Raw genomic sequence first — 60,000 nt, forward strand, 5'->3', positions numbered from 1 at the left:
ATTAGGCCACAAGAAGATCGAGCCACTGATGATGAGGATCCTTAGGTAGTTGCTGCACAAATTTCTGCTGACGTACTTCATCGACAAGGGCAGCACTCACCTGCTGAACATCAGCAGGGCGGCAGTGCTGCCCCATCCACCACAGCAACAACTGCTTCAACTCCTACTCCACCACTTCAGGGGCTCAACCTAGAACCTATTTTCAGATAAGAAGAGACTGAAGGTCCAGAAGAACAAGGAGTTGTTGAACATCTAAGGCTACGTCAAACTATACGACGGGATCACCCCATTGACAACATTCTTGGGAGCATTCGAAAGGAGGTAACAACTCGCTCACATTTAACAAATTTTTGTCTATATTACTCGTTTGTTTCCTCATTGGAACCCCTCAAGGTAGAACAAGCACTTGGAGATCCGGATTAGGTCATGGCCATGCAAGAAGAGCTCAACAACTTCGAGAGAAACCAAGTATGGGACTTGGTGGAAAGGCCCAATACCAATGTCATTGGTACCAAGTAGGTCTTCTGCAACAAGCAAGATAAAAATGGCGTGGTGACAAGGAACAAGGCAAGATTGGTGGCCCAAGGATTCACTCAAGTAGAGGGCTTGGACTTTGAAGAAACATATGCACCGGTGGCAAGACTTGAAGCAATTCGAATGCTTCTAGCCTTTGCTGCCCATCATGACTTCAAGCTGTACCAAATGGATGTCAAGAGTGCATTCCTCAATGGCCCAATATAAGAGTTGGTGTATGTGGAGCAGCCACCGGGGTTTGAAGATCCTAAGTTCTCAAACCATGTCTATAAACTCCAAAAGGCGCTCTATAGGCTTAAGCAAGCACCAAGAGCATGGTATGAATGCCTTAAGGAATTCTTGCTCAAACAAGGCTTTGAAATAGGCAAAGCCGACTCTACACTCTTTACTCACAAAGTTGGAAATGATATATTTGTGTGCCAAATATATGTCGATGACATAATATTTGGTAGTACTAATCATGTGTATTGTGATGAGTTTAGTAGGACTATGACTAAGAGATTTGAGATGTCCATGATGGGTGAGCTGAAGTTCTTCCTTGGATTTCAAATCAAGCAAATGAAGGAAGGGACATTCATTAGCCAAACCAAGTACACTCATGATATGCTTAACAAGTTCGACATGGTGAATGCCAAGCCTATCAAAACTCCCATGCCAACTAATAGACATCTTGATCTAAATGAAGAAGGGAAAGCCATCGATATCAAGGTATATCGTTCCATGATTGGCTCTTTACTTTACTTATGTGCATCTAGGCCAGACATAATGCTTAGTGTGTGCATGTGTGCTAGATTTCAAGCTAACCCGAAAGAGTGCCATTTAGTGGCTGTTAAGAGAATCTTGAGATATTTAGTACACACTCCTAACATTGGCTTGTGGTATCCCAAAGGCTCCAAATTTAATCTACTTGGCTATTCGGATTCCGATTATGCCGGTTGCAAGGTAGATAGAAAAAGTACTTCAGGGACATGTCAATTCCTTGGACGGTCCCTAGTGTCTTGGAGTTCTAAGAAGCAAAATTATGTAGCCCTTTCCACTGCTGAGGCCGAGTATATTGCAGCCAGTGCATGTTGTGCTCAACTACTTTGGATGAAGCAAACCCTTCTTGATTTCGGATGTCAATTTACCAAAATTCCACTCTTGTGTGACAATGAAAGTGCCATAAAGCTTGCAAACAATCCCATAAGCCACTCAAGGACTAAACACATAGACATCCGACATCATTTCTTGAGAGACCATGAAACCAAAGGAGATATCGAAATTCGTCATGTGAGCACCAAAAAACAACTTGCCGATATCTTCACTAAGCCTCTCGATGAGTCAAGATTTTGTGCTTTGCGTAGTGAGCTAAATATACTTGATTCTCGTAACATGGTTTGAAATATGACACACCTTTGTTTGACAACCTAGCAATATAGGAAAATGTTTTTAAAAGGATATTACATTGTGTTTCAAAATCACTTTAAAAAGACCAACTAAGTGTCATGACCATTGTTTGTATTGTTGATTGCTTACTGGTCATGATATTTAGAGAATATATATCCATATATGAGGTTAAGAAGGTCATAAAGTTTCAGCGTAATCCCTGCAAAATTGGCAGGGTGGCAGTGTCGCCTATTATGGCCAGCAGTGCCGCTCTCTGAAAACTGGGCCATTTTCTGCTAATTTTGGCTGGGTCGTGGGGCCCGTTTTCTTCTACTTATTCCTTCTCTGGCCCCCGACGCAACTCTCTCCTTCTCTCCCAGCTGACGCTGATGCTTATGCTTCTCTCTTCCTCTCTCACAAGCATGCGCCGCCGCCGTTCTTCGCGGACTACCACCCCGGTAGTGTCGCCCCTACAGCCGACCGAGACTCTTCTTCGCTAGTCACTGCAGGAGGCTCTTGGCTGAGCCATTTCTTCTCTTCTCCCTCCACTCCAACGGTTTGGAAGCAAGGTGAAACCCTAACCCCTTCTCGATCTATGCAATGTGAAGCTTTTGGTCATGGATTTTAGTTTTTAGGGGGAGTATGAAGGTTTTAGAAAGGTTTTTGATGGTTGAATCGAGTTGATTTTGGATTTCACCGGTTGGATGATTTTGGGGAGAGCGGCAATGCCGCCTTTGGGACCATTAATGGCACCCCTCGTAGATTCTAACTGCTATACTCAATTTCAAATAGCCAATGAAGTTCAGAATGGATTGGATTCACTTATCAAAAATTGTTCTAAAAGTTTTTCATACTCAATCTTTCAAATCCATGGCTAGGGTTTCATGTGTTCTCTGTTTAGACTGTGGTTCTGAAATTGTGATGATGAAAAGACACGGTTGGAAATAGGATTTAACCAGAACGAGAAATTTGAAGATGAAATAGTAAAGCTACTGAGGGCGGCAGTGCCGCCCTACCATGCTGATTTCAAATTCAGCACAGTTTCCTATGTCATCTTCAAAATTCTTTTTCTTTGTTAAAACCTGCTTGCAGCTATGTCTAACTCATTATCTTATACAATTTCTTATCAAGTCTCATTTATATTGCATAGATGGACCGAGGTAAAAGGAAAGTGTTGACAACCAAGCAAAAGGTCAAGAGAGGCAGGGGATAGGCGAGTTATACTCCTAGAGACAGAGATCTTGATGAAGACCTTGTTGAAGAGGAAAACATTTAGAGGATGGGAAGAACTATTTGTGTGTGGCTTGATTCTCCTTTGCACATTTTAGAGTTTGATAGTAGCTACATGAGAAATAACACCGATAGGTTCGATCTCATTTCTCCCCAAAACAGTGATGATCATAGAGTTATTGATTATTCCATGAGTTGGAAGAAGACAGGTGAAGCCAGAGAGATTGATCCCTACTCTTCTGACAGATCAAATGATATTGATTATAGATTTTGGAATGCTTTTCAATCTGATTTTTATGCTATAGCCATTCTGTCTAAGTCCAAGGGCAAGATTAGCAAGATGCAGTATATTGACTTTGGTGACTTGGAGAGCAGGGATGATCATCAGTTTGCTACAATAATCAAGACCTGTGACCGCTTTGAGATGACAGACATCATGAGTTTTAGGTATGACTGGAACAGGGAGATTCTTGCTCAATTCCATGCTACTTACTATTGGAACAGGGAAGTGGATGAACTTCATTGGATGACTGATGGGTGACATTATCGCATTGATTTTGTTACCTTCTGTCAAATTCTTGGTTTTGGACACATCCATAGGGCATATGAGAGGATACATAATGAGCATCATTTTGAGCCAATGGAAGTAAGTTTCATGTGGGAGGATCGAAATCTTGCAGTTCCTGATTGGTCAAGAACAAAGCTCAAGAGTTTTTATTACATCATGAACAATCTTTTTAGGATCACTCTCAACCCTAAAGACAATGTAACAGATTTGAATGGCTATATCACTAATGTGTTGTCTAGGTTTCCCAATAGTGAGAAATTTAATGTTCCAAGGTTTATTTGGGTTGAGCTTGCATATGCCATGGATGATGGGAGGAGATCTTTGCCCTATGCTCCTTACCTCATGTTTATGATTGAGAGAGTGACTGGCATATGGTTCCCTAAGGATTGTGAGCATACTGTTTATAAGATCAAAAAGACCCATGGTGGTTTAGGGGGACTTGGCTCAGCTACTCAGCACACTGGTTCTGGAGGACTTGGAGATAGTGGGGCAGCAGGCGTTCATCCCTCTAGAGCTGAACACAGAGATATTCCTGAGTCGTCCAGGGCTAGGGAACAAAAGAAGAAGTCAAAGTGGGGAAAGATGAGTGCATGGATGAAAGCAATTTTTGCTCAGTGTACATATGCCTCACAGACTATTTATGAGGATCGAATGGAGAACAGAGAAGCAGTGAGGCATGCTAGGGAGATGGCAGGGCTGCCACCACTTCCGCCAGTGCAGCCACCACCTCAGTTTCCTAACTTGCCTCGTCTTTCTTCTTCTGATGAGGAGCAGGATCAGGCAGATGAGCACCATGATGAGCAGGCAGAAGATTAGCAGTATGGGCACTCATATGAGCCATTCAGTCAGTACTATGGGTACCCACAGGGGTAGCATTTTGAGAAGCCCCCAAGGCAGGAGGACCTTGGTGTAGAGATTCACCCTACAGAGGTCGATCCACAGGTTCAGGCAGCTTTGCTTCGCACTTATTCTAGGAGACTGCGTCCTTCAACGGATCAGCCAGGGCCTTCTACATCAGCTGGGACTATACCTCCACGACGTTCAGCACGCTTCACTTCGCACACCCACGTCGCCGAACGTGCCCGCGTCGACTCCGACAGTGATGAGTGATCTCTCTTTTTTTTCCTCTCTTTTTGGTACTTGATGCCAAAGGGGGAGAAAATTAGAGGGGTCAATAGTTTTTCGACACCATATGATTCTTCGCAGCTGCGCTTATGTTCAGATCCGATGAGAGTAGTTGTCAGGTTGTGAGTTTGAGAGTCGCTCAAAACTCTATTTTATGAAATTATGCTACTTTGTGACTTTATTTGCTTCGGATATGGACATGTATTCATGGTTACTGTTTTAGCTCGTCATATTCTGAGATTAAATTGTTTTATTTATATGTGATCTGCTGTAGAAATCTGTATTGGGCTGGCAGTGCTGCCCTCTGCTATATCAGCCAGAATCTTGTGTGCTTGAACTGATATAACCTGTCATATGCATCTTGTTTATTCCTGTGACACTTTGTTCAGCACCCCACAACAAGCATGGATGTAGGGGGAGGCTCCCATCACACCTAAAATGTGAATCATGGCCTTTTAGGCCAGTTTGAGAATTCAAATCTCTATTCACAGATTTAGGGAGAGGCTCCTACATCCATGATTCGAAAATCTCAGTTCAAATTTAATATCATATGTAAGCTCTAATTGGGTTGTCATCAATTACCAAAAAGGGGGAGATTGTAAATGCAATCAAGCCCTATTGTGGATTTTGGCATTGATGACCACCAAATTAGAGAACTAATGAGGTTTATCGAGATGACAAGCAGGGAATCAAAGAATGAGGATGATGTATAGGTTACAAATGTCCTAATTACGAAAGGTGGCTAGACCCAGCTCAAAAGAGGTTTAAATTCATTTATGTTTTGAATTTGATTTTAGGGAAAGCCGTACTATTAAGAGGGTTTTTAGGACAGTTGGTCAACTGTTGAACCAGATGCTCAAATTCTTAGATCTACATAATCTCACCTAGTTAAAATAGCCAACCAAATTTTAGATCATGTTACCTGTTTTGGCTAGGGCGGTAGTGCCGCCCTGTTAGGAGCGGCAGTGCCACCCTTAACCGACCGTTGGACTCAGGGGGTATTTATACCCCTCAGGCCTGGCCCACAACGGTCATCTTCCTCACTGAGTCACTCTGCTCGAAAATAGATAGAACCAAAGCTCATCCCTCTCCTCCATAGTTGCTCCTCCATCCCTCAAGCAAATCCTTGATTACAACCATCAAAACTTGAGAGAAAATGCAGCAAAACTCGATTGGAGAGTAGATCCACTGATTCTCAAAGTCTAAGAGCATTTGGTTCACGTTTGGCCGGTGGTTCTAGGGTTTATTACTCTTGGAGCTTGCTCCTAGCTGGCTAGGCGTCGCCCTTGTGCTTGCTAACTTGTGTGGTAGCCTTGGGAGGTTTGTAACCTTATTCGAAAGCTAAGAAATCACCCCTCACTTCAAGAGTTCACTCTCTTGATTTAAGAATAAGGGTAAGGCAAGCCTTTGTGGCAAGCTCAAGCCTTTTGTGGCTTCCTCAACAACGTGGACTTAGGTAAACCTTAGTGGTGAGTTGAACCACAGGATAAATCTTGTGTCTTGCGTGCTTCATCTTGATTATACTTGCTGTTTACTTTGTTGCTAGCTATTGTTAGGGTTTAGTTGCTCGATTTACACTTGTGTGAAGTTTCTGTGGTATCTAGTCTTCGAACTAGATCTTGAAGTTATATTGCAGGATTAAGCAGCTAGTGGGGTCAGGTTCATATCTGTTAAATCTCAACTGTGTTAGATTAATTTCTATAGAGTGGCAGTGCCGCCCTGTAAGGCCGGCAGTGCCACCTTCTGTTCTAATAGAGTTTTGAGTTAAATTTTTACAGGCCTATTCACCCCCCTCTAGGCCTTCTTTGTCTTCCTGTAGATCCTACAGTGATGAGCATTGGGCAAGTGCATGCCCAGACTGCAAATATAAGCAAGAAAAGAAATCAGCAAACATGGTAATTAGCGAGACTGGAGGAGGAACATCTGGGTATAGTAATTCTTTACCTTTTGTTCTTTCAGTTTGTCTTTCACCTGAGTGGTGGATGAACAGTGGTGCTAATATTCATGTGTGTGCTAATGTTTCTTTGTTCATTTCCTATCAGGCCGGCAGGAGTGGAGCCTTGCTGATGGGAAATAGTTCACATGCGCGTGTTCTTGGTGCTAGTACGGTCGTTCTGAAGTTTACTTCGGGAAAGACGGTGCTATTAAAGAACGTGCAGCATGTCCCCTCCATCCAGAAGAATCTTGTTAGCGCTTCTCAAATGTGTCGCGATAGCTTTAAAATTATGCTTGAGTCCAATAAATGTGTTGTGTCGAGACATGGAACTTTTGTTGGAAAATGTTATGATTGCGGAGGCTTGTTCCGCTTATCTTTGCTTGATGATGTGTGTAATAAAGTGGTGAACAATGTTAATGTTTCGGATGAGTAGAATATATGGCATTCACAACTTTGTCACATTAATTTTGGCTGTCTCACGCGGCTTGCAAATCTGAATTTAATCCCAAAATTTAACTTAGTCAAAGATTCTAAGTGCTAGGTGTGTGTACAATCGAAGCAACCGCGCAAGCCTCACAAGGCTGCTGAGGCGAGGAACTTGGCACCATTAGAACTCATTCATTCTGATTTATGCGAAATGAATGGCGAATTGACTAAAGGCGGTAGACGATACTTCATGACATTTATAGACGATTGTACTAGATTTTGCTATGTGTATTTATTAAAAACAAAAGATGAAGCGTTGCATTATTTTAAGGTCTATAAAGCTGAGGTAGAAAATCAACTTGAGAAAAAAATCAAGCGTTTGCGGTCCGATCGCGGGGGAGAATATTTCTCAAACGAATTTTTTGAGTTTTGCACGGTGCATGGAATTATTCATGAGAGGACGCCACCATACTCACCATAGTCCAATGAGATTGCAGAGAGAAAGAACTACACTCTAACTGATTTGGTTAATGCCATGTTGGAGACTGTAGGACTATCTAAGGAATGGTGGGGTGAGTCTATATTGACAGCGTGTCATGTCCTGAATAGAGTGCCCACAAAGAACAAAGAAATCATACCATTGGAGGAATGGGAGAAGAAGAGATTAAATCTCTCTTACCTGTGAACTTGAGGTTGTTTGGCAAAGGTGAATGTGCCAATAAACAAAAAGCGAAAGCTTGGACCAAAGACTATTGATGGTGTCTTTCTTGGTTATGCTATTCACAGCGTGGGTTATAGATTTTTAATTATAAACTCTAGTGTTTCTGAGATGGCTGTTGATACAATCATGGAATCTAGAGACGCTATATTTTTTTGAGAATGAGTTTCTCATAAAAAATGCACCTAGCACAACTGGTCATGAATTTATAATTCCTCATGAGCATGAAAATTTTATTCCGATAGAACAAATTGAGGAACCTTATGTGCAAAATCCTAAGGAGGATGACACTATAGCCACCAGAAAAAGCAAGCGACAGAGGACTACAAAGTCTTTTGGTGATGACTATATTGTGTACCTTGTGGATGACACACCAATGACCATTGAAGAGGCATATTCCTCTCCTGATGCTGACTTATGGAAGGAAGCAATACGGAGTGAGATGGATTCTGTTATGTCTAATGGAACTTGGGAAATAGTTGATCGTCCCTATGGGTGCAAGCCTATAGGTTGCAAATGGGTGTTCAAGAAAAAGCTCAAGCCTGATGGTACTATTGAGAGGTACAAGGCAAGGCTTGTGGCCAAGGGTTATACTCAAAAGGAAGGTGAGGATTTCTTTGATACTTATTCACCGGTTGCCCGATTGACCACAATTCGAGTTTTGCTTTCCCTGGTAGCCTCTTATGGTCTTATCGTTCATCAAATGGACGTTAAGACAGCTTTCCTAAACGGAGAGTTGGAGGAGGAGATTTATATGGATAAGCCTGATGGGTTTGTAGTAAATGGTGAACAAGGCAAGGTGTGTAAATTATTAAAGTCATTATACGGCCTAAAACAAGCTCCTAAGCAATGGCATGAGAAGTTTGATAGAACTTTAACATCTGCTGGCTTTGTTGTGAATGAAGCTGACAAATGTGTGTACTATCGATATGATGGGGGTAAAGGAGTCATTTTGTGCTTATATGTTGATGACATACTGATCTTTGGATCTAGCCTCAAAGTGATCGAGGAGGTGAAGGAATTTCTATCTAAAAGTTTTGAGATGAAAGATTTAGAAGAGGCTGATGTTATTCTTAATATCAAGCTTCAAAGAGAATGTGATGGTGGGGTAACTCTATTACAAACCCACTATGTGGAAAAGGTATTGCCTCGCTTTGGGTTCAGTGACTGTGCACCTGCTCCTACACCTTATGACCCTAGCGTGCTATTGAGGAAAAATCAAAGAATAGCAAGGGATCAGTTAAGATATTCCTAGATCATTGGTTCGCTCATGTATCTTGCTAGTGCAACAAGGCCTGACATCTCATTTGCTGTGTGCAAGTTGTGCCAGTTTGTGTCAAACCCGGGAGATGATCACTGGCGTGCTCTTGAGAGAGTGATGCGCTACCTAAAAGGAACCATGAGCTATGGTATTTGTTATACCGGACATCCGAAAGTGCTGGAAGGCTATTGTGATGCCAACTGGATTTCTGATGCTGATGAGCTTTATGCCACAAGTGGATATGTGTTTTCGCTTGGAGGTGGTGCTGTTTCCTAGAGGTCTTGCAAGCAGACTATCTTAACGAAGTCTACAATGAAAGCAGAACTCACAGCATTAGACACTGCTAGATCTGAGACTGAGTGGCTTCGTGATCTCCTTATGGATTTACCGGTTGTTGAAAAACCCATACCGGCTATTTCTATGAACTATGATAACTAGACTGTAATTACGAAGGTTAACAGTTCCAAGTATAACATGAAGTCCACAAGGCATGTTAAGAGACGACTAAAATTTGTCAGGAAATTGAGAAACTCCAGAGTAATAGCGTTGGACTATGTCCATATGTCTAACAATCTGGCAGATCAGTTCACTAAGGGTCTGTCATGCAACGTGATAGAAAGTGCATCGAGAGAGATGGGTTTGAGACCCACTTGAAATTTACTATAGTGGTAACCTGTTCTATGTGATCGGAGATCCCGTGAAGTAGGACGGTGAAACAAGCTAGTAGTAAATTGTGAGAAAAGATCCTTAGTAAGACTCATCGCTGATACATATCTTTCCTTTCTGTAAGGCAGGCTGGCTTTTGCCTTAATGCGTTCTAAGTGGCTTGTCAAAGCAAAGATATTGTCCTATAGAACATCTTTTGAGGAACACACCTATATGAGTCAGACTGCTGGTCACAATCTATGAGATTTGGGTGATCTCTAAATACTCATGAAAGGCACTGAAGTATGACTTATATGCTTCAAATAGAGGGGGCGCCTTTTACTGTCCAGTATCAGCTAATGACTTTAGTGACATTCACCTCACACAAAACTGTTAATTCAAAGCTTAGTCCATTGTTCAGTTGTGACTGAGTGAAACTATTGTTCTAGATGGATGTTCAACTTAACTGTCTCCATCGAAACACTGGTATATAAAAGAAATGTGGTTCTGAGACTACTTTGTTACAAACCCTAGAGTTTGGTGGGGATCGTTGGATATAATATGGGCTTGGCCCATATAATATTTAATGAATCAAATAAAACTCTATGGTACGAACATTAAGTGTTGCATGGTTTAATACCATACGGGATTTTGACTGAACGCTGACTCAGCTTATATGGTTGAAAATTATTCATCTAAATTGACAAGCTGAGAAAAGGATAAAGGCGGGCGGGCGTGGCCAGTCTTTTGCCACTTAATCCACATAACAACGGGGGTTACTCCCCTTATGGTAGAGGCGACCTGATTGCGGTCGTTACTGTCTCTTCCGCTTCCGTCTCCGTCTCCTAGGATTTCCCCGCTGCCTCTCTGGCTTCCCCATCGCACCCATATATCCGACTCCTCCGTCAGTCCAGATCAAGTCCTTCCACAACCACTCCCGAGAGAACCACACTTCCGTAGCCTTCTGGTTTCCCCGTCCGGTACCTCTGCGCGCACAGAGTAGCGGGAGAGCAGGTGCCTCCGGAACCCTCGTCCGTCAGAGAACCTTGCACGGGGTGTGCGGCGATTAGGTTTTTGGGGAGCGATCCGCGACTGCTCATTCACGTACATCTTCTTTCCGGTGATTACCCACGGAACCGCAAGCTGTCTTCTTTCTGGTGATCCATTCATGAGACTGCACTGCGAGCATCTTTCTGCATCGACTGTGGTCCGCGACTTCGAGCAACACACTATGTCAACTAGTGCGAATGGAGCCTCCGATGCCCTCGGCATGGGATCCTCCGCTGGGTATAGTCTAATCTCTGTGATTTCTGTACTTTTTGTTTTTACTGTATTCACCAGTATATCATCTCTGTATGCTGTAGTATTCATAAGAAATATATACATGCACATATATGTTATCACAAATCTGCTGATGTTATTTTTCTGGATTAAACTGATAATGAAATCACGTAAATTCCTAACATTTAGGACCACCCCTTCTTGGATCTGGTGCCTTCGGATCACCGTGCCCGTCCTGTCAAAATGATTAGTTTCAGAGACAACTAACAACTGTGCTCAGGCAGAACTGGACTAGTGGTCAGTATGTGTAGCAGTTTGAGACCAAATAACCTGCAATCATCGCCTACTGGCTGTGCATAATCAGACCAGGTTTTCCAAAAAGCGGCCAATCTCAGGAATATGTTCAAACTGAATCACACATGGAAGTTTCATTTTTAGTTTCGTTTTTATAAGAAATTCTGGATATATAAACCATTCAAAATTTTTAATCAGTTGTGAACTTTGCTGGATGTACCGTTTGTTCAAACAATGAAACAATATTTCTTCAATTCTCTGATTCTGCACAAGAAAAAAAAAGGTCTTCACAAATGGTGATCTTTGAAATTCAGCAAAGCTAGTAGCCTACTAGGTAGTTAATAGGACATGCAAACATGGTGTGCGATGCAAGTTTTTATTACAAAAAGTCGCCTGTACTTTGCAATCTTTCTCTAACTCATCGGGTTTTGAGTATACCAAACACCAATACAAATGCATCCCAATGGGAGGCAAGGAGATGGTGTGAGTTCACCAGTGCCTTGTGGTCCTCAGGACAAGATTTTGCTGTTGTACTTCACATAATATTATCTCTTCAAACTAGGAGATGTGTTAGTGGTGGACCTGTGGTCTATCTATCTATGCATCATTGGAGGGTGTTAACATTATTATCGTTGGTCAAGGATCATCACATATAGCCACCACAAAGTGCCAAGTGGTTTCCTAAGAGCTATTATCCTGGTGCCATATGTCAATAAAGTATAACGATGACGCGATCACGAGAAGATCTAAGGACATTCATAAGAGCGTTTTTTTTGGGTAGCTTGGTATATTACTTGATCTCTTGAGTGATTGTTTGACCATGCAAAATGACGATCGATGCTTACAATTGAACTTCTGGTTCTGTGATGAGGTTTGAATTATCATATGGTCCTCAGTTATGACAACTCAGAATCCAAAATATTTTCACGGTCGCATGGATGATCATTTTGCTAACTCGTTAGAAGGTGGTGTTGAGGTAGTGCAGTTTCACTGAAAGTTTAAAAGTCTGTGTTCCTGTCCAATTGGAATAAACTAGCCAAACCATAGGGCCCTTTTGAAATGAAGGGGGAAGAAAAATATAAGAGCAGTGTACACACTTGAGTCACATTGTGCCAGTGCTGTCATACAAGAACACAGAACATAGGAATGTTCAACAAAAAAGATGTTTCTTTGGAGGCTTCAAATGAAAGATAGAACAAGTAAAATAGACAAGGGAGGATCAATTACAAGATCTATGCATGCTAAAATTTCTGTGGATTAAGCAGTTCCTAAAAATTCTGCAAAGTGCAAACCCAATCCTTTGCTCTGAAGGTTATATAGACCCCCCCCCCCCCCCCCCCCCCCCCCTTCGCGATTCCACTTGTCCAAAATTTATATGAAAATTCCTATGATCCTTATGAGGCCTCAACTTTCTCATGTAATGAGAAACCAGTAGTCAGGCCAGTTTCGAGGCACATTAAAGGGCCAATTTAGTGATTCTCGTCTTTGTTCTGTCTGGGCAACATATTTTAATTTAGAGTTAAATGCACCAGATATCCATTAACTTGTGAGGAGGTTTTAGTTGGGTACATCAACTTTCAAAGTGGCTTTTTGGGCCCATAAACTTTTAAAATGGTTCACTGTAGTCCATACCTATTTATTTAACCTTAAATTCAAAGCACATTTGTAGAAAACCCCTTCCCGCACCGCGTCACGCGGACGGCTCTCTGACGCCCGCCGTCGCTGCTGTGGGCGCGCTGGCGAGCCGCTACTGTGGCCATACGGGCCCAACCGGCTAGCTCGCTCTGCAGCCAAGAGACGCCAGGACAACAAGCTGCTCTGCAGCTGGCACTCATCTCGGACCAGCGCACGCTCGAGCTCGACAAGGCCTCTGTAGGCTGGAAATGGCGAGCTGGACATGGACGCGTCTTCGGGGTCCTGTTGCTGCTCGAGCACGCCATGGCAGCCGATGCAACATCTCTGTGGCATTTACAACAACAGCTTCAGCCTTGACACTGATCATTCCATTCGCGTCAGTGGAGCAAACCACAACATCGTCCGGCTGCTGGGGTGGTGCACCGACGGCGAGCACCTCCATGGCGTCGAGGCGGGTCGGCCGCGGCCGGACCTCCACGGCGCGGCCGGCTTCGGCCAGCGGGCACCGCGGCCGCGCACTGGCGCGTCACGGCGAGGAGGAAGAGCGGCGGCTGGAGGAGGGCGCTTCGGCCACGCCCGCGAAGGAATCACCGGCCCAGGGCGCGGGCCGCCCACCGCCCAGCCGCTGCTGCCTGGTGCGGTGCTCGCCACGCGCCGCCTCTAGGGCACGGGCCGCCCACCTCGTCGAGCTGCTCGCCACGCGCGGCGGCCCCGAGCTCTCGGTCACTGTGGCCATCACGGCGGGCAACGCCCCGCTCCTCGAAGCCGCTCCTGGCTGCCTGCCCGTCCGTCGGCGTCGTCATGCTGCCATTCCCTTCCTCACTGTTGGTCCCACCGGGCTGCGGCGAGAACACCAGGGACCTCCCGTTCCACCTCTTTCGGATGTTCGTGCCCCGCGGCGCGGTGGCGCAGGATCTCCACCTGCGGTGCCCACCCACGGATGACCATGCCCCACGAAGTCGTGGCCGCCTTGAACCCCTCTGGCAACACGGTGAGCGTCCCCGCGGCCCACACGAAGGTCCGCCGAGCTCTGAGCCAGCGTGTCCGCCACGCACGCCGCCTGCTCTGGCGACAGCGCGTGCTGCGTCCCGAAGCTGACGTAGACGACGGATCCAGTCGGCGAAGGTGTCCTAGGTAGGTGGGCTCGAGAGCCGCGGAGGAGTTGAGGACGACGCACTCAGTGTCCAGAAGGCGACGTGCAACGCGCTGCAGGGCGAGAAGGTGACGTGCCTGGCGCTAAGCTCGGCGGCGAGCGGCCGCACCCACCCGGTGAAGAGGTTGGAGACGACGGCCAGTGACGCGCCCGCTCGTTGACCACCAGCGTGTGCGCCTGGAACTCGCCGTCATCCACGGAGAAGGTGACGTCCGACCCCACGCCGGTCTCCAGCAGCCGCTCGAGGTGCCAGGAGATGCTGGGCGGCGGCACCACCATGTCCTGCTCCGGGGCCTAGCAAGGCGTGTGTGTGCGGCGGTCGTCGTCGTCTTGCTGGCCACCACCTAGAACTCGAAGTTGCACTCCACCGACACGCGCGGGTATGCCAGCCGCCGCGAGCTCGCGCGCCGGCTCGAGTCCCTCGCTGGCGCGGGAGGTGGAGCTGGTGTCCGCGCTCTCCGGGGGCGTGCTCCCGCGGGAGCGCAGCGCGTCCGAGGTGTGGCAGCTGCCCAGGAGCACCGCGGCCGTCGTGTGCCAGGTCAGCGAGGCCTAGCTTGGTCCCGTGCCTCGCCGCGTGGGACAAGTCCAAGACGCCATCGAGAGCCAGATGCAGAGCTGCACCTTCATGCTCGGCCTCAGCTGAGCCCAACCTCGCCGAACAAGCCCGTGCTCGAGTACGACCGCGTCGTGTGCCCGCACGAGCTGCACGCGCTCAAGCCCAGGGTAGCAGCCAGAGCCCAAGTCTGGCTACAGCAACCGGGAGCTCGAGACGCTGTCTCAGTGTCGAGGTGGACCCCAACGGTGGCCCACGGGTGCAGGAGGCGGCCATGAAGCTGTACCACAGCCGTAGGCGCGGTGAGGGCGAGGAGGCAGGCAAGGTGGAGCTGCTCCAGGCTTTCCAAGCAGTGGAGGTGGCCGTGAGAGGATTCTTCTCGGTGTACAGGCCGTCGGAAGTGTGGAGAGGCAGGCACCAGTTTGCCGTCCCCGGGGACTTCAACCTCACCCTGCTCGAGTACCTCATCGTGGAGCCGGGGCTGAGCCTCGTCGGCTGCTGCAACGAGCTCAATGCCGGGTACGTGCGGTTGAGGGTGCGCACAAGGCCGGCAAGGGCGCACTCGAGTGCGCGGTTTGCCTCAGCGAGTTCGACGTCGACGAGACGCTCCGGCCGCGGCGGCAGCACGCGCCATGGCGTCAGCGTCAGGACCGGAGCAGGAAGGGTGAGCGCGTAGAAGATAAAAAAACTAGGGGGTTTTCTGCAAATGTACTTTGGATTTAAGGTTAAATAAATGAGTATAGACCTGCAGTGAACCATTTTAAAAGTTCATAGACCCAAAAAGCCACTTTGAAAGTTGATGGACCCAACTGAAACCTCCTCACAAGTTAATGGATCTCTGGTGCAATTATCCCTTTAATTTACATTAAGACCAATTTTAGGAAGCTGATGGTCTCATATGCTTTAATTAATTTACTACACTTGTGTGTACCTGGGGTTCATCTAGCTAGCTAGGTGTGTAGTATAAAAAAATAGCTAGCTAGGTGTGAGCCAATTGCAAAAAATAATTAATATTTTCATTGTCAAAATTCAAATTAGTGTCTCTTGTCACGTCAAGGGAATGAAAAGCACCAAGATGTTGTCTATTTGGAGCAACCTATTTGAGGTAAAAGGAACTGCACCACCAACAGGAAATAGACCAATATTTGATAGCTATTGACTTTTGTTAGAACCGGCAACATAAAAGTGGTTATAAAGGAAATAAAATCATATCATACAATTTTCTTTGTAAAAGATACCATTGACCAAGTCACTATGTGCCATCACTCACCAGGTCAAGTCATCACAATGGGATTGATCTACTAATTAAATAATTATCAATCTGGCTATGTAGCTATTCTGTTAATTAGTTTGCTTCCTGGACTTCGTGACCATGCAGCAGGTTCTCCTCTATTATGCATGTGTGTTGTGAATATGAAAGAATAGTGACTAGCTAATACATTGTTTTGTCACTTAGTACATCAAACCAACCGCTCCTGGAACAGTTGGTTGTTGTCCCTTGTTTTCCTCCTCCTTTCCTGCTTTTTTCAAGGATCTTTTGTCTCCTTCAAATTATTCATTAAGCAACATCTTCACCATCCATTTCTCTTGTATTTACCTTTTTCCAAAAAAAGAAACATTTCATATTTTTTTTATTACTATTAGTTATTTCAACATGTGAGCCACTAAATCTAGCAGATCCAGATTTTATTGATCTATATCCACTAAACTACAAATCTGTCTTCTCCCATTACTGTGAGAATTGTCGTGTTAAAAAATAAAAAAATAATATAAAAATGACACATGTATTTGGCCTGGACCAATTATTTACTTCTCAGTGACTGCATTAGTTCTCTTTCCAGTGTAGGTAACCACCATATTCTGTTTTGCAATTCATTGTATTGTAGGGTCCTAATTATATCACTGAGAAAAATTATTTAGTGTAATTACAGAATGCACGATGTGCAGAAGTTTGCTGATGTCAGTTGGCACTATGTAAGAACCAAGAATGCAGTCTGCATTGCAGGGCTATGAAATGAGTCGAAAACAGGTATCCTATGAAGCCCACTTGGATATGGTTGGTTACGGAAAAGACTTCTGGATCTATAAAAACAACAGTCACAATTTAAGGCGCCTCATCTGGAAAACACCTATTATTGGGGTTAAGAGTTATATTATGATATACACTATATGTCGGTGTTTCGTACAAGCACCGGCAAGTAAATTTATAGTAATGCGCGTTAGGCTCGGATGGTGCGCTAAAGGACACAGGATTTATACTGGTTCGGGCTGAACGTCCCTACGTCCAGTTTGTTGCTGCTTGTGTTATTAGCACCGTAGCGATCTGTAGTAAGGGATACAAACTGCCGAGAGAGGGACTGGTCCCAAGTCTCTGATCGAAGGATTGAAAGGTGGTCAAGAGCTTCGTAGCTGCTTGAATGTGTTCTATTGTTCGGTCCTATTTTTTCCCCCTCCTCTTGATGGAGGATATGCCTCCCCTTTTATAGATGAAGGGGCTGGCTTTACAAGGGTGAGAGCTCCAGGATGCGTACTCTACTTGCCTTGTGGCTCATGTCTACCTGGTCTAGTCCTTTATTCTGATGAGTGCTAAGAAAGATAAGTGTCTACAACACTGTTGATGTCCTTGTAGTGTGTCAGGTTGATTACAGAATGTTATCTTGCGCAGGGTATGGGCTGTAGTACAGTGGTTTTGACTTATGAGCCTCCTCCGGTCTTGCTCCGCTCGCCTTCTGATTCCCATGAGTCCTCGTTGGAGGAACGCGGGGTCGGGGTCCGGTGTAGCGCCGTGGCTAAGGCCCTTTGACTGGATGGACCTGAGGGGTCGGGAAGCGGGCGCCGCTCCCTCGGGTCCACAGCGTGGTGACGGAATATCCGTCGTTCGTGGAGATAGCAAATCCTTTCCTGGAGCGTAGCGGTTGTCGTATATCCTCGTCGGGTTCCGTGTCCCAGAGCTGAAGGCGGCGCCTACAACTCTACAGGGCGAGGTGTACGCACCTGTAATACCTTTTGGGGTCTGCGGCGCCCGGAAGGGTCTAAAGCATCAGTCCTGTCGTTCCCTGGCAGTACTTTTCCTGCCAGGGCGCAGGGTATGGTCCTTGGAGCCAGGGTTGACCCGAACGTCTTGTCTCGTCTTGTACCCATCATCATGAGGGATAAATATCGATCAGGGCGAGATTCGTTCTTGGCCGTCGGGTGAAACGGAGATCAATCCCTATCTCTTGGGCGAGACTAACCCCGCCCCTCCGGGATCGGGCGAGGCGGAATCCATCCCTCAGCCCTCGGGCGAGACCGAGCCTGCCCTAAAGGCGTCGGGCGAGACGGAGAATATCCTTGAGCCTTTGGGCGAGGCAGGGTTATCCCGCAAAGGCGTCGGGTGAGGCTGACCCCGTCCCTCCAGGGTCGGGCGAGACGGAATCCATCCCTCAGCCCTCGGGCGAGACCGAGCCCGCCTAAAAGGCGTCGGGCGAGGCGGAACCGAACTTCCATCACTTGAACAAGGGAAGACATGGCGCCCTTATGTGTCCAGAGGTTTTTCGCACTTGGTGGTTATCGGCTCCACCTTCTGGGGTACCCTGGTATTAGGTCCCTGACAGTAGCCCCCGAGCCTCTAGGTGATTCGAGTAGAACCGCCTGGAGGGTGTTTTTGATTGTGTCGACGTTAATTTGCCGGAGGGTGCGCGCGAGCGCACCCGATGGGTGTAGCCCCCGAGCCCCCGGGTGATTCGAGTAGAGTCGCCCGGGGGGTTGTATCGGCCCCTTCGCGGGTAAGGCTGAAGGACTTAGTTTTTCATCGACTGGGTGTTTTTCCGAGTGGGTCGTGGCGTCCCGTTCGCTGGGGACTGATTCGGGGCCGTCCTAACTGGTGCTTCTGCCCTTGGTGGCGGATTGTTCGTGGATTCCTTCTTAGTTGGGCCGGCCGGCGAGTTGCTGGGCCCTAGGTGGGCCAAAGAGAAAAGAACAGGCCTTTGTGGCTTGCGCTTCCCCGGTGGGTAGAGAGTCCGGATTCGCTTAGGGAAGGCGAACCGTCCGCCGAGATTTTTGGGATGAGAGGATAGGGACTGCGGGCGCGTGTCCCGCGACGTGACGCGGTGGCGCGCGTGGCAGGCCCGGAGATCGAGGCGGACGGTTGCCCTTCTCGCGTCCGTCGCCCCCTATAAAACCACGGGGTTCGCCCCCAAGGTCCCGTATTTCGCTCCCCTTCCTTTGCGTTCTAAAACATCCGCCGCCAATCTTCCCAGCCTCTTGCGCTCGCATCGCCACCGTCGACCGGCCTGTGTTCGTGTTCCAGCCGCCGTTAAGCTCGTGCCTGCCCTTCCCCCCTACTGCTTCAATGGAGTTGTGGGGCAGATCAAGCATCACTTCCCGGCGTCTGGAGGGCCTCGTCCGCCGTGGCCTTCTCCGCCCACCATCCGCCGTCCAGGAGTGGATACTCCCCGGCGACGAGGGTGAGCCGGTGCCGCCTGAAGGGTATGTCGTCTCCTTTGCCATCTTCCATGAGCGGGGATTCGGGGTACCCGCGCATAGATTCCTTCGGGGGCTATTAGATTACTATGAGGTAGAGCTGCAGCATCTTACTCCCAATGGAATTCAGCATATGGCGGCGTTCGTTGCTCTGTGCGAGGGTTTCCTGGGGATCGATCCCCATTTTGATCTGTGGCGGTATTTCTTTAGCATTAGTCTGTCGAAGAGGAAGATTGGGGGGAAAGAAGTGAACGCGCCGATGGGGTGTGCCAGCATTCATCTGCGCCATACCCGGTCGAAGGGTTACCCGTACATGCGTCTGGCTACATCCAACAAGGGATGGCATTCGCAGTGGTTTTATGTTAGGGATGATGTGAGTGCCACCCTACCGAAGTACACCGGACGTCTTATTGTGGATGCTCCGGAGTCATGGGGCTGGGGCGTCCTGACTAAAGACAAGAAACATATCTCCGACCTTCTCTCCGCCCTCCATGCCCTGAAGGGTCGGGGTGTAAAGGGGTCAGGTATTATCGGCGCCTACCACGCGAGGAGGGTGGCACCACTGATGGCGCGCGTGCTTCCCCTGCATCGGATGATGCCCGGGATATCGTTCGAGGGGACGGTGCTCGTTGACGAGGCGCTCCCTTATTCGGAAGTGGCGCAGCGTATCAAGGAGGCGACGGAGCCGACGAGGGATTCCGCCGGCAGGGTCCTTGACATCGTGTATCCGGTGCCCGGGCATCCTCCAATGCGGCCGGAGCCTGGGTTCTTCGAATTCGTAAGCCCTCTTCTCCCGCACTCTTTTCTTTCTCCTGAATCTCCCTCTTTTAACACTTGTTTTTGTAATGTTGGGGCTAGCCGAGGGGGCTAGTCTTCAAGGATAGTCCGGCCCCGCTGCCGAAGGACAAGGTTGTGGCGGCGGCGAATCGACTCGCGGCCGAGCGGGACAAGAAGGCAAAGGAGGAGATGAAGAAGGCGAAACGACTGAAGCAGGAGGCACGGGATCGGGGAGAGGACGTGAGTAGTGAGGATGACGACGATGATGATGATGACGATGACGGCGACGAGGTAGCCGTCGACGTGGATTGGGGCGTTCTGGAGGACGAGGACACGCTGACGAGTGGCCACCCATCCGTGCAGGGGCCCTTCCCTTTCCACGCGGAGGGAAGTGGATCGATGAGGTCAGTGGAGGCCGGCGAGTCCGCTGCTTCGCACGGCGTGCCGGCCGAGGACCGGTGGATGGGGGACGGCTCCGGTGCCGCGCCCGATGAGACGATGCAGAGGAGCGACTCCGGTGCCGCGCCCGACGAGATGAACCCCCCTGCCCCGGAGCAGGGGGCAGGCATGAAACGGTCCCGCCCAGATGAGTCAGGGCAGGGGTCTGGGGATCCATCCCCAAAACGCTTCCGCCGGCCGAGGACGTCAACGTAAGCCGTTGATTCTTCTGTTTTCATCCTTTTTCCATTTTTATTTTGATTTAATGGTTATTACCTTTGCGCAGGTTCTTGCGGATGGGTCACCCCCTGGGGCTGGCGCCCAAGAAGAGTCTCGCCCTTCAAGTGGGACAGACGGCGTCGCCTGGAGCCACCCCTGTTTCGGGCAGGAGTGGTGCCGATGTTGGGGCTGCGTTGGCCGAACCGACGGCGTCCATGGTGGCTCCCACACCCGCGGAGGTTACTGAAAGAGCGGTCTCTTCCGTGGCGGGTGTGGAACAGCCGGCCGAGGACCGCATACCGCTGGTGACGGTGGTCGTGACTGCGCCAAGCCAGGATCAGCCAGACGCGGTCGTGGTGGCACCCGAGGGCGTGGTGCAATCCGCGTCGCCAGGCGCCCATGTGGATCCACCCGTGGCGCTCGAAGCGGCCCAGACGGAGGAGGGTCCAGCCGGAGGGTCCTCGAGTGCGGCGGTGGTGCCGCACAGGGTCAGGAGGGAGCCGCCACCGGCCCCTTTGTCGGGAGGAAGCCGCTCCCCTGCGCGGGGGGAGCCACCGCTCCAGTGGATGGGTGCTCAGGACCCGACGTCGGCTCTTTTCTCGCTCGATGATCATTCCGAGAGCATGGAGCGGGAGGGTCTTGACATCGGGATCTCGACCATGCTGAACGCCCTGGACCAGGCCAGAGGAGCCCTCCGTGAGATCGTTATCCCTACCACTCAGGTATTTTCTGGACTTTCTTCTTTCTTCATGTGTTTTTGTGTTCTCGTATTCCTGATATCAGTCTTCTTCCTCCTCAGATTCTTGTTGCTCGTAGCCGGGATAAATCCCAATTCCTCCGTGAACAGAAGGCGGAGAGGGATCGCCTTTCCGAGGAGGCCCGGCTGCGAGCAGACTTGGCCGCCCAGCTTGCTACTGTCCAGGAGCGGGAGGCCCAGGCGCGTCAGGATGCGGAGGAGGCGCACGGGATGTTCGAGGACCTGTCGGCGAGGTCTAAGCTGGATGGAGAGGAGATTGCCAGACTCAAAAAAGAGCGAGACGAGCTGCTGCAGAGGAATGCCGCGGCCAATGAGAAGGCCGGCGAAGCCCTGAAGGAGCTGGAGATGGAGCGGGACCTTCGGCGGAAGGCCGAGAGTAGGGCCACAGCCCTCCAGCAGAAGGTGGACGAGGACGTCGAGGTGGTCCGCTCTCTCCGGGCGGAGCTTGATGACGCGGTGAAAGGAAAGTCGAGTGCTGAGAACGCCGCCACCAAGCTGGAGAAAGAGGCTGCCTATACGCGCAGAGCCCTTCAGGCTGAGAGCGATGAACACGATCTTCTACAAGCTGCGGTCGGGGTGGTCCTTAATGCCCTGAATGTGACGGAGCCGGTGGAGACCAGCCCGCTCGCGGCTCGTGTCGGAGGTATCACGGCTCGGGTGGGCCAGCTTGAGGAGAGTGCCTTTCACGCTGGGATTACCCAGGCCTTCACCGTCGCCCACGCCCACTATGAGAAGGAAATAAACCTGAAAGTGATGAGCGAAGGCTTTCCGTCCACCTATGAGGATGAAGAGCTGGAGGAAATGGAGCAGATGGTAGCTCCCCTTGCGAAGAACCTGGCAGACAGTCTGAAAGAAATGGTTCTCCCTTCGTGGGAGTAATTAATCGAACAATTTTGAGAACAGCTTATATGTAATATGTGAACAAGTGTCGGTACTTTTCGAGTCTGGACGCCTTTCGTGCATTTGCGTCTTAATTTCGTTTTGTTTGATTTTTGCGATTTCATTTTTTACGGTCTTACCAATATGTTCCCCTGAATTATGCCGCTGATTATAATGCGAGGAGATTGTTCCGAAAGAAGGAAAGGAGGTGGCCGTACCTTAACAGCCCCCGAGTAAGGTCCGACCCCCGCACCTGCCTGGGGTCGGGTGTTACTGGAGACCGGAATCGTGGTTTTGGTGACAATGGATGTCATCGCGATAATCCCCACCCTGTCTTCCAACAGAAATCCCAACTGGGGACTTTATGGGCTCGGCAAGGTGGGGCCTTTGTCCCTGCATTGTTTGGCCCGAGCCCCCGAGCCTTATTAGGGTCTGATAGGGGTCGGCCGTTATTTGCGTGTTACCCCGTCCTCGGTTTTCGCAATCGGAGGGGCTGAGTGAACGACACTTGCCTCGACGGCTTGAGTACCGCGCTCAACGAGCTCGCTAACGGGTACGTTCGTGTGGAATCCGGGTCCATCATTTGCTGATGGGGTCGGCAGAGCCCTCTGGTGGCACTCCACAACTTCTTAACCCGCCTCCCGGCAGATGCCTGAGTCGTTCGATAAGCTCAGGGGGCCCGATGGCCTCTCCTCGATGGAGATTCTGTGGGTTTGGCTCGAGGTTAGAATCGAACGAGAGAAGGTCGAGACGTCCCGGTTTGCTTCTGAGCGGGGACGGGCAGGGCCGCTGGGGCTCGTCTCGGTTATCTCTCCCTGGCTCTGTTCGGCGTGAGGCGGCCTCGAGCCCTTTGCAGGCCGACCTTCGAACCTCAGCCTTTGGTTGCCTATATCGAAATGAGGCGACAGCCGTTTCGTGGTGCGACACGAATCGTTGGGATGCAATTTTTTGCATATGAAATATTTTGAATGCAAGATTTAATTGAAAGTAAAGGCGGTGACGTTACCTTGGTGGTATAAGTGGCGGAAAAGCTCCTACCAGATGGGTTCGGGCCCTGACGTTTGTGACGAGGTTGGAATAACCTGCATAAGAATCGCTATTCTTTGTTTTCGTGTCTCGGTGACGATCCTTTGGCGGACCCCTCCGATCCCCTCTTTGGGAAGGCAGACGTCGAAACTAGAGACGCGAGAGACGTTTGAGCATGATTTTTCTGGTGAATAGAAACGCCGTAGCAATCGGGGCGTAGGGTTTGCTAGTTCGTCCAGTTTTACTCAAAGCTTTGTGCCTGTATGTCGCGCCCTTAGTTTCAAGCGTACGGAGGGGTCGGGTGGAGAGGATGTCTAGATTGGTAGTCATCCTCGACAGCCCCCGAGTGATGCTCGCATCCCTGCTATTTGACGGGGACGGAATCTTGCGAACAAATTTTAACGCATGAAGTGAGAAAGCTGAGAGGCTTATCTTTCTTTGGTCGTTCGTTCGTCGTGTCTTCTGGGCCGAACGGCCGACCCAGGAGATCTGAAAGGTCCCGTCGCCGGGTCGTCCGTGGTCCTGCATGGGGAGGCGAAAAAGTTGTCTGCCTATGTGGGTGCCTTAATCGCCGCGTCCGGAGCGGGTCAGTGGTGGGCCATACCCAGGCAGTGTTTAGTTCAATCAAAGAGGGACGCCTCGTAGACCGGGGTTCGTCCCGTCACCTCTGGCGCGTCCCCTCAGATATCAATCAGCATTGATTGCGTATTAAAAAAGGGGAAGGGAGAGGGTTTTTCGTCCGACCTTTCACCTTTCCTTAGTTACTGCGCCTCCTTTTTAAATAGGGAGGGGGAGAGGAGCTCTCGTCCCACCTCCCCTTCTGCCTCCGAGCCGCTATCTCTCCTTCTTCTTCCTTTCCGCCAAACGCGTCCGTGCGTCGCGGTGGTTCCTGAGTGAGGAAGAGTAATGCCAGAGGGAGATAGAGAACTTACAACCTTGCTCGTGAGTTTGGTGCGTGATGTCGAGCCGGAGGTTATCCAACGTAGATGAGATGGTGCGCGTGGCCCTTGGTGAGGAGTCGCTGCTGCTGAAGGAGAAATGGCGTCGGTGGGCGTCGTACGTCGTTGACTGCGCCGTCGTTCGCTGCGCTCCTCCCTTGGCGGGAGGCGTTTCCTGCCCATACGCCATTGTCAGGGTTATGGCTGGGGATGATGGCGTAGTCCCCAGACGCTCCGGCGGAGGCGTCATAGATGGTGGCGCCTTCGAGGGTCCAGCGAAGATGTCGCCGATGGAGAGCGTGGCACGGCGGCCGCAGTGGACGAACTGGCCCGTGTACATGCCCTCGACGTCGCCGATGGAGAGCGTGGCACGGCGGCCGCAGTGGACGAACTGGCCCATGTACATGCCCTCGACGTCGCCGATGGAGAGCATGGCGCGGCGATCGTAGTAGCACTTGTGGTAGAGCTGAGCCGAGACTATAATGAAATAACGCTGTGGGGAAGCCCCCGAGTAAACAGTCTTCGGAGTATATTGTTCCTTTTTTTGTAATGACATTGCTTTGTAAGTGGTGAATTCGTGCAAAAAATGAACGAAATTACATCCTTTGCTTGTGGCAAGTCATTTTAGCGCTTTCCAACTCTTCTCATGGTCTAAGTCATAGGAAGCTAGGAACGTGGGCAAACTAATTCTGATTGAACTGGTGAGCAAAGAGGTTGCAGCCGCTGGGGCGTAGGTGTCTCGCAGTCCTACCAGTTGTGTTCAGAATTGGTTCCCAAGGTCTTAGCCCTCGAGACTCATTTACGAGGCGAACGGAAAACTTATAGAATGTTTGCAAGTATAACACAGGGGTTTTTTGCAATCGCGATACTTGTATTACAAATAACATATGTTACGATCACATGCCAGCCCCCGAGTGAGGTCTGACCCCTCGCGATTTGTAGGGGTCGGGAATTACTAAGGATCGAGGCTCTGTTAAGACAAAAACTGATAAAGTAAAGTGTAAGATTATTTTAAGGATAGAAACGACGTAGCTGCTCAATGTTCCAGGCGTTGGTGAAGACCTCTCCTTTGATGGTTTTCAACCGATAGGCGCCTGGGCGAAGTATTTCCACGACGATGTAGGGCCCTTCCCAGGGCGGGGAGAGTTTGTGGCGATCCTTGTTGCTCTGCACAAGGCGGAGGACGAGGTCTCCGACGTTGAAGGCTCGACCCCGCACCCGTCGGCTGTGGTACCGCCGTAACGCTTGCTGGTACTTGGCTGAACGGAGGAGGGCGATGTCGCGGGCCTCATCCAGCTGGTCCATGGCGTCTTGGTGAGATGCCTCGGCTCCCTGTTCGTCATATGCTCTGATTCTTGGTGCTCCATAGTCGAGGTCCGTCGGGAGAACGGCCTCGGAACCGTAGATCATGAAGAAGGGTGTGTAGCCGGTGGCCCGGCTAGGAGTCGTTCTTAGGCTCCAGAGCACAGCCGGGAGCTCAGCGAGCCAACGCGCGCCGAATTTGTTCAACCGGTTGAAAATTCTGGGTTTGAGGCCTTGAAGGAGCATGCCGTTTGCGCGCTCGACCTGTCCGTTCGTCCGGGGGTGCGCGACGGCTGCCCAGTCGATTCGGATGTGTTGTTCGTCACAGAAACGAACAAATTTCCTACCGGTGAACTGCGTGCCGTTGTCTGTGATGATGGAGTTCGGTACTCCAAAGCGATGGATGATGTCGAGAAAGAACAGCACAGCTTGCTCGGATTTGATTGTGGATATTGGCCGAGCTTCAATCCATTTTGTGAACTTGTCTATGGTGACAAGGAGGTGGGTAAAGCCTCCGGGCGCTTTTTTAAGTGGCCCAACCAGGTCAAGCCCCCAGACCGCGAAGGGCCACGTGATGGGGATCATCTGGAGAGCCTGGGCAGGGAGGTGTGTTTGCCGAGCGTAGTATTGGCACCCTTCGCAGGTGCGTACAATTTGCTCGGCATCGGCTACTGTGGTGGGCCAATAGAAACCCTGTCGGAATGCTTTCCCAACCAAGGTTCTTGGTGCGGCATGGTGTCCGCATGCCCCTCCGTGGATGTCGCTCAGTAGGAGTTTTCCCTGTTCGTCAGGGATGCAAAGTTGCAAAATTCCAATGTGACTTCGTTTGTAGAGTTCGCCCTCTACAAGAACGAAGGATTTGGCGCATCGTGCGAGCCGTCGGGCTTCTGTTTTGTCGGTTGGTATAACGTCGTGGAGGAGATAGTCGATGTAAAGCGTTCTCCAGTCAGTGGGAGGATCGGACTCTATTGCTGGGTTTTCTTCAAGCTCCATGACCTCGGGGTCGGGAGGAGGGTCAGCCTTGGGGGTCAGACTAGAAGGGCCATCGTCGGCCTGTTCCGACCCCGCGTAGCGTACCGAGGGCTTGTGTTGGTCACTGGCAAAGACACCTGTTGGAACCGGCTCTCGGCTGGATGCCGCTTTTGCGAGTGTGTCGGCCGCCTCGTTGAGGCGCCTGGGGATATGATTGAGTTCGAGGCCGTCGAATTTGTCTTCCAGACGTCGGACCTCCTGACAGTACGCCTCCATCTTGGTATCGTGGCAGCCTGACTCTTTCATGACCTGGTTGACGACCAGCTGAGAGTCGCCCCTGACGTCAAGGCGTCGGATGCCCAGCTCGATGGCGATTCGTAGGCCGTTGATGAGCGCTTCGTATTCTGCAGTATTGTTTGATGAGGGAAAATGAAGCCGAACCATGTACCTCATTTGGACCCCGAGGGGGGATACAAAGACTAGTCCTGCTCCGGCGCCCTTCTTCATCAGCGATCCGTCGAAGTACATTGTCCAGTACTCTTGATCGACGGCTGCTGGTGGCATCTGGACCTCGGTCCACTCCGCGATGAAGTCAGTCAGTGCCTGAGATTTGATCGCCGTTCGGGGGACATAAGAGATGCCCTGATCCATCAGCTCGAGCGCCCACTTTGCAGTTCTTCCCGTAGCGTCATGGCTACGAACGACCTCGCCGAGGGGGAACGACGTCACTACTGTCACAGGGTGCGACTCGAAGTAGTGGCGTAGCTTCCTTTTGGTGATGAGGACGGTGTAGAGGAGTTTCTGGATCTGGGAGTAGCGGGTTTTGGAGTCGGATAACACCTCGCTGATGAAATAAACAGGGCGCTGCACCTTGAAGGCGTGCCCCTCTTCTTCTCGCTCTACTATTAAGGCGGAGCTAACCACTTGGGTGGTGGCCGATATATATAGTAGGAGAGATTCTCCATCGCATGGAGGAACTAGGACCGGCGGCTTAGTTAAAAATCGTTTAACCATGTCAAGTGCTTCCTGAGCCTCGGCTGTCCACTCGAAGCGGTCAGTTTTCTTCAGGAGTCGATATAGGGGGAGCCCTCGTTCGCCGAGGCGTGAAATGAATCGACTGAGAGCGGCAAGGCACCCGGTGATCCGCTGAACCCCCTTTATGTTTTGGATCGGGCCCATCCTCGTGATGGCTGATATCTTCACTGGGTTGGCTTCGATGCCACGCTCGGAGACGATAAAGCCGAGCAGCATGCCCCTTGGGACCCCGAAAACACATTTTTCGGGATTGAGCTTGATGCCGTTCGCCCGGAGTTTCGCAAAGGTACGTTCAAGGTCGGCGACAAGGTGGTCAGCCCGCTTGGATTTGACTACGATGTCGTCGACATAGGCCTCAACGGTTCGCCCGATGAGATCTCCGAAGCAACTAAGCATACAGCGCTGGTACGTTGCCCCAGCGTTCTTCAGACCAAACGGCATTGAAATGTAGCAAAATGATCCGAAGGGCGTGATAAAAGATGTCGCGAGCTGGTCGGACTCTTTCATCGCGATTTGATGGTAGCCTGAGTATGCGTCAAGGAAACAGAGGGTTTCGCACCCCGAGGTGGAATCGACTATTTGGTCTATTCGTGGCAAAGGAAATGGATCCTTTGGACACGATTTGTTGAGGCCAGTATAATCAACACACATCCTCCATTTCCCGCTCTTTTTCCGGACAAGAACAGGATTTGCTAACCACTCTGGGTGGTACACTTCCTTAATGAATCCTGCGGCTAGTAGTTTGGCTATCTCCTCGCCGATGGCCCTGCGTTTCTCCTCGTCGAAGCGGCGCAGGCGTTGTTTCACCGGCTTGGAGCCCGGGAGGATTTGGAGAGTATGCTCGGCGACCTCCCTCGGGATGCCCGGCATATCCGAGGGTTTCCACGCAAAGATGTCCTTGTTGGCGCGGAGGAAGTCGACGAGCGCGCTTTCCTATGTGGAGGAGAGCGCGGTCCCGATTCGGACTTTTTTGCCCTCGGAGCTACTGGGATCCAAGAGGACGTCCCTGGAACCCTCTGCCGATTCAAACGATCCGGACGATTTCTTTGCGTCGGGTGTCCCTTCAATGACCTCCTCCCTGAGGGTGGTGAGCTCTTCGGATGCGATGACCGCGGATGCGTGTCCGCAGCATTCGACCTCGCACTCGTAAGCGCGCTGGAAAGAGGTGCCGATGGTGATGATCCCACGGGGGCCCGGCATCTTCAGCTTCAGGTATGTGTAATTAGGTACGGCCATGAACTTCGCGTAACATGGTCGCCCCAGAATGGCGTGGAAAGTCCCCGGGAACCCCACTACATCAAAGGTAAGGGTCTCGGTCCGGTAATTGGATCGATCCCCAAAAGTGACGGGCAGGTCAATCTGCCCTAGTGGCACGGCTTGCCTTCCGGGCACGACGCCATGGAAAGGTGCTCGGACGGGACGGAGGTGCGTTCGGTCGACGCCCATCTCGTCGAGCGTCTTGGCGTACATGATGTTGAGGCCGCTGCCCCCATCCATCAGTACCTTGGTGAGCCGCTTTGGACCGACGATCGGGTCGACGACAAGCGGATACCTTCCCGGGTGTGGGATGGCATCCGGATGATCGGTCCGGTCGAAGGTTATGGCGGATTCCGACCACCGGAGATATGCTGGCATAGCCGGTCCTGCGGTATAGACCTCTCGACGTGCGACCTTCTGGCGGCGCCTGGAGTCGTAGGCCGTTGATCCTCCGAAGATCATGAGGGCACCGGTCGGTGTCGGGAAGGTGTCGTCCTTCTCTTCCGTGTCGTTAGTGGTGGGAACAGGCTCCTTCCCCTGCTCCTCCTTGTTCAGACCCCCGGCCAAGTATTTGCGCATAAGGCCGCATTCCTTGTATAGGTGCTTGGCCGGGAAGGCGTGATTTGGGCATGGCCCCTCGAGCATTTTCTCGAAGTGGTTCGGGGTGCCCTCCGCGGGCTTCCGGCCACCTTTGCGGTCGGCAGCGGCCGCGAGTGAGCTGTCGCGCCGTTGCTTCTTATTTTTCCCTTTGGCGGGACGGTTGGAGGCGCCTTCGCTAGCGTCCTCGTCCCGCCTTGTCTTTCCGTCGGAGCGATCAAAGATGGCTCCGACCGCCTCCTCTCCAGAGGCGTGACTGGTGGCGATGTCCAGAAGTTCCTTGGTAGTTCGCGGGCCCCTGCGTCCCAGCTTGTGGACCAGGGACTCGCAGGTCGTTCCGGACAGAAAGGCTCCTATCACGTCGGCGTCGGCGACGTTCGGGAGCTCGTTGCACTGTCGGGAGAAGCGCCGGATGTACCCGCGGAGGGTTTCATCGGCCTTCTGACGGCAGTTCTTGAGGTCCCATGGGTTTCCAGGGCGTTTGTACGTGCCCTGGAAATTACCCACGAAGATCTCAGTCAGATCCGCCCAACTCTGAATAGCGTCGGACGGTAGGTGCTCCAGCCATGCTCGTGCCGAGTCGGCCAAGAACAGCGGGAGATTGCGAATAATGAAGTCATCATTACTCGCACCACCGGCCTGACATGCAAGCCGATAGTCTTCGAGCCAAAGCCCGGGATTTGTTTCGCCAGAATATTTGGGAATGTTCGTAGGCGGTCGATACCTTAGAGGGAACGCAGCGTTGAGGATGTGCCGGCCAAAGGCCTGAGGGCCTGGTAGGACGGGGCTCGGGCTTCGGTCCTCGTTGCTGTCGTAGCGCCCGCCACGTCGAGGATGATAGCCGCGGCGCGCTGCTTCTCCCTCGTCGCCGTGGGCACGCCTCCGGGCGTTGATGATGTTGCGCACGTCGCGGCCATGGCCAAGGCGTTGATGTACAGGGACGACGGAGGGCTGCCCGCCGGCTGGTGGTGTTTGGTGTACGGATGCGTCCTTGGTGGGACGCACTGAGGGTGCGCGCTGGCTGGTGTCCGGTTCGCGTCGTCGAGACAACGAACTTTCCGCCTGCTGCGTGGCTGCACGCTCGAGCAACGTGCGGATCTCCCGATAAGCGCGTCGATCCTCGGACGTCGCGGCCTTCGGGAGGCCATGCAGCAAGGCGGTTGCTGCGGCGATGTTCTGGCTGGCTCGAGTGAAGTGAGGAAAGGCCCCACCGTCAGTGAGGATCCTTTGATGTACGGTGCGGGCCGTGGCGCGCGCGCGCCCCCCGTCTTTGCGGCGTTCAATCTCGCGATTGATGTCCGCGTATTCCCGTGCAAGCCCTTGCCCGGCCTCATCGATCTCTTGCTGACGAGCCCTTAGCTGCTCCATCCTTAGGCGAGATGGGGCTGTCCCTTCTTCCCCGGATCTGCTGTCAGGATTGTTTGTAGGGGTGGCCTCATCCTTGGAAACGCTTTCGACGTGACCCTCGGGGGTCTGCGTCACGTAGCATTCCCGGGAAGGGTGGTGGCTCCCCCTACTGGAATCCGAGCTGGAGAGCGATACAGGCTCCTCGTTGAGGAGCTCGTAGAGGGTCTCCGTATCCCGCTCAATCGCCCCCACGAACTCGATGTCCGTGGGTGGTTGAACCACACGCCGCGCCAGAAGGCGGCCAGCGGTTGCCGCAACGTTGCGGAGACCGAACGGAAACGCTGTCGGGGCGCTCCATCCGGACCCTTCCGAACACATGGTGGTGTTGTGAGAGGTCTCCTTGGGTGACCCCATTCCCCGAGAGTTGCCCGGTGGGCTCTTAAGCCTGAGACGGCTGAAGTTGATCGAAGGGGGAGACGGGGCGGCTGAGTGAGTCAGCGCCAGCTCTCCTCCTAGTGTGATGATGAAATCCAGGCCACCGAAACGCACGTGTGCGCCCGGGGCCCAGGTGATTGCGTGGGTGGCCATCCGAGACCTGATTTGGAACGCGCAGATCCCCTACCTGGCGCGCCAACTGTCGGTGTTTCGTACAAGCACCGGCAAGTAAATTTATAGTAATGCGCGTTAGGCTCGGATGGTGCGCTAAAGGACACATGATTTATACTGGTTCGGGCTGAACGTCCCTACGTCCAGTTTGTTGCTGCTTGTGTTATTAGCACCGTAGCGATCTGTAGTAAGGGATACAAACTGCCGAGAGAGGGACTGGTCCCAAGTCTCTGATCGAAGGATTGAAAGGTGGTCAAGAGCTTCGTAGCTGCTTGTGTGAATGTGTTCTATTGTTCGGTCCTATTTTTTCCCCCTCCTCTTGATGGAGGATATGCCTCCCCTTTTATAGATGAAGGGGCTGGCTTTACAAGGGTGAGAGCTCCAGGATGCGTACTCTACTTGCCTTGTGGCTCATGTCTACCTGGTCTAGTCCTTTATTCTGATGAGTGCTAAGAAAGATAAGTGTCTACAACACTATTGATGTCCTTGTAGTGTGTCAGGTTGATTACAGAATGTTATCTTGCGCAGGGTATGGGCTGTAGTACAGTGGTTTTGACTTATGAGCCTCCTCCGGTCTTGCTCCGCTCGCCTTCTGATTCCCATGAGTCCTCGTTGGAGGAACGCGGGGTCGGGGTCCGGTGTAGCGCCGTGGCTAAGGCCCTTTGACTGGATGGACCTGAGGGGTCGGGAAGCGGGCGCCGCTCCCTCGGGTCCACAGCGTGGTGACGGAATATCCGTCGTTCGTGGAGATAGCAAATCCTTTCCTGGAGCGTAGCGGTTGTCGTATATCCTCGTCGGGTTCCGTGTCCCAGAGCTGAAGGCGGCGCCTACAACTCTACAGGGCGAGGTGTACGCACCTGTAATACCTTTTGGGGTCTGCGGCGCCCGGAAGGGTCTAAAGCATCAGTCCTGTCGTTCCCTGGCAGTACTTTTCCTGCCAGGGCGCAGGGTATGGTCCTTGGAGCCAGGGTTGACCCGAACGTCTTGTCTCGTCTTGTACCCATCATCATGAGGGATAAATATCGATCAGGGCGAGATTCGTTCTTGGCCGTCGGGTGAAACGGAGATCAATCCCTATCTCTTGGGCGAGACTAACCCCGCCCCTCCGGGATCGGGCGAGGCGGAATCCATCCCTCAGCCCTCGGGCGAGACCGAGCCTGCCCTAAAGGCGTCGGGCGAGACGGAGAATATCCTTGAGCCTTTGGGCGAGGCAGGGTTATCCCGCAAAGGCGTCGGGTGAGGCTGACCCCGTCCCTCCAGGGTCGGGCGAGACGGAATCCATCCCTCAGCCCTCGGGCGAGACCGAGCCCGCCTAAAAGGCGTCGGGCGAGGCGGAACCGAACTTCCATCACTTGAACAAGGGAAGACATGGCGCCCTTATGTGTCCAGAGGTTTTTCGCACTTGGTGGTTATCGGCTCCACCTTCTGGGGTACCCTGGTATTAGGTCCCTGACACTATATCTTTAAATTTGTCATGATCTAGCCATGATCATGGTTCTTTTTTTCACGAAACTTTCCATATGTCACCAATGCAACCTGAAAAACACACACCCAAGTTCGCCCAGTCACTTGTCTGTATGAACTATGAAGGGTTTTGCTAGAAAAAAAAATCAAGAATCAGTTCAAGTTTGAAATAGAAAACTCCTGAAAATTTCCAACCGTGCTGCTCTTGGATGCCAACCTGAATGCCAATTGCCAAACTAGTTGGACAAACAATTGGCTGGAAATTTCAGTGCCCAGTAGGGCTCTAAGGACACGAGTGCGTACAGTTGTATCAACATCTTGTCACACAGTGCGTTTGACTGCTACAACCAGCACAGTTGCTTTGTTATCTGATACCTGTTAACAACTGTGTCTTTGAATTAGTATCAGAGCAACAAGTTGATTAGGAAAACATGAAAAAATGAACAATTTTGATGAAAGTAGGCACAGTTTGTGATGCCAATTTGATCAGCTTGACATGGCTAGCAATCCCAGATCTTTCTCATGGAAGCATGGCAAATTTTTAAGTTTGTTTATGTGGACAGCTGGCGCAAACCTGACCTCATGATCTCTCTAAATCTTCTAGCTGTCGGCACTGACTAAATAAATCACCTCACATCTGATTTAACAGATTTCCCAAATAAAGAATCAACCAAAGTTATCAAATGATGTAACAGTGCAGGGAGCATGTAGTTTAACCCCATTCTGATATATAATTTTATATTTTACATGATGCCGTGGGATCTGAATGTGCTTGTGGGCATCGATGATCAGGTTCATATTTAATCCCCAGCAAAAGCGAGACAGCTAGGACTAAGAGACTAGCCATGTGTGTCATTCTACTTCTGAGCCTTGACTGGAATTAAGATGTTCCAAAAGGTCAGCTTAACATTCTAAAATGTTTTCATGACAGGAACCCACATAGCATCAACCAGAAGAGATACATTTCAGGCATTAAAATAGCCCCAGAGAATAGGTCATTGGAAGGTCAGAAATGGTACTAATCCGCTTGTTTTTTTTGCCTGCAAATATTTCTGTCAAAGTCAGGCTTTGTTAGTGATCAGTTCAGATTATTGTGTCGATCGCAACCTTAAGCAGTCCATTTGACACCTGAACACTGATAGTGCAAGCAGGAAACAAGAAACTAAAAGCATCGTACAAGATTAGCATTGCATATAAAAGTTCTTGACAACATGATCAGTACATTCCTGGTGACATGGCCATCCAACAAAAAAATTGATACTGTTGATCAAGGTAACAGTTATACCCAAATTGGTCAAGGAATCAATTGGCTTTATTATTCTACACCTGGAAGGGCATCGAAGAAAATCTCTTATTTCTCACTAGAATCTGCAGTTGTCAGTAGGCCAGCTAAAGAAGGGCAAAGCTCTAAATTTCAGATGCATACACACATAAACTAGAAATAAATCATGTTCCTGTGTTTGTACAGGAGAAGGGATCCGATTGATCAGTGGACCTAGCTACCTAGATTTTCTTGAAATTAAGAAGCCTCAGTTTCGTTTATTTACATATTTGTTTCCAGTATGAGAGATTTACTTTGTAAAGTTTGGTAAACCATAAGTAATTTTTCCAACAGCTGTCCCCTCACGACTAACAAAGCTCAGTTCATGCAAAATTCAGAACAATTAAACTATACGTGTGTTTCATTAAAAAAAACTATCAGTGTGAACGAATGTATGAATGAATATCACTACCAGCCTTAGGATAGGAGATCAGAAAAGGTGGTACCTTCCACCTTCTGTCTATAGAAGTGATCCATCTTTTCCTGAAATCAGGTGACTCATCTGATAAGAACTTTGGCTGTGTCTGCCAAGAAGAACACAGACAATTGCAGAAAACATAAAAGGGACACCAAAGTTGAGGAGGCAGCCATATGAAGCTTTGACCCATAATAGATGCATCTAATCACAAGCTCCAAGACATGGCCACATGTGGACACAAATGACTTGCACACTAGCCCTGTGCTCTCTCCCCCATAAATTTGTTGCACATGCACTACAGAGGGAAAAAAAAGATCAAAAGAAATCACTCACAGCTAGCTTCTCTGCACATGCACTGTATCCCCTCCCACTCACTCTCTCAAACAAATCACCCACAGTCACAGCATACTTCTACACTCACTCTCCCTCTAAAATATCAGACAACACCTCTCTCTCTCTCTACGCACACACAGACGTGTGATGAGACATATATAGGACATGGAGAGCAAGGGGAGTTCACCTCTGCAACAAACAGTAGCTGCACAAGAACAAGGCAGCAGTGCAGAAGCCTCGCTCTCCATGCCCTGTCGGCACAGAGAGTGCACGCATGCATGGATCTAACAAGTGTCAACCACGACGATGTCCACGTCCCCAGCAGTGGTCGACCATGACCATGGTCACGACCACCTCCTCTCCTCAGTCTCATCCACCTCCACAGATTCGCCGGCAGCGACAATGCCACCGCGGCCGTCGTCTCTGCCGCCTACGATCCCGGTCTGCGACCCGCACGACGGGCCAGCGAGCCTGCAGCTCATCGAGGACCTGACCACCCACGCCGGCGCCATCCAGCAGCGCGTCCTCAGAGAGATCCTCTCCATGAACGCCGGCACGGACTACATCCGCGGCTTCCTTGGCTTCGACGTCGAGGGACGCCACGCCGACGAGCTCGCGGCCGCGTTCAAGGAGCGCGTGCCGGTCGTGGAGTACGAGGACGTCAAGCCGTACATCGAGCGCATCGCCAACGGCGCCCCCTCGTCGCTCATCTCCTCCAAGACCATCACCGAGCTCCTCACAAGGTACATACTACTGTTGCACACAACGTGTTTCTAGTAAATCATCGTCGGAATTTCGGCCACTCACGGCGGTCCTCGTCAGCTCCGGCACATCCGGCGGGCAGCCGAAGCTGATGCCGTCCACAGAGGCGGAGCTGGACCGCAAGACCTTCCTCTACAACCTCCTCGTCCCCGTGATGAACAAGTACGTGGAAGGTCTGGACAAAGGGCGGTGCATGTACCTGCTGTTCGTGAAGCCGGAGATCAGGACGCCGTCGGGGCTGGTGGCGCGGCCCGTGCTGACGAGCTACTACAAGAGCCGGCACTTCCGGGAGCGGCCGGACAGCCCGTACACGCGGTACACGAGCCCGAACGAGGCGATCCTGTGCCCGGACAGCGCGCAGAGCATGTACGCGCAGCTGCTGTGCGGCCTGGCCCGCCGCGGCGAGGTGCTCCGCGTCGGCGCCGTCTTCGCCTCGGCGTTCCTGCGCGCCGTCAAGTTCCTCGAGGCCCACTGGCGCACGCTCTGCGACGACATCCGCGCCGGCCGCGTCGACGCGGCGCGCGTCACCGACGCCGCCTGCCGGGACGCCGTCGCCAGGGTCGTGACGCGGCCGGACCCGGCGCTGGCCGACGCCATCGCCGCCGAGTGCGAGGGCGAGGGGTCCCCGGCCGCGTCGTGGCGGGGCATCGTGCGCCGGCTGTGGCCACGGACCAAGTACATCGACGTCATCGTGACGGGGTCCATGGCGCAGTACATACCGCTGCTGGAGTTCTACGGCGGCGGCCTGCCGCTGGTGTCCACCATGTACGCCTCGTCGGAGTGCTACTTCGGCATCAACCTCCGGCCGCTGGACCGGCCGGAGGACGTGGCGTATACGCTGCTGCCCAACATGTGCTACTACGAGTTCATCAAGGTGGAGAAGGACGGGGAGGAGGCTCGCGACGGGAAGGTGGTGGACCTTGTCGACGTCGAGCTCGGAGGCTACTACGAGCTCCTTGTCACCACGTTCACAGGTGAGCTCCTACGTGCACTTTTTTTTTTCCCATTAGCATGCTGCGTGTACATATGGCTGGATGCATGTACACACTCTTGCTTTCCTATAGCTATTGTTGATTGGAGGTTGTTAGAGAATCGAACTTGTTCAAGACCGTCTGATGGTTGCCAAATCAACGGTGGAGACTGCATGATCGATCGTTTTTTTAGAAGGGACGGCAAAAGCTTTGCGTTGATTTTATTAGATGATAGGAAGACAAAAAGAAGCGAAAATTTACAGAATCGACTTTACAGACCGAACACCACTCGTTCTACTTCTACTTGAACAACTTAAGACAAAACTGTACACTGGCAAAAACTGAGCAGAAAATAACAGGAAAGGAAACCTGAAAACAGCTGGGAATGAAATGCTGTCTACTGCTGTTCAGCTGCATCTCGCCTTGGCGCCATTGCCCTGCGGATGATCGAGCGTCAAACTAGCAAATTAGATGGAAAAACAAATAACGTATATACTATATATATACTTATACTAAATATATCTCCACAATATATTGTAGGTAAGTACATGCCTTGGGCAACGCAAGGAGTTTTGATTGGCTTATTAATAGGCAAGTTTCTGGTTTTTTGCCGGAGTTTTTGCATGCCACAAAAACTTAGTCTGTGATCACATGTGTGATAGACACAATTTTACATGCAAACTCATTTAAGAAACATACTATTGCTTAATTTTTTTTAAAACGATGCACATCCTCTGTGTATCCATATATATATATATATATATATATGCGTTTTTTTTTCTGCAAAACTTGGGACTCAAATTCAATCTAGAAAAATTAATGCAAAAATGAAGAAAATAGGAGTGCATGTGAACTAGAAGACAAAACTTCTAGAGATTTGTCCTGTAGTGGACATACGCCTGAATTTATATTGTGAATTTTTATAAAACGAGTTTGATTCCTAGCTTTTTCAAGAAACGACATATAGATAGGATATGGATGTACTTACTGCATGTTTATTTTATATACGTCTCAATTATGTTTCTTTACTCTCGTATTTTCATAATTAACTAAGCAATAAGTTAATGATAATGCACAAGTGCAAAAGGCAAAGCCGCGCTTCCGTATCAATTTAAGCGGTGCATATGCATGCATGATTATGTTACCACAAAATATCCATTTTTTGTAGAAGGAAGGAAATAAATAAATCATATATACTTTAAATTTACCAAATGTGTTTCTTGTGCTTTACAAAAGATAATTATATATTTATGGGTGGTTATTGTTTGCATTGGGATCTCCCCACTACTACAGAAATGAGATCTAGTCCCGGTTGGGAACTAGCTCTACTCCCGGTTTCCCAACCGGGACTAAAGGTGTTGTTAGGACTAGCAATCCGGGGCTAAAGGTGTTGTTCTTTAGTCTCGGCCGGTTTTTCAACCGGGACTAGCAATCCGGGGCTAAAGATGTTGTTCTTTAGTCCCAAACCCAAGACCTCATGCACTGCCTCGCGCGTAGCTTACCACCCCACCTACATAACACATCTAACAATGGATGGGATGCTTTCCTTTTGAACTAACCCATCCTGGGACCTTTAGTCCCGGTTGGTGTTACCAACCGGGACTAAATGGTCCTTTAGTCCGGGTTGGTGTTACCAACCGGGACTAAAGGTTGGAGGACTTTTAGTCCCGGTTTAGCCGTTGAGCAGGGACCTTTAGTCTCGGTTGGAGACACCAACCAGGACTAAAGGCTCTCTAGTCCCGGGGGCAAAAAATGCCGAGGCTAATGCTAAATTGGGACATCGTTCTAAAGTCTGTTCTCTAGTAGTGCCCAGTTAGCCAATGGGGTGTCAATTCTTGACGCCCAGCCTCCCACTAGCTTTATTTTATTGACAGTGTACAATCACGTTCACCAAACTATCATTGACAATACACTAATCCTAAAGGTAAAATAACTTTGCCTCCTAGCTTTCGTGTTTGCATTGGCAGTACACCCACTTTCACCAGACAAGGAGATATTGATAGACTCGTTTTATTAGGCAGTTGATAAGAAAGGTCAGGGCAGACCTGTCCACTTCATTCTGGGGGGTAAATTAAAGGTTCCTTTTCCTCCAAATCAGTAAATAGTATTTTATTTATTCCTCCAAGTACAATGAGATATTTGTTTACTATTGGCCCTGTTCGCTTCACTGAAAAAACAAGCCAAAACACTGTTTCGGCTGATTTGTTGTGAGAGAAAAACATTGCTCCAGCTGAAAAAACAAACTGAAAAGTACGAATTATAAGACAAGTGAACAGGGCCATTGCCTCTTATGGAAAATATTAAAAACATTTTTACTGCTATTTTTTGAAAAGAAATTAACTATGCATCTAGAGATGTACGTTGATGTAAATGCTAGTCTCTTCTGAACATGATGGAATAAAGAACAAGAATACAATTCACCTCCTGTAGCAGTAGTAATATCTACTAAAAACAAAAGGCTCATAATATACATGCCACAAGAACTATAGAAGCAGATATGATGTGATATGTAAAAGAATAATATCCAGTCAATGCGGCCTCCATCTCAACCCCCCACAACCTTTAATTTTCTTCATACAGTCTTGCATTTCCATGAATAAAATGAACTTTCCTCATCATTTGATGGTTGATACCTTAAACTATGCTCCTGAAGAGAAAGTGATCAATGCAACGAATCAACAAATATTAGCCACTGTGGAAAAATGCTCTACGGAAGTGTGCTACTGGGGCATATAGTCAAAGTACCATTATTGCATTGTAGTATGCACGGCTAGAGATGTGCCCCCCAACCATTGGAGCCATCTTAAAATTTTCTTTTAACAAACAACTTGCGTTTCTAATATAAAAAGGAACATTATCTGTTCCTTATCCAGGCCTGGAGCCAGGATTTATAGATTAGAGGAGCCGCTCAAACCAACAACAATCATGCGTAACATATATATAAAATCGACATGAATATACATAACAACCAAATGAATGTTTGTCTTACAATAAAAAAAACTAACACTTTGTAGTTTGAGTTATTTTGGTTAGTTTCCTTCAAATAATACTTCTTTTAGTCATACACAAAATGTTTGGGCGACATCTGGTCCAAACCCAACTGTCAATAATTTTAGAAAAAAATAGTTTTGAGATATGAAAATTAAATATAGTTTATTATTTTTCCCCAAAATATCATAAATATGTGGGATTTATAATAAATTCATCTATAATTATGACATACATCAAGTAAAGATATTATTTTTTTGGATACCGTTGCATGTCCAAAATTTGGGTATTTTTTCAGTAGAGGGGAAATGGTCCAATTTTACTTAATATAAGACATATGTGGTTTCTAAAGCATTAGCTAAGAAAAGGCAAGAAAAAAAATATAATGATTGCTATACTTTTATAACAACTTGTTGTAATGCATTATACAAAATTGTAAATTATTTTGGCGAGCTTTTATTACTATATATCTAGTCATAGCGTATATTTAAATGAAAGTAAAAAATGTAATAATGATTATTATTATTATGAAAACGATATATATAACATTATTGTGAGTAATTGTGACGGGTGTATATATATGAATGTACGTGGTGTTGCATGCAGGTCTGTACCGGTACCGCGTGGGCGACATCCTGCAGGTGTCAGGCTTCCACAACGCGGCGCCGCAGTTCCGGTTCGTGCACCGCCGCAACGTGGTTCTCAGCGTGGACACCGACAAGACCTCCGAGGACGACCTCCTCCGCGCCGTCACCGCCGCGAAGCGCCTCCTGGCGCCGCTGGGCGGCGCCACCATCCTCTCCGAGTACACCGCCTACGCCGACACGGCCTCCATCCCGGGGCACTACGTGCTCTTCTGGGAGCTCACGCCGCCGCCGCTGCCACCAGCGTCGTCCGGCGACGAAGCCGTTGCTCGCCGCGTTATGGCGGCGTGCTGCGCCGAGGTGGAGGCCGGTCTAGACGCCGTGTACCGGCGGTGCCGGAGCCGCGACCGGTCCGTGGGCCCGCTGGAGATCCGCGTGGTGTCCCCCGGCGCCTTCGACGCGCTCATGGACCTCTGCGTCTCCCACGGGTCGTCGGTGAACCAGTACAAGACGCCCCGCTGCATCAAGCACCCCGACGCCATCGCCGTCCTGGAGGCGCGCGTCGTCGGCAGGTTCTTCAGCGACACCGTGCCGCACTGGGAGCCCTTCAACGTCGTCGACGCCGGCGCTGCCACGGGCACGGACGCCAACGCCGCCACCGCCAGCTGAAACGAAAGGTGCGGTGCGGTATGCACAAATGAATTCGCTTATGATCTCTATAATATAATCACGTAGATATATAATTGTCCATGTGCATGTCTAGTGTGATGTTCAGTTCAGTTCACAGGAGGCCAGGAGGGGGTGAATCGTGACGCGTGCGTACGTGTTTGTTACTGTAGTGTATGTTGTTCAGTTGCATTTGAGATTGATCATTTGTTTATGTATCAACTGGTCATTGACTCATTGGCATTGTCATCGATTGTTAGCAAATCTTCAACATATTAATCTGCTGGCCTGCCCCTCTTTTTAATCCTTGTGTTACTTACGTACTACTCTTCCCACAACTGGATTTAGGTAAGGCCAAATTGCACTTGACAAAGCTTTTGTTGAGTGTGACACTCGGCAAAGAACACACGACAAAAAATTTATCTGCAAAGCCCTCTTTGTCGAGAGCCCCGGGGGCACTCGGCAAAGAAAAGCGACCGTCACGGCGCCAGCCCCGTTGACGGTCGCTTTGCTGAGTGCCAACCTTGTAGGCGCTCGGCAAAGATTTTTTTATTTTTTTTAAAAAAAAATCTTTGCCGAGTGCCCTCTATCCGGCCCTCGGCAAAGATGTTTTATTTTTTTCTAAAGATTCTTTGCCGAGTGCCCCCTGGCCGGCGCTCGGCAAAGTTTGAATTTTTTTTAAAAAAATTTCTTTGCCGAGTGCCCTCCGGCCGGCACTCGACAAAGTTTGATTTTTTTTAAAATCTTTGCCGCACTCGGCAAAGCTAGAAAAATGGTTTTCCGAGCGCCCATTTTTCCAGCTTTGCCGAGTGCTGTGACCATGGCACTCGGCAACGGGGTCCTTTGCCGAGTGCAACACTCGGCAAAGTGTCCCAAAACGATAATTTTTAATTTTTTTTACATTCTATCATGACAAATAAATTCATACAAACATATCACACACACACACACACACATATATATATATATATATATATATATATATATATATATATATATATATATATCTCATTCGTCACATATATATCTTATTCATCACATATATATCTCATCCATCCACACATCTATCCGCACATATTACATCCATCACAATATATATCACATATATAATAATAAGTGCTCAAGTCCATCCAAATAAATCCACAAGTCCATCACAAGTCCATCAAAATCTACAAGTGCATCACAAGTATATCACAAGTCCATCACCAAGTGAACAATAAATGAAAAAAATACAACGTGCACTCATCTTGGCCACTGCAACTGTGGTGAAGGCCCAACTCCATCATTCGAAGATGCATGGGGTGGATTATTCGAACCACCGTCAGATGGAGACTGCACAAAGGAGAAAAGATTGCATGTGAGACAAGATTATTTGGATAGCTAATCTAGGAAGGTAGAGGCCATACAAGCAAAGCACAAGAGAAAGTAAAAAACTTTCATACTCACAGGAGTAGCTGCAGCTGCAGGACGTGGAGGCGGAGGTGGAACCAACAGCCCAGCTGGCAGAGAGAAGCCCACACGTTGCCCAAGCCCTTGTAGGAACTCCGTAATGTCCGTTAGCCTCTGCACCTGGGCCTGCCGCTCGGCCCGCTCGGCCTCCAGCTGGGCCGCCATCCTCTGCTGCCCGGCCTCTAGCTCCTGACGTTGTCTCATTTCTTGTTCCAGCCGGGCCTGTAATATTTTACTCCAATGTTTCAGTAATGCAAAGCTAATTAAGGTGTGTAAAGATCAATGTATGACGAGTAAAATAGGAATAACCTCGAGTGCGTCGATCCGGTGCTGTGCAGCGGTTGGCCATGTGCGAATGGCCGGGCTCTCGCTCGTGCTTCATGCTCGGATCTAGGAGAGAGAGGGAGTAGAGGCCGTGTTGATGACGCCGTCGCCAAGCTAGAACCGTCCATGCTTCTTGCTTTGTCCTGCCCTCATGACGGCCACTCCATCGAAGTCCTGGGTGCTCGGATCGTGGTCTGACCCATGGAGCGACCTCGCCACCTCAGTGTACTCAATGATGCGGGAGTGGACGCTCGGGTTCGTGTATGCCTCGGGCGGGTCCTCCAGGTTGAAGGAGACGTCGGATGTCGCCTTGCCCTTGTGGGCCATACACCATGCCTAGAAGTCTGAGCAAGCCTAGCCACTATGTGACGCTGACTGCGAGAAAGACATCACGATGATTAGAAATCAGGCAGAACTGAGCGTCACAATAGATAAATGAATTCGCGTATCCATGCTTGTTTGTATCCGGCGAGGCTGCGGCTGCCTTGATGGTGTGCTGGACCTTGCATCTGCAAACGACGGTCCTAGGCATCCCTGTGCATCTTAAGGTACTCCGTGAACTACCTCTCCACCATCATCGCCCAGCACTCGAGATACGCTTGGCACCACTAGGGAATCATCTACACGTCATCAAGTACTGGACATATAAGAAGATCAAATTCAACCAACTTAATATCAAAACAAATCAATATTGATGTTCTTCATTTACCTCAGGGTACTGCTCCCGGGTCAGCTACATCTCTCTTGCGCCTTTCTTGGTTTTCCTCTCTCCAAGCTTCGACCCGTAGTAGGTTACGATGGCTTGGATGCGCACCTCGTGATGCATGTCGGTGACGAGTTTTTTACAGGCTTTGGTAGTAACCTGCTCTGCCCTGGCCTCAAATCCCTCCTCGCATATGTAATAAGTCTGCATACAAAAGCGATGTATTCATTCATTATTTCAAGAAAAGTCCAATGAATGCGACGTATTGAGCAATGTTGTGCGAGGGAGACTTACCCAAAACTCTGCCTTCACCTGCGCCGCCTTGTTGGAGTACTCCGCATCGAGGGCGATGGCATAGTGGTCAAACGAGTAGGCCGGCTCTGTCTTCGATGCGTACATGACAATGCCAGAGAAGTGTTGCCTGCACAGAAGACCCAGGATACCGTTGACTAGCCGTACGCTACCACCGACACAACCACCCAGTTCCTGCACAAGTGATTAAGAAAAATTATTAGTTTTTTTTCATCATATCATATGAAGTAGTGGTGATAACATATAAAGTTACTTTTGCCCTTCGGGGTGAATCATTGGGCGTTGGTGAGGAAGCGAAACCTGTGGGAGGCTCGCGGGACCTCACAAGTAGACACTCAAAGAGGAGTCGGAGGAAGCGGAACCCGTGCCTGCCGCCTCCCTCTCCTCCTCCTCCTCCTCGTCCGTCTGCCGAACTAGCTCCTCATCTGACTCGTCCACGGGCGCCACCTCCTCCTCCAGCTCCTCCTCACGTGGCGTGGGAGGAGACAGACCCCTCCTACGGCTGGCAGTCCTCCTCCTCCTCCTCCTATCCGATTCCTCTGCTGCCCCTCCGCCTCCTCCTATAGCCGGCGCGGTCTTTGGTAAATCAAGTTCACGGACCTATGATGGATGCCCATCATCTTTGTTCAATCACCTGCAATAAAAAAGAAAAACAAGACATAATTAGAAATAGGTGCAAAAATGAACAAAACATAATTACAAAAACACATAGTAATACATGTATTAGAAATATATGCAAAAATGAACAAAACATAATTACAAAAAACATAGTATTACATGTATTAGAAATAATCTTCATGATTGAGATTAGCTGGATCATAGGTCTCGTCATCACTATCAACATTGTCCAACTCATCAACACTATCCGAAGGAGGAATGTTGTCTTCATTGTCATTGTCTAAACGTAATCGCTCAAGCATTTGTATGTCCTTCAGATTTCGTACCTCGTCTCTAGCGTACTCATCATCATCCCTTTCATTGTCTACTTCCATTCCTATCTCTTCGGTTAAGTCTATGTCAAACCTCCCTTGTAGCCCCTCTTCTTGATAGAACTCTCCATCATATGTGTTTGGGTTGCAGTTGTAATCTTCATCGTTTGGGACAGGTAGTTTACCATATGGTGATACCTTGTGCACAATAGACCAACCCTTAAGATGCTCGGTGTCTTTGCATGCGTATGACGTATAATAAACCTGGACGACATGTTGAGCCACAATGTAGACATCTTTTCCTGGATAGACGGAATCCTGTCGAATCTCGACTAGCCCAAGCTTAGGGGTCCGTCTCGTTACTCCAGGATGAAACCAGTGGCATTTGAATATGACAGGAGTAAGAGGTTTGGAACCATACAATGATAGTTCATATATTTCTTCAATTCTTCCATAATAGTCGAGTCCATTAGTGCTGGGCGTAACAACTCCGCTGTTTGTGGTTTTTTGATTGGGCCGACTCTGCTCGTCGCTTACTATGTGAAAATGATATCCATTCACGTCATAACCGGTAAATGACTTGACCCTAACGGCACAGCCGTTTGCAACCTGTCTCAGCTCGTGACTTATAGGCGCATCAGTTTGGGCTTTCTGTTTGAACCAACAAATAAAATCGAGGCTCTCTAGTCCCACACCCTGTGAAAGAAGGGTATCATTTTCTTGCGGGGTAGGTTGCCTTGATCCATGCTAGGATTGACGAAGAAATTTCCTGTACCAACGAGAAACAAGGGGGTTGGACGAAGAAACAAGGACATACGGCGAAATGAAACAAGTTCGTTCAGAACTTACCCAATGAACGGCTGCACCTCGACAAGGTTGGTCAACACATATAGCATGATACTACGCCACTCTTCATTTTTCAATTGCTTAGTGATCGATGCACTTGCACTTCCGAGTTGCCCTTGGAAAAGGCTGAGGTTCGATTCATTTTCGCCAGCATTGTAATGAGGGGGTGGATTATAAACGCTAGGAAGTTTCTCAGTGTAGTATTTCTCTGTGAAGTTCGACACCTCCTCTAGAATGTATGCCTCTGCAATGGAAGCCTCAATTTTGGCTTTATTTCTACATTTTTTGCGAAGAGTCTTCAGACATCTCTTGATTGGATAGCACCAACGATTCTGCATGGCCCCCCATCCGTGCCTCATACGGGAGGTGCACAATCAAATGCTGCATCGACAAGAAGCAGCCGGGTGGAAAGATCTTCTCCAACTTACAGAGCAACACGGGTGCTGCTTTTTCCAAGTCATCAATGACGGTCCGAGAGAGCTTCTTGGCACAAAGCTGTAGGAATAAGTAGCTCAACTCTGCCAGCACTTGCCTGACGTGCTCCGGGACATAGCCTCGAACCATCACTGGAAGAAGCCGCTCAATCCATATGTGGTAGTCATGACTCTTCATCCCGTTGACTCACAGAGTGCCTAAGTTCACTCCTCTCTTTAGATTCACTGCATACCCATCAAGGAACATTAGTAGCTTAATCCATTCAAGTACTTCCCTCCTTTGGTCCCTTTTCAAGATGAAATCGGCCTTAGGCCTTCTCCAGGTCTTGCCACGACTAGGAGGCTACATCTCTTGATTTGGTCTATCGCACAATGTTGCTAGGTTCACTCTAGCCTTAGGGTTGTCCTTAGACTTTTCAGTGTCCATGAGTGTTGCCCAAAGTGCCTCGACGACATTCTTTTCAGTGTGCATTACATCAATGTTATGTGGCAGAAGAAGGTCATCAAAATAGGGGAGCCTCGTCATGCCCGAGATATGAGTCCACATATGTTGCTCACCATATCCCACAAAACCACCTTCTTTATTGGGCACGAGAGCATCTATCTGAGCATGAACCTCGGCACCAGTCATCATCCACGGTGCAGGGTTTGTCACTTTGACACCTTTCGTAAAGTTCTTGTTGTCTTGTCTGAATGGATGGTCAAGAGGTAGGAATTGACGATGTCTGTCGAATGACGAATACTTGCCACCCTTCTGCAACCAAATGAACCTCACACCTTCCTTGCATATTGGGCATGGGAACTTCCCGTGAACACACCAGGCATAGAATATCCCATATGCCAGGAAGTCATGCAGGGAGTAGTGGTACCAAACGTGCATTTTGAAGGTTGTCTTTGTAGCTCGATCGTATGTCCATACCCCTTCATCCCAAGCACGGACCAATTCATCAAACACGGGCTCCATGAACACACCCATATTACTCCCTGGGTGTCTAGGAATTATCAACGACAAGAATACGTTATGTCGTTGAAAGGAGACACCGGGGAGGGGGGGAGATTAAGGGGGATAACGAAGACGGGCCAACATGTGTATGGGGCAGCCTTCATTCCATAAGGATTGAACCCATCTGTTGCCAGCATGACACATACATTACGATCCTCATCTGCTTTGTCATGATGTTTGTCATTAAAGGGGATCCAAGCTTCACCAACGGATGGATGTACCATCTTATCAGGATTGTACCGTTTGCCATTTTTGTGCCATGCCATCTGTTTTGTGGATTCCTCGGTCATGTATAGCCGTTGGATCCTCGGTAGGAATAGAAGGTACCGTAGGATTTTCACGGAGATCATAAGTTGCCTCTTCTGGCCATCATCAGAGTCTACCTCTAGGTACTTGGAGGATTTACACTTTGGGTAGAACTTTGCATGCTCGTGTTCTTTCCTAAATAGGACGCACCCCTTTGGACAAGCATGTATCTGCTCATACGACATCTTAAGTGCACGAAAGAGTTTTTGTGACTCGTACATGCTCTTTGGCAGATTGTGGCCCTCTGGAAGCAGGGTGCCAATCACGGCCAACATCTTATCGAAGTCTTGTCGACTCAAGTTTAACTTAGACTTCAACCCCATTAAGCATCCATTGGCATCCAATTGAGACACCGTTGTCCGATCATGAAGGGGTTTCTGTGCCAAGTCCATCATGTCATAGAACGCCTGTGTGGCTGCCTCCATCTCCTCCTTCTCACGTCCCTCATCGAACTGTCCTTGGTGAAAGTCATCTAACATGTCTGTTACCCCGGCATCAGCATCAAAAGCCTCCACCCATGGTCTCACCACCTCCTCTCTCATACGATGGACTTCACCATGGTGGGCCCATCGGGTGTAGTCCGGCGTAAATCCATTCTTCACAAGATGTTTATCCATTTCCACCTTGTTTACCCTTCTCCTGTTTCCACATTTGCTGCAGGGACACAAAACTAGGCAATGTCCTTTAGCAGCCTTGCCAAATGCACTGTTCAAGAAAGCATCGGTCTTGTTCATCCATTCCATGGTGTAATCACTTTGACTTCTCTAGCCCGTGTACATCCACTGACGGTCATCCATCCTCTAACATATGTATCAGTGAGTAATGTAACCATCAATTGCATCTACATGGTGTTCCTACTATCTAATAGGTAAGGATAGCTCCTAATCCCACCTGCGGATGCGTAGATGAGGTTAGTTTTCATACTCTACTCCTATCCAAGATAGAATTTCGGCAGCACCTCCCCGCTGTTCTCCAGATACACGTCCTACCAAAGAAGAGTGCGTATCCAGAGAACAACAGGGAGGTGATACCGAAACTCTGTCTCGGACCAGAGCAGACCATGGAAACTAACCCATCTACGCATCCGCGGGCTATCCAAAAAATGTGGACAATCCGAAACAGATACGGTCATAGATATGCAAAGATCTGCATACCTCCAACCGTATCTCTTTCGAACGGGAGACGCCTAACTGGGTTACGCGATCTACGACCATGATACGGAAAGAGGGGTTATACCTAGGGTGGCGGCGGAGTCAGGCTAGCGGGTCCGTGGTGGGTCGATGCAGTGGCGAGGTGATGCGGTGCAGGCAGACCGGCACGGCGACGAGAACTCTGACTCGGCTCCGACAGGCTCTTCTCTACAAAAATGGAACAAAAAACTATCATTTAAAAAAAAATTAGCAGAACCTCCCCTACATGGTGAGGTTTCCAAAACCTACAAAAAACAATGACACGATGGCCGACAAGCACATATGTCTCAAGAGAAGCCATGTAGTTTGGATATCAATCCATGCAGAAGAATATATCCAAGTAGTACCACTACTTCTACTACTACTTCCACTATTGCTACTACTACTACCATACTACTACTACCACTACTTCTAATACTACTACTACCGCTAGCACTACTACTACAACTAATACTACTACAACTATCACTACCACGACAACAACAAGAGAGAGGGCATACCTGACAGGCGTCGGGGGTAGGGGAGGGCGGCGTCGGGGTAGGGGTCAGGGTCGTCGGAGTCGGGAACGGGGTCGGGCATGGGCGGAGTCAGGGCGGGCGGTCCACGGTGCGTGGCCGGGGGCAGGGCCGGCTCCTACTCCTACTCCTCCTTCTCCTCCTCCTCCCCCTCCTCCTCCTTGCCTCCTCCTCACCTCCTCCCCCCCTCCTCCTCCTCCTCCTCCCCTCCTCCACCCGCCGGTGTTGGCGGGCCGGTGTGGGCAAGCTGGCCATGCTCGGCCACATGTGGGCGTGGGGACAGGGGCAGGCGCCGGCACGCGGCGCGGGGAGGGGCTGCGACGGGCGGCGCGCGGTGCGGGAAAGGGCGGTGGCGTCAGCGGCGGCCCGGTGGCTCGCGGGCGCGCGGGCGTCGTGGGCGCGTGGGCGGCCTGGCGTCGCGGTGGCGGCGTGGGCGCGCCGGTGGCCGGGAGGCGCGGGCGGTGGCACGTGCGTGTGTGCATGTGTGCGGGGTGTGTGGGCCGGCCCAGCCGGCGGGGTTAAATCCCCCTTTGCTGAGTGCCCCCGATCTAGCACTCGACAAAGGTTTTTTTAATTTTTTAATCGCCTCTTTGCCGAGTGTCACCTAGCCTAGCACTCGGCAAAGAAGGTTTTTTAAAATAATTCTTTGCTGAGTGTCCCAGATCTGGCACTCGGCAAAGTTTTTTTAGAAAATACTTTGCCGAGTGCCCCTGACACGACGCTCGGCAAAGATTCAATATTTTTTTTGAAATGTCTTTGCCGAGTGCCCACTGATTCGGCACTCGACAAAGATAGGAATTTAAAAAATTACTTTTTTTGAAATAGCTTTGCCGAGTGCCCCTATGAAGGCACTCGGCAAAGATGAAATTTCTAAAAAAAAATTCAAAAATCCTCTTTGCCAAGCGCCTTATTCTTGGCACTCGGCAAAGACCCCCTTTGCCGAGTGCCATGCCCCAGTGCTCGGCAAAGTTTTTTTTTGTTTTTGTATTTTGCCTCCAATTTTTTTGTGCAGCCCTTTTAAAGTACCAGGAACTCCTCGTTAGAATTTGGGGATTTTTTGTGGCTTTTTGATATATTTAGTTACTTTATTTTGTTTACTTGAATTTTTTTTCAAAAAATATAAATTTGAACTACACGTGGTACGAATAATGGAATTTAATGATTCAAAAAATGATAGTCATGTTACTGAGTGTAGTGTGAGGCCGTATCCAGGAACGGACCCAAAATTTCGGACATCTTGTTCATGAAACATGACCGCGAACTTGCGTGCGAAGTGTTTTTAAATTCTATAAAAAGCAAACGAAGTCCGAAAATCATGAAACTTGTTGAGATGTCGTGATATCGTATGTGGAGGCTATGATAAAAATTTCAGAAGATTTTGTGCACGTTGTCATGTACGATACTTACAAACCAGGACATCTCACATGTAGATGAACTCCTCTGCCACACGCGTATGCAACCGCACGGCCCTCCTGTTTGTTATAGCACCGTGCTATGCCGGCTACCTTAATGCGCCTCTGCCCCTCCTCGCGTTGATGTCTTTTGCGTTGCCCGTGCTGATGGGCGGCCTGCTCATGGATGGTCTTGGATGGCAGCGGCATGGTGGTTTGGCACAGCGGGGCCACGCGCGTAGCTGCGCTCCCTCCGTGCAGCAAGCAACAAGGAGATGTTGTGCGAAAGCGCATGCTGCAAGTGTATATTTCAATTGTTTCAGAGGTATATTGCAAGTGTTTCGCATGGATGTTGCAAATGTAGATCAGGATGTTGCATATGTTGAAATGGCTATACATGCATGTTGCAAGAGTTTGTTCCAAATGTTTCATCTGTTTCTCAGACATATGTTGCAAGCGTTTTATCTGGATGTTGCACATGTTTCACGCATATGCTGCAATTATTTTATCTGGATGTTACATATGCCTGCACCGGCTTTCAAGTGTTTTTAGGCGTTTTGTAAGTGTTTCAGACGTATGTTGCAAGTGTTTCAGACATATCTTGTAAATGTTTTAGTTGTTTTTTATGTATGTTGCAAGTGATTCATCTGGATGTTGTAAAAGGAGATCGGGTGTTGTATATGTTGCAATGAGACCCACCTGTCGCTGGCGTCTGCTACAACTGCTAGGGTGCCGTGCATGCGGTTCCCATGTGAAGCAGGCACGGGGAGCAGCTGATGCATGTGCATGTAGTCCCCGCGTGCTCTATATGGAGCGGGGGCTGCAGGCGGCCCCCACGCGCGTGAGGGATGCAGAGCTAAAGCGGGCGGTCCCGTGTGCAAGCGGAGGGCACGGGCAGGGCGATGCGTCCACGTGATGTGGGCGCGGGAAACGAAGATGTTGTAGAAAATCGAGAGGCGCTCGACACAAGCAGGCGCGGGCGTCCGGACGCTCGCATCTCCCCGAAAAGAAAAGCTATATTAAGTGGTCGATTGTTTTAATTAGCTTGCCTCAACACTCGGGTCTTGTGTGAAAAACAAAAGAGCTGTGTTGTTTGGTTGAACAGAGGGATAAATTTTACACGGCAAGCTGGAAGATACATAACGCATTAACCCTCTCTCCCTCGCCTCACGTTTTTTTTTTTCTTTTTCTTTTGAGCAACTCTCCCTCGCCTCACGTATGCTAAACGGAAATCAGCGTAAGTTGTATGTACCGTCTTGTTAGAAAGCCATAGCTTTATTTGGGCCTGTCATACAGTCCGCCGGCCCAAGGATCTTGGGGGCCTCGTGGCCTCCAGACTTGTTGAAGCTGACCGAGCATGGGCAGAGCTACCGAATCCCGATCGAAGCATCCACACGTTCTTCCGTGCCTCCACCTTCACCATATATAGTTGGCGACGGAAGAACAGCCAAGTTCTAGACCGACAGGTGGAAGAGGGCAGTTGCATCTGGAGGCGGCTGTAGTGTGGGGGAGGGTGGATTATATATTTAAGGTTTTGTAATGGGCTAGACTTCTTTTACAGAGACGAGACTCCTAAGTGGTCTGCTTATGAAAATGGTTCTGGACCTTTTATGACGACCACCTCTGTTAATTGATATAAGGTGATGGTCGTTTATTCGGTGTCTCCAAAAATGGTCTATCCACATCGGGAAATCGTTGTATATTTTAGGAGACACGTAGATTTTGTAAGCACCTGTGTTAATCCTGGGGCCTATCTTCCGAAATCATTTTAGTAGTAGTGCGGGTAGCTTGGTGAGAAGTTCGACAACCTAGGCCTCGTTAGCGGAGGAAGGGATAGGCGGGGTTGTGCACCTCCAACATTTGTGGTAGGAGAAAGAGGTGTGGTTGCCACAGTCCGGGATGGGCGGGGTTGTGCGCATCGCGTAAGCACGCCAGGTGCGGGTGTGGTAGGCTCGGCGCAGTGGGGCTGGTAGATAAGGTGGTGGCTGGGAGCCGATGTGGAGGCGGGCTACAATGGTGGTGCTGAGATGTGGCCGAGGATGGCGGCTATGGGAAAGGATCTTCGCTAGGGAAGGGTGGCGGGCACGCGAGGCGTGTGGGAGGCGGGTGTAGCAGTTTGATTGCATCCTCGCCGCCTGCCGTGGAAGACAGAGGCAGACGGGTTTAGGGTTAGGGTTTGATCTTTGAAACAAAAATCTCCGATGTCCTTCGGGCCTAGAGGGGTGGTCAAAGGTGGTGGCTGGCCCGACGACGTGGCGGTTCAAGCATGGTGAAGGCGCCGCCGTCAATCGGGCGATGGAGGACAACCGGTGGGAGGGGTTGCGGTGGCGTGGACAGGAGGTGGACGGTGAGGTTGCCGGTAGCCTGGGAAGGCAGGTGGGGAAAGGGGCGGTTGGGGAAGATAAATGTAATATAGGATGCTTTCTGAAGTTTCTCTTGAATTCCAATGTGCCCTCTACTCTTTCGCCTTCTGTTCTTCTTCTCAAAGCTCTGCCCCTGTTGCACTACTATGGGAGTGTTAATCGAGGTGGAAAAAAGGGTTAACCGAGGCGGTTTTTGCAACCACCTCGGACGAAAGGTCAAGGTTAATCGTGGCCTTAACCTCGGTTAATCATTCAACGGAGGCGGGCTCTTTAGAATGCCCGCCTAGGTTAATCAATAAAAAAACAAAAAAAATTCCTCGAGCCCACTAGCAAGCCCGTTCTTGAGCGCGCCAGTGAGCCCGTTGCCAGCACATGAGCCAGATCTGGCCCCACCGTCGCCCACCGTGCCGTATTCCGCCAGGAGGAGCCACCGCCGTCCGCCGCCCAGAGTAGACAGAGAGAGAGAGAGAGAGAGAGAGAGAGTAGATTGAAGCCGTCTGTCCGTCCGCCGTGCCGTCGTCGCCTTGGATCTATATCTGGATCTGCAAGGAGACGGAGTGTGAGAAAGGAAGACGGAGAGTAGACCGAGAGAGAGAGGAGACCTGCTTGAGGACATATCTGGCCACTAGGTCCCGCTCGCCGCGCCGCTGCCGGTTCCTGAGCGCCGCCGTGAGGGAGCGGGCCGCCTCGCGCTTCTATGGGATGCCGCATGCCAGGGCCGGAACGTTGGGGCAGGGCCGCGCGCGCCTAGTGTAAGGTCGAGATGGCGACTAGAGGGGGGGGGGGTTGAATAGTCCATTTCTAAATTTAATCATGCCGGCTAACCAAAACAAATGCGGAATTTAAGCAATCGGTCTAGCCAAGACTACACCCCTCTATCGAAGTTCACAAACACCTTATAAAGATCCTAATTAGTCAACAAAGGTGCTGGGCTAGCTAGAGCTCACCTATCCAATTCTAGGAGCAAGGTCATACAAACCTATGCCACTAGTATTTTGCACACCGGGGAGCTCCTACACAATTTTATTAAGCAAAAGCACAAAGCTCCTAAGCTTACTAGCAATGCTCAATAACAAGGCAACCAATGCCAAATTAGAGAGCGCAAATACTTAGCTACACAAACTAAGCAATGTGACTAACAAGGTTACACAAACCAAATTAGCCATGCAAGGGAGCTACTTCTGTGCTACACAAGCAAGAAGGTAACTAGTGAGCTACACAAGCTAACTAATTACAAGAGCAATTACACAAGCACCATGTATATGAAAGTAACCACAAGCTTGTGTAAGGGGATTGCAAACCAACGGGAAGAACAATATTGACATGGTGATTTTCTCCCGAGGTTCACGTGCTTGCCAACACGCTACGTCCCCGTTGTGTTGACCGCTCACTTGGTGGTTTAGCGGCTAATTGGCATCACCCACCAAGCTCGCATATCGGGCACCGTAAGAACCTACCCCGAAAGTGAGGGTGGCTCAATGACACGCTCAACTAGAGTTGCTCTTCGTGGATCCCGCGGGGCGAGCACAATGCCCCTCACAAAGCTCTTCTTCGGAGCACCGCACAAGCTTCTTGCGGGCTTTGACAGAGACCACCACCAAGCCATCTAGGAGGTGGCAACCTCCAAGAGTGACAAGCACTACTGGCTTACAAGACGACCACCTAGTGCCACTCGATGCAATCTCATGATGCAATCGCACTAGAATCGCTCACTCACTCAATCGGATGAACACTATCAAGCTAGAGTGAGTTAGAGGGCTCCCAAGCACTATCACATAAGCCACCAAGGCTCTAGTGTGCTCAGCAACCAGCCCAAGGCCGAGACCCCTTTTATTTATAGCCCCCATGAAAATAGAGCCATTGTACCCCTTCACTGGGCACAACTCGGGTGACCGGACGTTTCGGTCAGATTGACCGGACGCACCCTGCCAGCGTCCGATCAACGGATGCTCGCCACATGTCGCCTTCGTTCAACCTTAGTCACTTGATCTCAACGGTCAAGTGATGACTGGACGCAGCATAGTGCCAAGACCGGACGCACCTCTGCCGAGTCCGGTCGTTTCCAAAGAGGTTCCATTCATGACCGGTCGCATCAGTTTGATCACGGTCGGACGCAGGACCCCAGCGTCTCGTCACTTCCAGTAAGCTCCCAAAGCTGCTCAATCACGACTGGATGTGTCTGGTTGGTCATGATCGGACGCACCATCAGTGTCGGGTTCATAAACCCGGGGTCCCTAATGGGCCCGCTTCCTAGCAAAAGCTCGGCCCAACAGACGACATTACAAACAACGCACGACTCTTGGGCCCGCCCAAATGCCTAACGACAGGCCGAAAGAGCGATCCAGTCTCTGACCGGAAGGCCTGGCCAAGGAGGGGACAATGCTTGCTTCTGACTCCGACCCGCTTCTCTGACTGGAAGGCCTGGCCAGGGAGGGGCGACGCTCGCTTCCGACTCCGACCCGCTTCTCCGATCGGAAGGCCTAGCCAGGGAGGGGCGACGCTCGCTTCCGACTCCGACCTGCTTCTTCGACCAGGAATACACCGAACCTCTGCTTACGGCTCTTCTTGACCAGCATGGTCAGAGCCAACTAGGAACGACTGGCTAGGGACACCCGCTCAGTGAGGACCCAAGAAATTAGGCAGAGCAGATAGGGCAAGGCGCTCAAGTCAAACCGCAATACCGAGGACCGTACCCTGCACACCTGTAGGACAGTACTATCAGGCCTTGTCAGAAGGGTGCTTTGCAACCTTCCACACATGTTAGAACACAAATAGTGTTGTGGGTGCCGACATTTGTCCTACAGTATGGTAGGCGCCGACATTTGCCATACCAGAAGAACACGATGGAGCCTACCACAAGCATTAGGGCATCAACAATATTATGGGCGTCGACAAACCGTCTTGTACCCGACGGCGTGGGCAACAAGACTAGGTAGCACACACGCTCTCTTTCTCTCACACACTCTCTCTCACTTGTAAGGCCATCCCCTTCTCCTATAAAATGGGATGCACTCTCTCCTAAAATGACGAAAAATAGACGGATCATTCTGACTCCCTCTACTAGCTTTAGACATTCTGAGCACTCGAATAGCTTGACAACTCTAAAGCTACATAGAGCATATGCTCAAACACTTAGCACACGTTGGATCTCCCGTCACTCTTGGCCCTTCAGTCTAAAGTTCGATCGGACCTCTGGCACCCCCATCTTATTCCCACTCGTTTGTAACCCCACAGCAAACTTCGAGCACCTAGGCTCAGAAATATAGTCACCGACTGACTCAAACTGGACGTAGAGAACATTGCCTGAACTAGTATAAACCCTGTGTCATTGAGTGCTAGGCCACATCCGATCACAACGTATGGCAAACCGACAAATATTTACTAGTTGGTCACTTTTCGCACCGACAGTTGGCGTCGTCCGTGGGGAAGACACCATACGTTCACGCTTTTGGTCATCGGATGGCCCACATTTCTGTCATCTTTGGCATGGCGGGCTCAAGCGATACGACTCGCTTTGGCTTACTAGAGTTTCCCATGCTCCCACCTGTTGGGATGTGGGTTCCTCCCATCTTTGAGCCATCCTAGACCTTCCTCTTTGGAAGCCTGGACTTCATCGCCGACCAGCTCGACATGGTTCGCCTTCATGTGGAGGCACTTGTCCCGGTGCCCGTCGGAGGAGGAGCACCCTTCATCGGCTCTAGGCCACCGGTGACCTCAACGACGAGGCGCCTACGCTTCGCTCTGAGCCCATGCTGGGCTCAAACCCCACTGTGAGTAACGTACATATTGTTCTTTACTCACTATTTAATATCTTCCGTTGACTCTTCGTAGGGACCCCATTGTTCCCACCGCGACCGCCATGCAACCAGTTCCCCTATGGCCTCACGTCCCCCATGGACACGTACGCACGGGGGCTCCTAAAGATGCGGACACCGCCCCCTCTCACATCCAAATTCATGGGGATGGCGGGCTACGCTCCCGCCTCTTTCCATGACCTCATGGATGAGGCCAAAAGTGACGGCTCCAACATCGGTGATGTCGTGGCACCTAGGCACCCTCTGTCCTAGGAGTGCGCTATGGTAGATACTCTGGGATAGCCTTGGTGGTAGCGGAGTCCCTACAGACTCACACCCCTCCAAACCCTCGTGCGGAGGCCCTCGCGTGTGCGTAGGAGCATGGCGAGGAGCTATGACAAAGGCGGCAGAGCCAGTCGCCACCTACGCCAGCGTGCTCGGCGCAACACGCAGCGCCACGTGCGTGTAACCCAGCGATCGATGCCCAGGGTCGCGCTCGCTAGGGTCCAGCGCAACATCATGGATGGGGGCAATGATCCCCCACAATTCGCTCAGGCTGGCCAGAAAATCACCACTGTGGCATTGCTTCTGCGCGGCCTTCTAGAGCCTGTCGACCCCCAGGAGCAGGCGGTCCACCGGAACCTCCGAGCGCTGGTGGAAACCACTGCCGTTTAGTAGGTGGAGAGCTCCGCGTCGTGACACTGACTCGTGGCCTCTCTTCCCACTGGAGGCATGGGGGCGCACTAGTCAAACCGCTCTATCCCACTCACCATTACAGTCACTAGTCGTTGAACAGGAGGACGTAGCTACGCCATGGCCTGACCCAGCGCCCTCTCCACACCAACCACCTATGCCCGAATGGCTCAAGCCAAACCGAGATGCTCACAGCGTCATCAACAATCGGCGTCAAACCTAGCGTGATGATGATGTCCATCATGCGGCAGTGAGAGCAGGCGGCACGAGCCTCGGCCAGACCATTGAGGGGACCAGGGAAATGCACCCCAGGCATGGTCACCAACTAGACAATCGGAGTCCTAGCCTAGATGGCCCAAGACCATGGGTCTTTGGCCGTCGCATCTAGAGAGCGCCGTTCCCATAGTGCTTCCGACCGCCTACCAATGTCACTTAATATATTGAGGAGACAAATCCCGGTATATGGCTCAAAGACTTCTAGCTCGCCTGTCGAGCTAGAGGAGTGGATGATGACCACTTCATCATTCAATACCTCCCCATCTGTGTGGGGGAACATGTTCGAGCATGGCTCGAATTCCTCCTGCATGACAGCATCTGCAACTGGGCGAGCTCAAGAGGATCTTCATCGGGAATTTCTAGGGGACGTATGTCCGTCCTGGGAATTCTTGGGACCTCAAGAGCTGCCAGCAGGAGCCCAACGAGTCCCTATAAGATTACATCCATAGGTTCTCAAAATGATTCAACTCCCTTCCTGATGTCGTTGACATGGACGTCATCAGCGTGTTCCTCTCTAAGACAACCTGTGAGTTCCTGATCCACAAGCTCGGCTGTCTAAAGCCCCGGACCACCCACGACCTGCTCGATGTCACCACAAACCATGCCTCTAGCAATGAGGCAGTCGAAGTGGTCTTTAGTGGGGGCTAGGACAGGGGCAAGGCCAAGCATGAGGACCAAGACGAGGGCCCCTCCACACAAATTGGCAAAAAGAACAAGAAGGATCAGCGCCGATCGGCCAACTCCACTTTGGTCGCCGCGGCCGATCATGCGGGCAAGCAGCCCTAGCAGGGCCAGCCTAACCACTTTGATGAACTCATGGAGAGTCCATGCACCAACCACGCCTACCCCGTCAAGCACCTCTACAAGGACTGCGAACTCCTCAAGCGCTTTCTGCGATAGGTCGGTGGGCCAAAAGAAGGGAAGGGCAAGGAGGCAGCGACCAAGAAAGGAGGCACGACGAGCAAGGATGGGGATGGCTTTTCCCGATCCCGAGGAATGCCTCATGATCTTCGGGGGATCTAATGCCATCTACTCCAAGTGCCAGCACAAAGTGCGCTATAAAGAGGCATGCATCGCCGAAACTGCCGTCCCCTCCTTCCTTAGCTAGTTAGAATCTCCGATCACTTTTGATCAGAGGGACCATCCTTCCCACGTCGCCAGACTGGGTCGCTACCCGCTCATCGTCGACCCCATTGTCCACAAGAAGTGCCTCACCAAGGTGCTAATGGAGAGAGGCAGTGGCCTCAACATCCTCTACGTCGACACCCTCGACGCCATGCGCATCCCCCGATCGGAGCTCCGCCTAGTGAGCTCTCCCTTCCACGGTGTGATCCTAGGAACGTAGGCATACTCGCTCAGGTAGATTGACCTGCCCATCATATTTGGTGATCGAGCCAACTTCCTGCTTCGGAGATCCTCACCTTCGAGGTGGTGGACTTCCCAGGGTCCTACCATGGCATCTTGGGGCGGCCATGCTACGCCAAGTTCATGGCGATCCCCAACTACATGTACCTCAAGTTGAAGATGCCAGGACCGAATGACATCATCACTATGGGTAGCACCTTCTCACACGCCTACACAGTGCGACCGTGAGCATTATGAGCTAGCCACTGCCATCATCAACTCAGCCAAGCTCGCTCGGCTCAGAGAATCGTTGATCCCAACAGTCCCAGACTACAACAAGCCAACCTCCTCGACTATATTCCACCCACTCGAGGAAACTAAGGCGGTGGGGATCGACCCCACTGACCCAACCAAGATGGTGTTGTCGATGTTTCACCACCGATAGCCTGCCACGGGGATACCCGAGGGCAGTATGTTCGGGCTTCAGCGTATGCGGAACTCGATGGTGAACGCGAGAGACAGTCGATTTATCCTGGTTCAGGCCCTCGACTATAGTCGAGTAACGACCCTACGTCCAGCTGGCGTTAGCCTCTGCGTTGGATTGATTATGAAGTATTGTGTACAATTGTTCTCCTCTCTTAGGAGCCCTGCCCTCCTTTATATAGTTAGGAGGCCAGAGGTCCTAGTCGGTTTACAATGAGATTTCCTAGTAGGATTACTGAATAGTACTACTACTAAGATTACATGGGAAGAATCCTAGTTGGACTAGGTATTCTCTCTCCCTTGCAGGGTATCCTGTGGGTCCCGCATCGACAAGACCCCCGAGCACTTCATGGTTGAGCTCCGAAAGTCTTGTTTTGCTCCTTCAAGTCTTGTTGAGTAGGAACAAATGTCATCCGAGTGCTTTCTGGAGTGAAACCTTGTAGTGCTTCTTGGAGTGGTGAGTGCTTTTTTGAAGAAAAAGTACATCCATCTGGTTGTAGCCCCCGAGCCCTTGCTATTTGGAACAAGGAGCTAGAGGATCTTGTCTTGAAGTTGCTCTGTTTTGTTCATTGAAGTTTTATCAAAAAGAACTCAAATATGGCTCGTTCCGGGTTCTTTTTGTCGGAATGTCTTGAAGTGGTCTGCGTTGAGGAAGTCTTTTGGTAACGTGCGCTTTTTCGAAGAAAAAGTGCACTCACTGAGTGTAGCCCCCGAGCCTCTTGCTATTTGGAACAAAAAGTTGGAGGGTCTTGAATCTTTATGTTGTTTGAAAATTTGGTGTTCTGAAGTAGTCCCTGAGAGTT

The 60,000-nt window shown here is 50.2% G+C and overlaps 1 protein-coding gene across 1 annotated transcript; it reads left to right on the forward strand.

The window, feature by feature from the left end:
- Positions 1 to 14,553: 14,553 nt before the first annotated feature.
- LOC136532298 (probable indole-3-acetic acid-amido synthetase GH3.13) lies at positions 14,554 to 40,845 on the forward strand. The gene is made up of 7 exons (XM_066524908.1): positions 14,554 to 14,709; positions 14,811 to 14,894; positions 14,990 to 15,243; positions 33,731 to 33,804; positions 35,164 to 35,614; positions 35,694 to 36,607; positions 40,199 to 40,845. Exons 1-7 carry the CDS (start codon positions 14,554 to 14,556, stop codon positions 40,843 to 40,845), a joined length of 2,580 nt encoding a protein of 859 aa, XP_066381005.1.
- Positions 40,846 to 60,000: the final 19,155 nt, after the last annotated feature.

The sequence above is a fragment of the Miscanthus floridulus genome, unplaced genomic scaffold (genome assembly GCF_019320115.1).
Source record: "Miscanthus floridulus cultivar M001 unplaced genomic scaffold, ASM1932011v1 fs_570_4_5, whole genome shotgun sequence".
Lineage (NCBI taxonomy): Eukaryota > Viridiplantae > Streptophyta > Magnoliopsida > Poales > Poaceae > Miscanthus > Miscanthus floridulus.

What these genes read in the sequence shown, in the direction of transcription:
- LOC136532298 (XM_066524908.1), top strand. Translation starts at nt 14,554, where the DNA reads ATGCCAGCCGCCGCGAGCTCGCGCGCCGGCTCGAGTCCCTCGCTGGCG. An exon ending in TGCACGCGCTCAAGCCCAGG is followed by an intron (nt 14,895 to 14,989) that starts GTAGCAGCCAGA and finishes CCACGGGTGCAG; the next exon opens with GAGGCGGCCATGAAGCTGTA. An exon ending in ATCACCGAGCTCCTCACAAG is followed by an intron (nt 35,615 to 35,693) that starts GTACATACTACT and finishes GGTCCTCGTCAG; the next exon opens with CTCCGGCACATCCGGCGGGC.